Below are 72,089 nucleotides of genomic sequence, written 5' to 3'. Positions count from 1 at the left end.
TGGCTGGGGAGATGGCATGGGCTGCAGGAGAGCTAGGCTCCCCTGTGGCCCCCAACATGTATGGCATTTGTGGGTGCCCTAGCAAAATAAAAGTGTCCGGATCATGCTGGTGCCCACAATGGGTGCTGGCCGGGGAGCCGGATGGGGCTGAAAGGGACTTGGGGCTCCCTCCCAGACACTTGGTATATGGGGGTCCCCAGCTGGGCACCAGGGCACCCACCCAAAAACGAGGTGGCCAGCTCTCGTCTGCACCCACAATAGATGCTGCCCGGGGAACCAGCAGATGCTGCAAGTGCCCTTGGAGTCACCCCACTGCCACCAAAAAAGTGAAGAAGCTGTAGATGTCCCATGTGGGACTGAGACACCCACAAAAATAACAACAAAAAAGAATAGGGAAAGAATAGTAAATGAGCAGCCAGAGCTGCTCATTTATTATTCAATGTGTCGCAAAAGACAGCACCATAATGCCTGTTGTGGGCTAATTTAAATATATTTTCATGCATTGAGCAATCAAATGAATTATGGCACACATGGAGCTCTGCAATATGCATCTTAATTCTTCAACATATAACCACACACTGCACGCATTACGTCATAACTTTCATAACAACACCTTAACACCTCCCAGAAGATTACTGAATTCCTGTTTAGAGTCCGCCCAAACCGCAAGGGCACGCATAATCTTAGGACACTACATCTCCCCCTTTGTTAAATAAAAAGCATAGACAGCATTAGCATCATAGTTCCTCAATGAGTCATTGAGGCGCTCGCACTGGTTGCTAGATCGGGTGGTTTGAGGTAGTTGAGGGGCACGGATGGCATTGGTTCAGAGGGTTGATCTGGACAGGTAGTGTGAAGATTCCCATGTGATTGACTTTTTGGGACGATGTGCTGTCACCATGTGTCCTTTGCACGTTATAACCATCAAAGGGTCGACATCAAACGCAGTACCAATATTTTGCTTCCTTTTTCTTTTTACCAGTGCCAAGTTCCCTTTTCCGAAGACTGTTCCATGGGCGCATTGGCACTGATCAGCATATGTTTTTATCTTGCACTTTCAAGAAGCTTCTGTGACATGAACCTTACCTGCATTCATCAATCGGTCCGATGTCCATTGTGGTAGTTTGGCCAAACTTCTCCAACAGTCCAGAGGAGTAGGGGGCCATCAGAGATTTAACTATATGTCCATCTGCCCAATTAGGATAAGCAGCATATAGCAGTTTTTTTACTGCCTACCACCACCAGGCAATCCCTGGCGAAAATGAACAGTAAAAATACAAAATGCCCCTTACGCTATGGGAAATAACTTCCATGGCGAGAGGGGCGTTATATTTTTTTAGTCTCAAAAAGAAAATTTAACTTATGAATTTATTTGCCCCACCTAGTGCCCTATGAAACCATTTTCATGTTTTTGGTCATCTTTATCAATTCTGTTGTACCTTGGTCTGAAGGCGATAGAACCATGGATATTTGAACTAATCATCCCTTCATTTATGACATTATCATGCCAGGCTTCTGCGTCCACTAACATGGATACGCCAATGGTTCTGCCTTGCCTCCTATATGTACTCCCACTTCACCTCTCTCGCATCTGGTTCCGTAGACTTGATGGAGTAACCACGACTTTCCTCTGGGGTGGCTGGAGATAACGCCTGGCCCTTACATAGTGTCAACAGCCCCCATACGATGGGGGAATGGGAATGACGAACCCTTTCTGGTCTACTTGGCCACCCGCCTCCTATGATCCACGACTGGTTCAGTGGCAAATGGTCGGATCCGGCCTATCAGCTACAATTAGATAGCCTCGGATTCGAAAGGATCCAAGCCATGTTATACGGGGCACCAATTCCTCACACTTTACCAGTAGTCACCCGGACGGTCCTCCTAGCATGGCGATCTCCGTTGTGACACACTCAATGGGACTGCAAACTTACACTACAGACGCCCTTTTGGCACAGCACCTGGCTATGGGATGTTGGGACCTCAGCGGGATTTCAAAAATGGGATCTGTCTGTGTCACTCGCTTTGGAGATGTGTGGAAGGGTTAGCGCTTGTCCTCCTTCCAAGAGCTGCACCAAACATATTCCCTGCAACTCAACTCAGTTTTACAAATACCTCCAATTGCGACACGCCCTTGCCCTTCACAATACCGACCACACAGCAATCCCAGAGTTTAGTCCTATGGAAGCTAAACTCCTCATGGGGAACCTAGGGAAGGGGGGAATATCCCAAATCTACTTCTCACTTATAAACAACACTCCATCCATAGTAGATTCCCTTAGGGCTCGATAGGAACAATGGGTTGGCCCCTAAGAGGAAGAAGACTGGAGAGACGCATTGATGGCCCCCAGGGTATTAAACGTACAGGTCAGGCTCTGGCTCATTCAAATTTACTATCTCCACTGTGCATTTCTTACTCCTGTGAGTCTTCATAATACGGGCTTCCTCCCATCAAGTTCAAGTTCAAGTTCAGGCATTTGTACAGTGCACTACTCACCCATAGGGTCTCAAGGCGCTAGGGGAAGGGGTTCATTATTTGTCGAATAACCAGGTTTTAAGTTCTTTTCTGAAGGAGATGTGGTTCTGATTAAGACGGAGGTTGGTGGGGAGTGAGTTCCAGGTCTTGGCAGCCAGGAAGGAGAAGGATCTGCCACCCATGGTGGATTTCCGGATGCGCGGGACTGCGGCGAGGGCTTGATTGGACGATCTTAGTTGGCGGGTGGGTTTGTAGAAGGACAGTCGAGTGTTGAGGCATTCGGGTCCTAGATTGTAGAGGGCCTTGTGTGCGTGGGTGAAAAGGCGAAAGGTAATTCTTTTGTTGACGGGAAGCCAGTGGAGGTCTTTTAGATGTCCGGTGATGTGATCTTGGCGCGGGATGCCTAATATGAGTCTCGCTGATGCGTTTTGGATGCGCTGGAGTTTTTTCTGTAGTTTTGTTGTGATTCCGGCGTAAAGAGTGTTACCATAATCCAGTCGACTCGTGACCGATGCGTGGGTGACCGTCTTTCTTGTCTCGAGGGGGATCCAGCGGAAGATCTTTTTGAGAGTGCAAAGTACGTTGAAGCAAGAGGACGAGACGGCGTTGACTTGTCTGGACATCGAGAGAGAGGAGTCTAGGATGAAGCCAAGGTTACGTGCATGGTCTGTGGGTGTGGGTGCTGTGCCCAGAGCGGAAGGCCACCAAGAGTCGTCCCAAGCTGAGGGGGAAGATCCTAGGATGAGCACCTCCGTTTTGTCTGAGTTGAGTTTTAGGCGGCTCTGATTCATCCAATCGGCTACCTCTTTCATGCCTTCGTGAAGATTGGTTTTGGCGGTGTTGGGGTCTTTGGTGAGGGAAAGGATTAGCTGGGTGTCGTCGGCGTAGGAGATGATGTTGAGGTTGTGTTGACGCGCGATGGAGGCGAGAGGACTCATGTAGACGTTGAAGAGGGTGGGACTGAGTGAGGATCCTTGAGGTACTCCACAGATGACTTCAGTGGCCTCTGAGTTGAATGGGGGAAGCCGAACTCTTTGAGTTCTCCCAGTGAGGAATGAGGTGATCCAGTTCAAGGCTTTTCCTTGTATGCCGATGCTGCTGAGGCGATGTATAAGGGTGCTGTGGCAGACTGTGTTGAAAGCGGCGGAAAGGTAGAGTAGGATGAGGGCCACTGTTTCTCGTTGTCCAGGAGTGCTCGGATGTCGTCGGTCGCTGCTATGAGGGCGGTTTCGGTGCTGTGTTTGGCTCGAAACCCGGATTGAGATGGATCAAGGGAGTTGTTGGATTCAAGGAAGGTGGCGAGCTGGCTGTTGACGGCTTTCTCGATGACTTTGGCCGGGAATGGGAGGAGGGATATGGGTCGGTAGTTTTTGAGTTCAGAGGGGTCTGCTGTGGGTTTCTTTAGAAGGGCGCTGAGTTCGGCGTGTTTCCAGCTTTCTGGAAAGGTGGCAGAGTTGAACGAGCAGTTGATGACATCGCGAAGATGGGGTGCGATGATGGAGTCAGCTTTGTTGAAGATGTGGTGGGGGCAGGGGTCAGAAGGCGAGCCAGAGTGGATAGAGTTCATGAGGCGAATGGTGTCTTCAGTGGTGATTGGGTTCCAGGCGCTGAGGTTGTTAGTTGGCGGAGTAGGATCTGAGGGGGGTGGGGAGGGTTGGACGCTGGGAGAATTCTTGAAGCTGTTGTGGATGTCGGCAATTTTGTTGTAGAAGAATGAGGATAACGCGTCGCAGAGGTCTTGGGAGGGAGTGATGTCGTTAGATGCTGCGGTGGGGTTGGTGAATTCTTTGACGATGTTGAAGAGTTCCTTGCTGTTATGAGTGTTGTTGTCGAGACGATCCGTGAGTGCTGATTTCTTGGCGGATCGAATCAGTTGGTGGTGTTTGCGGGTGGCTGTCTTGAGGGAGTCCATGTTGTCTGAGGTAGGGTTTTTTCTCCAAATCTTCTCGAAGGTGCGGCATAGCTTTTTGGATCTTTTAAGTTCATCATTGAACCAGGGAGCCTTTTTGCTGGCTGATTTCATCTGGTGCTTTTTCAGAGGTGCTAATTCGTCAGCACTGTGGGTAATCCATTGCCTGAGGTTGGTGGCCGCTTGGTCTGGGTCCATTGAGAGGGTGGGAGGGTTTTGGTTGAGTGATGTGAGGAGTTGGTTAATGGTGATTTTGTTCCAGATTCTTCGAGGATTAGGTTATGAACGGTTGTGGGTCAGGGTGGTTTTGTAGCTGAAGTGAACACAGCTGTGATCCGTCCAGTGGAGAGCTGTAGTGCGATCGAAGGAGATGTGTTTGCTGGAGGTGAAGATAGGGTCGAGCGTGTGTCCGGCTGTGTGGGTGGGGGTGTCAACAACTTGTTTGAGTCCGAGATTGGCCAGGTTGTCCAGAAGGGTGGTGGTGTTGCTGTCGGGTTTGTTTTCAAGGTGGAAGTTGAGGTCTCCTAGAAGAATGTAGTTCTCGGAGGCGAGGGCGTGTGGGCTGATGAAGTCCGTGATGTCATCGCTGAATTGAGTGCGGGTACCTGGGGGCCTGTAGATGAGGGTGCCTCTAAGTGTGGTTCTGGGGTCGGTGTGGATCTGAAAGTGGAGATGTTCGGCGGTTGTAAGATTGTCGTCGGAGCTGGTTGTGATTTTGATGAAGTTTCTGTGGATAATGGCGATGACTCCTCCTGTTTGATTGGTGCGGTCTTTTCGGATAATCTTGTAAGTGTCCGGTATGGCTATAGCGATGTCGGGAGCTGATGATGCGTTCATCCATGTTTCAGTAAGGAAGGCGATGTCCAGTGACGCAGTGTCGATTAGGTCCCAGAGTTCAGTTGCGTGTCTGTGGACCGAGTGGGTGTTGAGCAGGATGCACTTTAGGCGGGTAGAGTCGGAGCAGTGTTTGGAGGACGTGGATTTGGTGAGGGTTCTGGAGCAGTTGAACTTGCAGGAGAGGCAGGCGAATGGGCCGTGAGTACGTCCTGGGGTGGCTTCGCAGCATTGTGGAGAGCGTCCGGGGTTGAGGGCGAGGAGAGTAGCGGCATATGTGAATTTAGTGGGTTGGGAGCGGCGGGGGGCATGGGGTCTGGCGCTGGGCGCGGTCCAGGCGCGGACGGGCGTAGACGGGCTTACCTTTGGTGCACCTTCGGCGCGCATGGGGCGTGATCGCTGCGCGAAACCGATGCGCGTAGGTCCTTCTGACATAAGTGGAGAAGTGGAGGGGGGAGAGCGTGGGAGGGGGAGCTGGGAGGCGGTAGCGTAGGGGGAGGGACGGGCTGCAGACACAACAAAATGGTGGGAGCAACAACAACAAGGACAACAGGACGCTATGGGCGCAAACAATCAGGCAGCAATTGTGCTTAGGGGCCAATGCGACTAGTGCGATCTAGCGGTGGAGCACACAATAATGATAAAATCACTGAGCAAAGTAATGCGGAGCACTATGCCACAGACCGGCTTCCGAGTCAGTTTCAGTTAAGTTTATGGCAGTGGGGGAGAGGGCAATGCGAAGTGACAATCAGCAGCGTTATGCACACAGGTCGGATGCAAAATATAATAAAACACTGAGAGCAATGAGAGGTGACAATCAGCAGCGCTATGCACACAGGTCGATAGAAAATATTATAAAGCCCTGAAAGCAATGGGAAGTGACAATAAGCAGCGCAATGCACACAGGTCCAATAAAACACCGTAAACAAACAACGCAATGCGGAGCGCTACGCCGGACACCGGGCGCTGAATCAATATGATGAATGGCAGTGTGGACAGGCAGCGCTACGATACCACTATAGCGCTTGCAGGTCGGGAGGTAGGCAGGAGCGACCGCTTCACACGGAGTTAGGCTAAATGCCCACGCTGTGAGGCAGAACCAGCTGATTTTTACCATATGGTCTGGTCCTGCACCATCCTCTCCAAATATTGGGTGTCGATTATAGCGGAATTGAGCGACATACTGTGTTGGGAGGTCCCCCTTAGTCCTCTTGCCCTTCTCCTGGGGGTGATGGATAGGTTGAACGGTTCCTGTACTGACAAGTTACTCCTGGGGACAGCCACATTGGTGGTCAAAAGAGGCATTGCAGCGGCGTGGAAGGACTCGGCAGCTCCCTCTCTCAGAAAATGGCACAAGGGAGTGGACTGGTGTGCCATCCAAGAAAAAACTGTTAATGAGGCACTAGGCTGTCCAGCCAAACACAGCCGAATATGGGGCAAGTGGTTAGACCGGTCAGGCTGATCGATCACGGACGAGGGTGGGGTTGGGCTGGGGAGCAATCTAGATTTTATCTGGGCCTGGCCCAGACGGGGAAAGGTTCTGTTATTTTGCTGAAATGTCAACTATGTCACAGCGATGCTATGTTTAGTTTGTCGCTTATTAAATTCAATAAAATTGGTTATAAAAAAAAACATGGATACGCCAAGACACTTGAGGAGATGCCATGCTTGAGGTGAGTGAGGCCGCCACAATGGGCAGCTTTGGCTTAAGTTGACAGGAGAAACAAGGCTTTTTAATGAAGGTAAGAACGTCCGCACAACCATGGCTTTGCCAAACATGAGCCAATTCAGTAAGGAATATGTATAAGCGTGAGAACTTTTTCTTCTAGGAGACTTCACTGATATGTGAAATCTACCAGGCACCTACACTGAGACATTTGGAGAACTTTTGTTCCAATTTGAAAGCTAATTACACTTTGATAGTGGTTTACCTATTAGATACAAGTAATTTCTGACCAGAAATAGTATTTTCATGTGCAGCGTGAGCACAATGTAGCAACTTCAAAATTCAGATTTTATATTACAGGCCTCTCTGGTAACCTCTCTACTGGCTGCTTTAGCTAAGGTACTTTTTGTCAACCTAATTCTTCACTACCCACATGGGTGGCTCACGGACTCTAAGGGGCAGATTTACAAGCTCCTTGTGACACTTTTGCACTGACGTAGTGAAACTTTTGTGATGCCGCAGCGGTATAAACAATGCGCCTCGTTGTGACATTTACAACGTGACAAATCTTTGGAGATGCGTCACTTTGTAAACCCCTGCGCCACATTATACCTGCGTCAGGTATAATGTATGCAGGGTGGGGTTCCGACACAAGAAAGTGACAAAAGTACAAGATTTAACTGCATCACTTCTACAATACCACTGCGTCAAAACCTTATGCCTGCTTAAAGCAGGCGTAAGAAGTGACGCAGCACAATAGGTAAAGGCCTTACTGAGCATTGATTGAGTTGCGTCGTGCTTGTGACACGATCCCAGCAATGCGTGACCTTTGCGCCAACAGATATGTGACGAATCTGTCAATCCTTGCGCCATGGTGCGCTGCATTGTAAATACGTCACACCCATGGCTTTTTTGAGCGACGCAAGTAAACTGATGCATCTCTGCTCTGATGCAGAGATGTATCAATGTCTTGTAAAACTGCCCCTAAAAGTTATTGCATACTTTTTTCTTTTACCCAACAGAGGGGCATATTCTCAAGGACATATCGCCGAGTTATCAGCACTTTATCACAGCCAAAGTGGCGATAGATGTATCGCCCCATTCACAAGCTGGTACTAACAGCCGATATCGCCAGTTTACCTGCGAAAGCAGGCGCCATAAACATCGCCACAGATGACCCTGGCAACTATCGCTAATGAGATGCAGAGTAGGCGTTCCCGTGCAAAAAGCTGCCACAACACCACTCCGCAATATTCTCAACATTCTCAAATCGGCGATAAGGTCCTAAAACAGGCGATAAGGCGTGTCAGCAGCAGGGATTTAACACCTGCTCTGACCTGGTGTTAGACTTGCAAGACACACAAGATGATGGATGGAATGTTGCACAATGGCAAAACATTCACCCCCAGTCACAGATCTGGGTTTAATCCATCGTTATTTTGCTCACCAAGCCACCCCAGTTCAGACATGGCCATATGCAAATCAGTTTTGACCCTGTGCCTCATGTGAACAGTCCTGACCGAACTGCCAAGCCATGTCTTCCCTGGACCGGAATCAAGCATCCTAAGACCGGTTTTTGCCTATCAGCCGTCTTCAGCCAGGATAGCTTGACTCCAGTAGCGTAGTGAGCACGGGACCCACGTCTGGGCATACCCTTCCCACATAGGGTGAACAGCAAAACACACAAGATGATGGACGGAATGTTGCACAATGGCAAAACATTCACCCCCAGTCACAGATCTGGGTTTAATCCATTGTTATTTTGCTCACCAAGCCACCCCAGTTCAGACATGGCCATATGCAAATCAGTCTTGACCCTGTGCCTCATGGGAACAGTCCGGACCGAACTGCCAAGCCATGTCTTCCCTGGACCGGAATCAAGCATCCTTGGACCGGTTTCTGGCTATCAGCCGTCGTCAGCCAGGATAGTTTGACTCCAGTGGCGTAGTGAGCACGGGACCCACATCTGGGCATACCCTTCCCACATAGGGTGAACAGCAAAACACACAAGATGATGGACGGAATGTTGCACAATGGCAAAACATTAACCCCCAGTCAAAAATCTGGGTTTAATCCATCATTATTTTGCTCACCAAGCCACCCCAGTTCAGACATGGCCATATGCAAATCAGTCTTGACCCTGTGCCTCATGGGAACAGTCCAGACCGAACTGCCAGGCCATGTCTTCCCTGGACTGGAATCAAGCATCCTAGGACCGGTTTCTGGCTATCAGCCGTCTTCAGCCAGGATAGCTTGACTCCAGTGGCGTAGTGAGCATCGGACCCACGTCTGGGCATACCCTTCCCACATAGGGTGAACAGCAAAACACACAAGATGATGGATGGAATGTTGCACAATGGTAAAACATTCACCCCCAGTCACAGATCTGGGTTTAATCCATCGTTATTTTGCTCACGAAGCCACCCCAGTTCAGACATGGCCATATGTAAATCAGTCTTGACCCTGTGCCTCATGGGAACTGTCCAGACCAAACTGCCAAGCCATGTCTTCCCTGGACCGGAATCAAGCATCCTAGGACTGGTTTCTGGCTACCAGCCGTCTTCAGCCAGGATAGCGTGACTCCAGTGGTGTAGTGAGCACGGGACGCACTTCTGAGCATACCCTTCCCACATAGGGTGAACAGCAAAACACACAAGATGATGGACGGAATGTTGCTCAATGGCAAAACATTTACCCCCAGTCACAGATCTGGGTTTAATCCATCGTTATTTTGCCCACCAAAATGTACACAATGCCAAGTGTGGCGTGGATGTTCTGGCCAGACTGCAGTATGCAGACCACAGACATATCCATGTTGACATACACTGCTGCTGTTTGGAGTGTAGTGGACAGTAGACGCAACCATGTCACCCCAGCCAGTGGGGACGATTGCGGAAATGTAGCTTGTTACTCCCCCCCTGTAAGAGTGAGCAGAGTGGGCTGGCCCAGCGTACGCCAGGTTAGCGTAGGGGTGTAAATAGAAAGCACGTAGCTCTGGGTGTGGTTCTCTTCCAAAATGGCCAACATGTCTGCCAGGGCGAAGTCTCTCACCCTGCCACGGAACCGAAGCGGTCTCCATGAGTGATGTTGCCTGCGCTCCTGTGTTCCTGCTGCACCCCAGGCCGCTGGTCCCCAGACCCGTCTTGCCCGCTGTTAGACGGGGACCCGGAGGGTCAGCCGAGCAAGGGGGAGAGGCCTCCTGGCGAGGGCCCTCTCCTTCAATTGTACAGACGAGCAACTTCCCCCCCACAGATGGACACCACACAAAGATAGGTTCTGTACACTTTTATCGGTATTCTTAGGCAGGTTAACTTGACGATACAGCAGGACCAGGAAACGCTGATCCCGTCAATTCTAGTCTCTTTGAGGAAGGGGGTAGCGGGACAGTCTCAGTACCGGTCCGGTACAGGGGTAGCGGGTGTGTAGCTCACAATCCTCGAGCTGGAGGGTTCGCAAGTAGGGGCCGCGGCGGCGCCAGCAGGCCTTCAACATGGTTCACGAAGAGGATGAGCCGCGGCAGCGCCAGCAGGCCTTCACGATGGTTCACGAAGAGGATGAGCCGCGGCAGCGCCAGCAGGCCTTCACGATGGTTCACGAAGAGGATGAGCCGCGGCAGCGCCAGCAGGCCTTCACGATGGTTCACGAAGAGGATGAGCCGCAGCAGCGCCAGCAGGCCTTCAAAGATAGTTCACGATGAGGGTGAGCCGCGGCAGCGCCAGCAGGCCTTCAAGATGGTTCACGAAGAGGATGAGCCGCTGCAGCGCCAGCAGGCCTTCAAAGATGGTTCACGAAGAGGAGCCGCGGCAGCGCCAGCAGGCCTCCAAGGATGAGTTCGTCTCGGTGTCTCTCGACTCCAGGATACAACTGCCTTCCTGCTCTGGAGCTGCCCCAGTTATAGGTCTGGCGCCCTTTGATGTCCGGACCCTCGCACTTGGAGGTCGGGAGGTCCGGGATGAGGGAGTCCAGACACCCAGCAGGGGGGTGGAGCCAGCGCCCAGGGAGGCTGGGGGCGATCGAAACCTGGCGGAGGGGAGCCATCGACACTCCTTCTCCCACTGACTCGCCAAGTGGTCTCTTTACCCCCTGGGTGGATGGTGGTGCCTCGATGTCGGGGCTTGGCTGGGCCGGAGGCTGAGGTCGACCCGAGGCAACAAGGCCTGGTCGTGGAAGGTCTAAGATGGTGGCTGGGCCGGAGACGGTGGCTCGGGAAGGGACCCGGGTCAGCCGAGAATGTTAGTGTTATGAGCCGGGGTTCAGTCGGGGAAGAGCTGGGTGTTGACCCGGCGGGTTGCAGGTGTGGTTCTTGTCCGGGGAACAGGGGTAGCAGTGGTCCGCGACCCGCCATGCGGGGAGGGGTCGGGCCTGCCACGAGGCCTGTCCAACACCCGCCCTTGCACACCCAAGCCTCACTGCTCACCTGCCGACACCGGCGTGTGTCAAAGAGGGCCCACCACGTGCCTGTGCAAGCTCCAAGCCTGAGGCCCGTGACCTTGGCAGCCTCCTCCTACGAGCACGGCCTCAGCGACACAGACCCGCAGTACTCCATTCTCGTTGACATACTCCACTGCTGCCTCCGGCCTACACTACAGTCAAGTAGGTCACACACTTGGAACTGAGTTTTGATATCCTGATGGCCGAGTTCATATGTTGATGGGATGTTTTATATCACTGTACTACCTTCGATGTGGTGCCACCAACTCTGCGCATAGCATTCCAACCACATTTGTCTTTGGTCCCTTGCTGACTACTGCCTTCTGCCCACACTGCAGTCCAGTAGGTCACACATTTCGAACTGAGTCTTGATTTCTCAATGGCAGAGTTCATATCATTGTATGCAAGAAGAGGAATAAGAGGAAGACGCGGTTCAGTCCGGAGCAAAAATGGATCATCATTACGGAGGTGATCAAACACTACCAACAACTGCTCTGGTGTCACTAACTCTGTGCATCGCAAGCCAACGACACATGGCTGTGGGCCCCTGCTGACCGCTGCCTCCGGCCTACACTGCAGTCATGTAGGTCACATATTTGGAACTAAGCCTTGATTTATTTATGGCAGAGTTTATATCATTGTACAGGCCTCATTGCAGACAGCATCCCCTTTCAGCTCCAGTGCCACTAAATCTGTGCCCCCACATTCATGGACACTCTCTGGTTGAACTTTGGTGGCGTCTGAGTCTATGGACTGGGGGTTGTCTTCATCATCATGTACGTGATACTGACCTGGTGGTAAAAACGAGGCTGTAGCATTCCACTCCTCCATTTGCCTGTTTCTGCCTGCTTCTGCCTTCTGCATCATGCCCTGGAAGTACACCTTCCACTGTCCCCCGAAACACTTCGCGATATTCTCCTTGGACATCAACAAGGACCCGCTCAGTTCGCGTGGCTCTACCTCAGTGCACCGCAAGTCACCGTCCCGTGGCGGTGTGCCTGTGCCGGCCGCAAAGCATCCGGGGCCACTAACTCTGTGCAGCTCAAGTCATGGATCTTTTCGGATTGAATATTGGATGGCCTATGGGTCGATGGACTGGTGGTCATCAATGCCATGTGTCTGTGGCCCAGTGCTGTCCGCTGCTTCCGGCCTCAACGGCGGTCCACCTGGGCCCACATATCAAATCGAGTCCTGACCTGCCCAGACATCACATCAGCGCAGGATGCACACGCCACTACCACCAGGACCACCTCCAACCAACAACTGCCAGAGTCGGAAGAGTCTTTCTGCCAGACTATCAGAGTTGCTCACACCTGTTGTGGATGCCATAATCCGCTTTATACCTTGCTCAGCTCTTCAGGTGCCACTAACTCAGTGCACCACAACTCATGGCCCAGTTCTGATTAAGTTTTGTGCTGTGGACAGCTCACGCAGCAATGTCACCTCAGGCAGTGTGGAAGACCTGGGACGATGATGAGGAAGATGATTCAGGTGTAACACACCCCGCTGCAGGAGCAATATCCCGAAGGGACACAATCCCAGACAATTTATTCACATGAGTACGCTAAGCTCTGATGCCACAAGCTCAGTGCAATGTAACTCACAGACACTTCTGATTGCATATTGGGTGACCTTTGTACTTGCTTCAGCTACCACCATGATGCTTCGCAGTTGTTTCGGTTATGCTGGTGTTTTCTGTTTCCGCTTTAGTTGTGATCACTGTTCCAAGTTGTTGCCAGCACCAACCACTCCATGGGGGCTGGCTTACACTCACCCCACACACATCCAGCACAGGCATCGCTGTACATGTGACCCTGGCAATAAAGGTGCTGGGTGCACGTGCCCGTAGCCAGTTCCACAAACTATCTGAGTGTGTCCGTGTGGTCATAATGAATGCATGAGGGCACCAGGTCCTACAACATTAAATTGTGATGTGTACAGTGGACACAACCATGTCACCACAGGCAGCGGGTAAGACCTTGGACATGTAGCTTTGTCGTCCCCCACTCAATACATATGAGGAGTTGGCTGGGCTGGCATACGCAAGACCAGCGTGGGGGTGTGAATGATTATCCCGGGGCTCTGTGCGTGGTGCAGTATTGGAAATGTGCAAATGTATGTGTCTCTGTTGCAGTGTGGGTCTCTTTTGGGGAGTGTAAGTAGTCCTTGATGGGACTCTGACACCCACATATGTGATCTAGTACAGCTTCCATGAGGTCGAACCCCACCCACACCTGTTCGGCCACCTCCTTCTGGCAGTCTGACACCTGGCTTTGGAATGCGATGTGTGCTTCGGTGGGGGGCTGGGAGAGAGCCGTGGTGTGGGTGCTTCCAGCTGTGTGGTCTGTGCAGGGGTGGGGTCTCCTCAATGCAGCTGGGCTGCCCTGCTCCTGGGGGTGGGCTTGCCTAAGATGTCCATAAGCTGGTGTAGGGTGTCGGTGTTGAAGGTGTGTAGGTCCTCTTCAGCCTCACTGATGAGTTGTCTGGTCTGATCTGCTGGAGGTGTTGTTTGTCCCTCTGCAATGTGAAGGGGAGATGCATTTTGACATTGTGTTGACATGTATGTTGACGCATTGTGCCAGATGAGATTGGCAAGTATCTACCCACAAGCGGACCCAGTTGTGTCTTCTGTTCTGCAGTGTAAGTGTTGCCCTTTGTACCACATTGTTGTCAATGTGGATGTGCTGTTATTGCTATATGTGTGTGCTGCATTATGGGTGAGTCAGTCGCCCCTGCAGCTGGGATTTTGCTGCCCCTTATCCCTTTGAGGCGGTGTGCCTTTGAATTTTGTGCTTTTACTGTGCTGAGATGCTGGCGACTTGGATCATTTGTGCTCTTGGATGGTTTTTGTACTCTTGTGCATTGTCTGCAGATGTATTGTTGACGCCAGGAGTTGTTTGTGCATGTGGATGTGTCAGTGTGTGACCTGCTCCTTTCCGGATGTGATCCACACTCAGCCACATCCGTGTCGTGATGTCAAGATGATTGTACTGCAGTCATGTAATGTCACTTGCATTGTTAGTGTGGCTCACAAATACGCATGTTTGCTGTGTTTCAAACGGGTGCATGTGTCGGTTGTGAGATTGGTGATGTGTGGGGTGGGACCCCTTTGGGCACCTCGTGGACGGGGGCCTACTTGGTTCTTGTATGTGTGCTGCAGTGTGCCACGGGGACCAGGGACATGATCCAGGGTCATTGTGGGTGTGCAGTGTGCTACACATGATTGTGCATGTGTGCCATTGTGCCCATCTCACCCCGTCCCCCCGGTCCCTGGTCTTTACTCACCCTGTTGATGTTGTGTCACGTCATATGGAGCTGTGTCCAGACCCCCAACTCCTTGCACCATCTCCACACTGATGACTGAGGCCACCATTTCCTCCAGCTCCTCCTGTGGCGCAGGTCTCCCACCTTCCGTCGACGTGCCTGCCTTCCTGTTGGCAGTGGGTTTCTGCTTGGTTTGGCTTTTCACACCATACCATCGCCTCTTGGCCTCCTCCATTGACCTCCTCGACACTCCGACTGCATTCACATTGTTCGCGATGGGCTGGAATGTTTCCGTTTGTGTTGCCGATGACATAGTGGAGGTGATGAACAGTTGTTGTTGGTGTTCTATCACCTCCGAGATGAATATCCGGTTTCCTGCGGCTGAACCCCGTCTTCCTCTTCTCCTTGGCCTTCCCGACCCTGAGGTTCCTTGTTGGTGGTCTGTGGGGCTTGTGGGGTTCACGTTGGCCTCTGTACTCGGTCCGGGTGCATCCACAGTGCTATGCAGTTTATTTTTTTCCCTTTTCTGTTCTGCTTTTATGGTGCATTTACCCGCATGACACATGGGAATTGCAAGCCTGTCGCTGGTTATCGCATATTTTTGTATCGCGATTGGCCTCATCGCTACTATTTTTGTGTTTTGCGTTTTTTCGGCGTCGCATTCATTATAACGTAGTCATTTGACAAGTTATCGTGAGACTATTGCATGGTACCGCCATGTTGAGAATAGAACATTAACACAGTGTTATTTTTCCATGATAGACTGCGATGTGAAGAGTTGCTTTAAGCAAATTTTGCAATAATTATCACACGTACTTGAGAATATCCCCCGGAGTTTCAAGTTCTTTTTCCTGAGAAGACCTATAAAACAGTGGGGTTGAACTGTGTTGACACTTTCAAATAAGGGTACTTAGCTTGAAGAATATCGGAGGGGAGCCGAATAAAAGGAGACATTTTAAAAAAGATTGTGCATCTTGCCATGAATTTTGCCACAGCCCCCTGTTACATTCCAAGTTATAGATATTATGGACAATAACCGTACTTAAGACTTTAAAAACATTCGAACTGTAATTAGAGTTTTTGTGCACTTCTTTTGAATTTTTTTGAATTTATGAATTTTTTTACACATGGGCATTTAGTTTTTTGATGTTTACACTAGGTGTTAATTAGATTATTAATTTTTTAGTATACTTTCAATAATAGACTACTGTGTATGACTTTAACAATATGCATTGGGAAATTGTCTTAACTAAGTATTGATGTAAATTAGCTTTTTGTTGTCATTTTGATCATGAAATTAATTGTCTACTAAGGTATTCATGCGAGGTATACATATTCTTTGCATTGTTGGTATGAGCGGTCTATCCTATCTAAAGACCCAGCACCCTGTTCTTCAGAGAGTAATAAAAGTGATTGGCATAAAATATTTCTAATAAAGCCTTACTTTAAAAAAACAAGATGTCTTTGAGATTTTTTTACAAAAATTCAAGTCTCAAAAATTAACCCTAGAACCACCCACAAGCATTCCACCTAAATAGCATACAAGTCCAGCTTAGAGTGCTTTAACAAAATATGTTACGTTATTCTGGGATCATGGATTCAATGATCCAAGAGACTTACTTTTTTATGTTGCTGGGGGACTGTTGCACTCCTTGCAGCACCCACAACATTAAACAAGCATTGGCATAGCCAATAGGTCTCGCTTTTGGGACCTTCTAATTATTTCGTTATGCAGCACAATATCCCTGGTGCAACAACATCAACTGTTGCGTGGCTAAACACTAATAAGGTCCCAAAGCAGAGACCTATTGGCTATGTCAATGCTTGTAATTTTTTGGTCTTGGGGAAACCGGGCAAGTGCCAGGAGGGTCAAGGGTGAGTGGCAGGGAGGTGAATACCAGGAGGGACAAGGGTGACTGTCAGGCCATAGGGGTGAAGGGTGAGTCCCAGAGAGGTGAGGAGTGAGTGTCAGAGAGGTGAGACGTAAAAGTCAGGAGGGTCAAGGGTGAGTGCCAGGGAGAGGAAGTCTGAGTGCCAGGGGTGTGGGGTAGCTGCCAGGCCAGGGGGGTGAAGGGCTTCTGCCACAGAGGTGAAGGTTGAGTGCCAGGTCAGGGGGATGAAGGGTGAGTGCCAGGGAGATGAAGGTTGATGCCATGGAGGTGAGATGTAAGAGTCAGGAGGGTCAAAGGTGAGTGCCAGGGAGGGGAAGGGTGAGTGCAAGGGGTGAAGGGTAGCTGCCAGGCCAGGGGGATGAAGGGCTATTGCCATGGAGGTGAAGGGTGAGTGCCAAGGAGGTGAGTAGTGAATGCCAGGAGGGACATGGGTGAGTGTCAGGGAGGTGAAGGATATGTGACAGGAAGGGGAAGTATGAGTACCAGAAGGGTCGAGGGTGTCAGGGAGGTGACAGTTGAGTGTCACGGAGAGTCAATGCTGAGTGCCAGAGAGGGAGAAGGGTGAGTGCCTGGTACGAGGAGTGACTGCCAGGCCTAAGGGGTGCAGGGTGAGTGCCAGGGAGGTGAGGGGTGAGTGACAGACTGCAAACTGTAGTGAGCTCGGGTCTAGAGGAGGTGCGGAGATTATCACCTGGTGTGTGCCAGGCTGGGACGCACCAGTGCCAGTCCAGACTTGGGTGGATGCAAGAACCTCTGAAAGGCGGGTGCCAAGTCACTTGTAACCTTAGTACGGGAGTGGAGTGCGCAGGAGAGAGTCACATCTTCAAACAAGAAACTATTCAAAATCCTGAAAACTCCACTTTATGGTCTTGCAACCTTATGTGGAAAATAATTCAATCAATCAATCAGAGTACTTGTAAAGCGCGCTACTTACCCATGAGGGTCCCAAGGCGCTGAGGGGAGAGGGGGGTGCTGCTACTGCTCGAAGAGCCAGGTCTTGAGGAGTCTTCTGAAGGCGAGTAGGTCTTGGGTCTGCCGTATGTGGGTAGGGAGGGTGTTCCAGGTCTTGGCAGCGAGGTAGGAGAAGGATCTGCCGCCGGAGGTCATTCGTTGGATGTGGGGGACAGCGACGAGGGCGAGGCTGGCGGAGCGGAGCTGGCGGGTGGGGGTGTGAAAGCTGAGTCTGCTGTTCAGGTAAGCTGGTCCGGCGTTGTGGAGTGCTTTGAGTGCGTGGGTGAGGAGCTTGCAGGTGATCCTCTTGTCAACGAGGAGCCAGTGTAGGTCTCTCAGGTGGGGGGTGATGTGGCTGCGGCGGGGGACGTTGACGATCAGTCGGGCGGAAGTGTTTTGGATTCGTTGTAGTCGTCGTAGGCGTTTGGCTGGGATTCCTGCGTAGAGTGCGTTGCCGTAGTCCAGTCTGCTGCTGATGAGGGCCTGTGTCACCGTTCTTCTTGTTTCGGTCGGGATCCACTTGTAGATCCTGCGGAGCATGCAGAGGGTGTTGTAGCAGGAGGAGGAGATGGTGTTGACCTGCTTAGACATGGAGAGGGAGGAGTCGAGGATGAATTCTAGATTGCATGCATGGTCGGTGGGTGTTGGTGCTGTTCCCAGTGTGGTCGGCCACCAGGAGTCGTCCCAGGCTAAAGGGGCGGGTCCGAGGATGAGGACCTCCGTCTTGTTCGAGTTCAGCTTCAGACGGCTGCTCCTCATCCAGTCGGCGACGGCCTTCATTTCCTCGTGGAGGTTGGTTTTGGCGGTGGTCTGGGTCCTTGGTGAGGGAGAGGATGAGCTGGGTGTCGTCAGCATAGGAGATGATGTTGAGGTTGTGATGGTGGGCCACTTGTGCGAGGGGGACCATGTAGACATTGAACAGCGTTGGGCTGAGGGATGAGCCCTGGGGGATGCTGCAGATGATGTTGGTGGCTTTGGATCGGAAGGGTGGGAGGCGGACGCTCTGGGTTCTGCCAGCGAGGAAGGACAAGTCCAGTCAAGAGCCTTCTCTTGGATTCCAGCTTCTAGGAGGCGTGTCTTTAGAGTGCAATGGCAGACCGTGTCGAAGGCGGCTGACAGGTCCAGGAGGATGAGGGCTGATGTTTCGCCATTGTCTAGTTGGCGCCTGATATCGTCTGTGGCGGCGATGAGGGCTGTCTCGGTGCTGTGGATTCGTCTGAATCCGGACTGGGACGGGTCCAAGATGTTGTTGTCTTCCAGGTGGCGGGCCAGTTGCATGTTGACAATTTTCTCGATGACCTTTGCCGGGAACGGGAGCAGGGAGATGGGCCGGAAGTTCTTGAGGTCCTTGGGGTTCGCTTTGGGCTTCTTGAGGAGGGCGTGGATTTTGGCATGCTTCCAGCTTTCCAGGAATGTCGCTGTTTTGAAGGAGATGTTGATGACCTTCCGTAGTTTGGGTGCGATGGCTGTGTCTGCTTTGTTGAATACGTGGTGTGGGCACAGGTCAGACGGAGATCCTGAGTAGATGGAGTTCATGACTTTGCGTGTTTCGTCGTCGTTGATGTTGGACCAGGAGGTCAGGCGGTTGGCGCTGGTGGTGTTCACAGGGGAGGTGGAGTCTGGCGTAGTCGGGGCAGTCGTGGTGTTGAAGCTGTTGTGGATGTCAGCGATCTTGCTATGGAAGAAGATGGCTAGTGAGTCGCACAGTTCTTGTGAGGGCGGGATGTCGTTGGCGTTGGCGCTGGGGTTGGGGTTGGAGAGTTCCTTTACGATGCTGAAGAGATCTTTGCTGTTGTGTGCATTGTTATCCAAGCGGTCTTTGAAGAAGGATCTCTTGACTAATCTGATGAGGTGGTGGTGTCTGCGGGTGGCATCCTTGTGGGCTGCGTGGGTGTCCGGTGTGCGTTCGTGGAGCCATGTCTTCTCCAGTTTCCTGCATGTGCGTTTAGAGGTCTGGAGCTCGATGGTGAACCAGGTGGCTCTCTTGTTGGCGTGGCTGTTAGAGGGTTTCTAGAGCGGGCAAGGGTGTTGGCGCAGTCATCGATCCACTGTCTGAGGTTTTGGGATGCGGCGTCTGGGTTGGTGTGGTCGGTGGGTGGGGTCTTGGCAAGGGAGGTGATCAGCTGGTCTTCAGTGACTTTGCTCTAGCAGCAGCGAGGCAGCTGTTGGGTGCGGTGGTGCATGGTTAGTTTCTTGAAGGTGAAATGGATGCAGTGGTGGTCGGTCCAGTGGAGTTCGGTGGTGTGGTCGGAGGCGACGTGGGAGCCTGTGGAGAAGACGGGATCCAGCGTGTGGCCGGCGGCGTGGGTTGATGCGGTGACGAGTTGTCTGAGGCCGAGGTTGGCGAGGTTGGCGATCAGGGTGGCGGAGTTGGCGTTGTTGTTGTTCTTGAGGTGGATGTAGTCCGTGGAGGCGAGTGCGTGGGTGCTGGCGAGGTCGGCGATGGAGTCGCTGAACTGAGCCTGGGGCCCGGGCGGTCTGTAGATGAGTGTCCCTCTGAGGGTGGTGTTGGGGTCGGTGTGGATCCAGAAGTGCAGTAAGCATGAGCGGATTTTGCGGATTGGCAATCCGCGAATTTGCGGATTTGCAAACTCGCAATCCGCAAAATCCGCGAATTCCCGCGAATTTGCGGATTTTTTTTTTTTTTTGTGTTCGCCCGTGTTTCTGCCAGTTCGCGAGGGTTTTTACAATTTCGCAATTTGCGAACTTACCTGTCGGGTCGCAAGTTTTGCGAACTTGTTGTTTCTACGTGTCCAACCTGTTTGGGACACTCTTCTTCATCACTGCCACTCTCTGTCACCACTGCCACTCTCTGACTACTCATGCCACCCTCTGGCCCACCCATGCCACCCTCTGTTTCATCACCACACCCTCTGGTTGTCCAGTGTACATTATTTTTGGCAAAGCAAAGCACACCTTCCCTGCCTCAAGTGACCTGAATTAATTTGGGGCTGATTAATGTGTCACAGAATATTTTTTTAGCTGGCACCTGCTTCCTTAGTGCGCCCTGATTAGTGATCTTTTGCACTTGCTAAGTGCTTTCATTGTTGCAAAATTAGTTACAACACCTGCCCTGCCCCAACTGACAATAATGAATTAGGGGCTGATTAATGGATTTTAACTTCCAGCCTGGCTCCTGCTTGTCTCCCTTAGCTGTAATTCAGGACCTTTGTGGCATATGTGTAACTATTCTGAGGTTCAGAGCAGGGTCACATAATAGTTTCAACTGGCAACTGAACTCTGGAGGGGCCCCTCAGGAAGCACTACAGGAAATGGCTACTAATGATGAGCCTGAACTTTTGAACCTGGTAAGTAGTTACTTTCAGTTTTGCTAAAATCGTATTTCTGCAATTTCGCACTTATTCGCGGGGCGCGAACTCACGCGAACAGTGCGAGCAGTGCGAGCAAAATCCGCTGCTCGCGGATTTGCGGATTTTTCAGGAAATTCGCAAATCTCGCGGATTGCGGATTTCCCGAAAATCCGCAAAATCCGCGAGCGGAACGGATTTTCCGCCCATGCCTAAAGTGCAGGTGTTCGGTGGTGTTGAGGGTGTCGTCTGCGTGGGTGGCGACCTTGAGGATGGACTTGTGGACGATGGCTATTCCTCCTCCGATTCCGTTGGCGCGATCCCTGCGGGTGATCTTGTGTCCGTCTGGGATGGCTATGGCGATGTCGGGCGTCGAAGGAGTCGTTCCATCAGGTCTCAGTCAGGAAGGCCACGTCTGGGGCGGAGGTGTCGAGCATATCCCAGAGCTCGCCGGCGTGTTTGCGTGCGGAGTGGGTGTTGAGGAGTATGTAGCGGAGGTGGTTGGGTACAGTCCTTGGAGTTTGGTGGTTCTGTCACAGGTGAAGCTGCAGGTGTGGCAGGAGAAGGGTCTGTGGGTCCGTTTCGGGGCGGCCTGGAAGCAGGTGTGGTTTCGGCTGGCATTGAGTGCGTGGAGGGTGCTGGCATCATAGTGGATTCTGGTGTTGTGGCGTTCGCAGGGTCCAGGGGTTCTGGCACTGGGTGCGGTCCAGGCGCGGACGGGCGCAGACGGGCTTGCCTTTGCTGTGCGGCCGCTGCATGGCCGCTTCTCGGCCTGCACATGAGGTGGCTTGGGAGGGAGGAGAAGCTGGGAGGCAGGAGCGGGGAGGCGAATGGATGTGCAGGGAGGGCGGGCCGCAGGGAAGCAGCGGCGGGAAAGGGCTGGATCGGGAGCAGCGGGGCAAGGGGAACTGGCGCACAGGGCAGAGGGGAGGGAAAACCCAGGAAACAAGGAGGCAGCAGGGAGGCAGGAATCAGGCAGTCAGGTGACGAGCAGCGGCGTGGGGGCGACCGGCCTGCGAGCAGGGTCAAAGGTCACAAAAAAGCACAGAAAGGTCACAAAAAACGGGGGGAAACGAGTGGCAGAGAGGCACAAAAGTCACAAGAAAGGGCAGAAAAGGTCACAAAAAACGGGGGGAAACGAGTGGCACAGAGGCAGAAAGGTCACAAAAAGGGCAGAAAGGTCACAAAAAATGGGGGGAAACGAGTTGCACAGAGGCAGAAAGCTCACAAGAAAGGGCAGAAAGGTCACACAAAAAACGGGGAGAAACGAGTGGCACAGGAGGCAGAAAGGTCCCAAGAAAGGGCAGAAAGGTCACAAAAACGGGGGGAAATGTGTGGCACAGAGGCAGAAAGCTCACAAGAAAGGGCAGAAAGGTCACAAAAAAAGGGGGGAAATGAGTGGCACAGAGGCAGAAAGGTCCCAAGAAAGGGCAGAAAGGTCACAGAAATTTAGGGGCAGCTAAGCAACAGAAGGCAAAACATGCAGAGAGACATGGGGGCCGCGAGGGGAGCAGAAGGAAAAACCGGGTAGAGAGACACGGGGGCAGCGAGGGAGAGAATGGGCACATGCGGTGCGGTGCGGAGGGGGAGCGACCTACCTGGAAGGGTCAAGGGTCGCTCCCCCTCCGCAAATGAATGGGCTTCTGTAGCGGACATGCAGCTTGTTACAGCAACTTATTGAAATAAAGTTTTCATTGCAAATAAGCCAAAGCTAACACAATTTGAATTAGTAACGGTAAGATTCGCAATGAACTAGCAACAAGTTGAAAAACCACCCCAGAATTGAACCGAGGATACAGAATAATAACAAGCATTTGCAATGCAATAGGTCTCGCATTAGGAAAGTTTGAGCTATAGGTCTTGTAAATGACAAATTTTTTATTTATGTGTTGGTTTTGAAAATAGCGAAATTAATAGCTTTGTCATTTACAATGCCAATACTTTTATCGTTTGCAAATGTCACACCTATACCATTTGTAATGCATCGTGTTTTGTATTTATGTGACTTAGATGTATTGATATTACAAATAACAATGGCTTTTAATTTTTCTAAATAATTAATACTTAAATAAAAGGTATTGTAATTTATAATGGCAATAGCTTAAACTTTTGTAAATAACTTTTTTGAAGATTATGTTCAGTGTATTTTATTGTGACGAAAATCCAAGAACAGAAGTGAAATATTAACATCTTTTTATGACATTTGTAATAAAGCTTGAAACATTGACCGGTGCTCTGTTCCCCAAACTCTTGAGTTTCCTTAGGGAATGTAAACAAACGCCATTTTCCAGATCATTTTACTGCGGTATCATAGAACCACAAATAGGAAATCTAGATTGTCAAACCGTGGCTACAAACCCCCCTCTCCTTCAGCTGGCTCGACTCTCCTCCTGACAGCAGCAGGACTGATGAAGGGACGCTTTGGGGTCATCCCCTGAGGGTGCGCAGAGCTGAACTCTGGAACAAACTCATCACATCGATTAATACAAGCTGAAGAGGGAACTACTTTCCAAAATGTATGAAATGTTTTGCATTGAGTCTGCATTTTTCTAGAACCTATCAAGGGAGGAAGAGGGAAAACAGATCTACTGCTAAAATCAGATGTGGATAAGAGGGAACAGCGAATGAATGAAAGAGTACAGAGTGCAAACTATCACCTCACTGAGGTATACTGCGCTAAAAAAAAGTGGTCAATGTGGAGATTCATTTCACAGCTGAAAAAGTAAATCCCAAATCTTTGCGGGAGTAGTTATGACGAGAGATTTGACGCAGAGGGAGAAACCGAGAATTCCGCACTTTAGAAGTCATTAAGGAGAAGCCCCCCTCCTCGCCGTAAGTGTGTAATAAGAAACGCCAGAAGTAGGTGGTCATGGTAGATCAAAGAGAGAGAGCAGGCACACACCGAATGAAACAGGAACACAAATAAAGGGAAACACCTGAAGCATGTGGGGTGGTTGGCAGTATGCGGGGATCGTGAGGGTGTGTAGTAGGGTGCGAGTGGAGGCAGGGAGTCTACGGTACAGCAGGCTTCGTGGCACAGTATCTCGACGGTGGAGCAGGTTGTGAAAAGATTTTGTGGGAAGGGGGGGGGGGCAGTGCATACAATGAGGATGGCTCAGGGCCCTGTATGACTTTACAACTTGTACATTTGCACAAAAAAAATCCTGTTTGTATCTTTTATGTAACTCATGTAATCCTAAATCCTTATGTATCACAACTGGTTCTTTTGTAAAGCGCTCTGACACCTTCGGGTAATTTTCGCGCTGTAGAAAATTGCATTAAATAAATAAATACCCTCCGGGGAAGTCGCGGTCCCGTCTTACCTCCCGGGGCAGGTCATGCATTCTGGCGGGTCTAAGCTCAGGAGAGGATCCATGCAGTGCCGGCCGGACCCCACTTCACTTCCACGGGCTCTCTCTTCCACCTGTTGCCCCGCAGTAGGACCCCACGGGACGCTTCACACGGGTCCCGGGGAGGGAGGAGAGTTCAGCCAAGAACGTCCAAAGTGTTCAGCAGTCGCGCTCCGAGTGACACGGCTCAGCCTTGGTGTTTCCTCACTTCAGAAGTGTAACTCAGTCTAGTGCGAGGGAAACCTGCACTCTTTCCTCGCCCCGCGGTGCTCCAGTGTGGCCCGTCAAAGCGGCGACTGCCACCAGCGCGGCAGAGCGGGGAAGCGCATGTCCAGGTCCGGCTGCTGCTGAGGACGGAATATGCTCCAGTCTTGGCTTGCTTACAATTTTTCGTCATGTTAACAACTTTTTAAAATTAAAAAAAAATATGTTCGCCCTTCGTTCCACACATTTTTATTCTCAAGACAGACAGATTAGTAACAAGCGAAGGATAATGTCGTGAGCGTGCGAGCATGCGCCTCAGCTGTACGGGCACACACTCAAAGTACGCTGTGCGTGTTTCCGTGTACCGTGAGCGTGCACATCGGATGTCTAAGAAACTCGTCATCCGCGAAGCCAGACGGAAGATTTGCGGTGCGTGATCATGGAGAGCCCCGCCCGCCTGCTGCCAAGCCTGAGCCGCTGACACACACCTGAGGAGGAAAGACCGACCTGGAGAGCAGCGGGGGGAGTCCTGAGTCAGCCCGGTGAGTAGGGGGGACGTGTTTTTTGGTGCATCAGGCTAGCGAGACAGAGATGGGCACTTTGAGTGTATGGATGTGCGTGTGTGACTGTGTGTGTGTGTGCGTGCGTGTGAGCAGGTTGGGGGGTGGTGCGCCTGTGTGTGTGAGCGTGTGTTTGTGTGTGTGTGTGTGTGTGTGTGTGTGTGTGCGTGTGTGTGCCCGCGCACGCGACTGAGAGAGGCATGGCTGGCAATCTGGAGATGTGCACTGCTCCGGGGGGCTGGGCATGCGCATCCACGCTGTGAAATCGCCGCGCGTGCCCCTGTCTATGTCCCTTGAGAGCCGACTCAACAGCAATAGGTCTCGAGCGAGACCTAAAAATGGGGGCAATATTGGTCTCCTTTTCACAGCTGACAGCGGAAAAAAAAGGGTGGTGTGGAGGACTCGGATTCTGGTGGAATCAGAATTTTTAAAAGAGTCAATTTTTCATAAAACCTTTTTTTTAAACAACTATTTTGAACACACTAGCGTACAGTGCCATGTGAGTGCCACTGCCCTTCTCCTAAGACACAACCTCTGTGAAACAAACCAATTAGAATAACTGTTTGCTGTTTAAAACTAAGTGGGACACAAATGCAGTTTGGTATTCCGGTTAACCTGGTTACCTTTGTCTGTACCACTGATATCTATGAGGATCGGAGAAAATGCATGGAGTGGTATGGTTGACAGGAGACGTGCAGGCTGCTTAAATATTGTAGAGATTGGATTGTCAAGCACTAGGAAACAAGAGTGCATGCTGAATAAAACTAGAAATGCGAACACTTTCACAGCGAACGCGGCCGTGAAAGTGAAACTGATCACGATCACGTGAAAGTGAAACTGATCGCAATCACGCTAGCTGGCTGAGAGGAGGCTGATAGGCAGTGAGTGGCTGTGGGCGGGGTGTGCGTGTGGTTGTGTGGTTGTGTGTGGTTGGGTGTGGTTGTGCTTGTGTGTGTGTGTGGTTGTGTGTGTGATAATGGTTGTGTGTGTGTGTTTGTGGGTGTGGTTGTGTGGTTGGGTCGTTAGGTGGTTGGGTGTGGTTGTGTGTGTGGTTGTGGTTGTGTGTTTGGTTGTGTGTGGTTGTGTGTCTGGTTGTGTGGTTGGTTGTGGTTGATTGTGTGTGTGTGGTTGTTTTGTGTGTGGTTGCTTGTGTGGTTGTGTGTGTGTGTGTTTGTGTGTGCGTGGTTGTGTGTGGTTGTGTGTCTCTGTGGTTGTATGTGTGTTGGGTGTGTGGTTGTGTGTGTGTGGTTGTGTGTGTGGTTGTGGGTGCCGGTGTGGTTGTGGGTTTGTGTGTGGATGTGTGGTTGTGTGTGTGTGGTTGTGTGTGTGGTTGTGTGTGTGGTTGTGGGTGTAGGTGTAGTTGTGGGTGCTGGTGTGGTTGTGTTTGTGATTGTGTGTGTGGTTGTGATTGTGTGTGTGGTTGTGGTTGTGTGTGTGGTTGTGTGAGTGGTTGTGTGTGGGTGGTTGTGTGTGTGTGGCTGTGTGTGGTTGTGTGTGTGTGGTTGTGTGTGTTTGTGTGTCTGTGTTTGTGTGTCTGTGGTTGTGTGTGTGGTTGTGTGGATGGTTGTGTGTGGCTGTGTGTTTGTGTGTGGTTGTGTGTGTGTGTGTGGTTGTGTGTGTGGTTGTGGTTGAGTGTGTGGTTGTGTGTGGTTGTGTGTGTGGTTGTGTGTGTGGTTGTGTGTGTGGTTCTGTGTATAGTTGTGTGTGTGTGTGTGGTTGTGGTTGTGTATGTGGTTGTGTGTGTGTTTGTATGTGACAGTGGTTATGGGTGTGGTTGTGTGGTTGTGTGTGTGGTTAGGTGTGGTTGTGTGTGTGGTTGTGTGTAGTTGTGGTTGTGTGTGTGGTTGTGTGTGTGGTTGTGTGGGTGGTTGTGTGGGTGGTTGTGGGTGTGGTTGTGTGTGGGGGGTTGTGTGTGTGGTTGTGTGTGGTTGTGTGTGTGTGTGATTGTGTGTGTGTGTGGTTGTGTGAGGTTGTATGTGTGTTTTTGTGGTTGCATGTGTGGTTGTGTGTGTGGTTTTGTGTTTGTGTTTGTGTGTGGTTGTGGTTGTGTGTGTGGTTGTGGTTGTGTGTGTGGTTGTGGTTGAGTGTGTGGTTGTGTGTGTGGTTGTGTGTGTGGTTGTGTGTATAGTTGTGTGTGTGTGTGTGTGGTTGTGTGGTTGTGTATGTGGTTGTGTGTGTGTTTGTATATGAAAGTGGTTATGGGTTGTGTGTGTGGTTGTGTGTGGTTGTGTGTGTGGTTGTGGAAGTGGTTGTGTGGGTGGTTGTGTGTGTGTGGTTGTGGGTGTGTGGTTGTGTGTGTGGTTGTGGTTGTGTGTGTGGGGTTGTGTGTGTGTTTGTGTGCATATGTGTGGTTGTGTGTGTGACTGGGTGTGGTTGTGTGCGTGTGTGGTTGTGTGTGTGGTTGTGTGTGGTTTGGGTTGTCTGTCTCTGTGGTTGTGAGTGTGTGGTTGTGTGTGTGGTTGTGTGTGGTTGTGTGTAGTTGTGGTTGTGTGTGTGTGGTTGTGTGTGGCTGTGGGTGTGCGTGTGGGTGTGGGTGTGGTTGTGTGTGTGGTTGTGGGTGTGTGTGTAGTGTGTGTGTGTGGTTATATGTGTGGTTGTGTGGGTGATTGTGTGTGTGGTTGTGGTGTGTGTGGTTTTGTGTGTGTGGTTGTGTGTGTGTGGTTGTGTGTGTGGTTGTGTGTGTATAATTGTGTGTGTGTGTGTGGTTATGTGGTTGTGTGGTTGTGTGCGTGGGAGTGGTTATGGGTGTGGTCGTGTGGTTGTGGGCATGGTTAGGTGTGGTGGTGTGTAGTTGTGGTTGTGTGTGTGGTTGTGGTTGTGTGTGTGGTTGTGTGTGTGTGGTTGTGGGTGTGGTTGTGGTTGTTTGTGTGGGGTTGTATGTGTGATTGTGTGTGTATGTGTGGTTGTGTGTGTATGGTTGTGTGTGTGTGATTGGGTATGGTTGTGTGTGTGGTTGTGTGTGGTTGTGGTTGTCTGTCTCTGTGGTTTTGAGTGTGTGGTTGTGTGTGGTTGTGTGTAGTTGTGGTTGTGTGTGGTTGTGTGTGTGGTTGTGTGTGGCTGTGGGTGCGGTTGTGGGTGTGGTTGTGAGTGTGGTTGTGGGTGTGGTTGAGGGTGTGTGTGTAGTGTGTGTGTGTGGTTATGTATGTGGTTGTGTGTGTGGTTGTGTGGGTGGTTGTGTGGGTGATTGTGTGTATGGTTGTGTGTGTGTGGTTGTGTGTGTGGTTTTGGTTGTGATTGTGTGTGTTGTTGTGTATGTGGTGGTGTGTCTGTGTGGTGGTGTGTGTGTGTGGTTGTGTGTGTGTTGTGGTGTTTGTGGTTGTGTGTGTCATGTGGTTGTGTGTGTGTGTGTGTGTGGTTGTGTGTGTGGCTGTGATTGTGTGTGTGTGGTTGTGGTTGTGTGTGTGGTTGCAGTTGTGTGTGGTTGTGTGTGTGTGTGTGTGTGTGTGGTTGTGATTGTGTGTGTGTGGTTATGTGTGTGTGTGGTTGTATGTGTGGTTGTGTTTGGTTGTGTGTGTGGTTGTGTGTGGTTGTGTGTGTGTGGTTGTGTGTGGCTGTGTGTGTGGTTGTGGTTGTGCATGTGGTTGTAGTTGTGTGTGTGTGGTTGTGAGTGTGGTTGTGGTTGTATGTGTGTGGTTGTGTGTGTGGTTGTGTGTGTGTGTTTGTGTGAATGTGGTTTTGTGTGTGTGGTTGTGGTTGTGTATGTGTGGTTGTGTGTGTGGTTGTGTTGTTGTGTGTGTGTGTATGGGTGTGGTTGTGTGTGTGTGGTTGAGTGTGTGTGGTTTGTGTGTGGTTGTATGTGTGTGTGGTTGTGTCTGTGGGTGGTTGTGTGTGTGATTGTATGTTTGGTTGTGTGTGTGTGTGTGGTTGTGTGTGTGTGTGTGTGTGTATGTGTGTGTGTGTGTGTGTGTGGTTGTGGTTGTGTGTGGTTGTGGTTGTGTGTGTGGTTGTGTGTAGTTGTGGATGTGTGTGACAGTAATACTAAAAGCATCTCAAAATAAAGGAACACAAACATAGAGTTTGGGGAAAGAGAACGCACGTTGTAAGTCAAACGGGCGTAGCAAAGCATTGACACAACTACCAAACAAGATCACTTAGTGAAGACTGAGTGCTGATAATGGATACACACAGCCCATCATTTTAAGAGTTTGATTGCAACGTGTACTCAAACCTGCCCTCTCCTTGTGAGTTGCAACCCATATTTCATGAGTTTTACCTGTTGCACCCACCATAGCGCTTTGAGATCTAAAGCGCTACATAGGTCTAATCGACTAACCAGTCGCCAACATGCTGTGCTTGTAAAGAGAATGTGCCAAAAGTTTCCAGCTTCCTCATCACGTCCTAATGAAAGTGCCAACGAAAAGACTCCCTGAATGGTGTAACGGACATGGAGCAGCCGCTGCGATTAGGTATAAACACTTTTTCCAGTTTCACTGTGACATTTCCTTAATGTTCCTTAAGTCACAAAACAGTAATACTAAAAGCATCTCAAAATAAAGGAACACAAACATCGAGTTTGTGGAAAGAGAAAGCAAGTTGTAAGTCAAACAGGCACAGCAAAGCATTAACACAACAACAAAACAAGATCACTTAGCAGAAGCGCTCATTCTACATATAACAAGCCTGTGAGTGGGAAATAAAACAAGCATTTACAATGCACTGGTCTCGGCATTATTAAAGTTAGAGCTATTGGCATTGCTCATGACATTATTTTTATTTATGTTTTTGTTTTTAAAACATATAAATAAATGGCATTGTCATTTACAATGCCAATAGCTTAATCTCTTGCAAATGCGAGACCTATTGCATTTGCACCCTCACACAGAGCCACACACACAAAGACACCCACACACACATACAGAGCCACCCACACAGAGCCACCAACACAGAGCCACCCACACACAGAGTCATTCACACAGAGCCACCCAAAGAGAGTCATTCACACATAGCCACCTACGCACACACAGAGCCACCTACACACACACAGAGCCACCCTCACACAGACCTACCTACACACAGACAGAGCCACCCTCACACAGAGAGCCACACACACACATACACCATACTACTATAACGTCTGGCAAGAGAACAACATACCAGCATAAACGTTTTCTTTTTCATGATCAAGCACAAAAGACGTGACCGCATCTGCAGTAAGTTTTTTTTAGGTTTAAAGCCAAAAAAATCCTAACTTGTGAACTTTGAACTGTTTACTCACAATTAAAGTAATGGTTCTGTGCAAATACTCTTTAAAATAGTACATATGTAATTGTGACATTGACAATCGTTCTTGTAATCACATCTGTAGCGTGTGTATGCTTTTTCATAACTACTGCCATGCCTCCCACACACTGAGTGAGGGCGTCTTCCTGCACTAGAGCCTGTCAATAGCGACTCTTACTTTTCTACAGCTCCTTTTTGGGAAGAAGCTAATTCAGGAATTCAGCCCGAGAACCTTTGCAGAAGGCAGGGAAGTGGCTTTCATTGCGCAGCAGGAGCAGTGGCGCTGGTGCCAAGAGGCCTCAAGGGCACACTGAGCCCTAATAATTACTATGGGCTCATTCCGATCCTTGAACTAGGGCTACGCTACTGACAGCAGACCCCACCCTTGCATCTTGAGTCCTGGATAAAATTTAATAAAAAAACAAACAACAAAAAAGGAGTACGCAGTGAAACAAGCAAAATACAAATAATTTTAACAAAGTTTGTTCTCTGTGTCCCAAGCACAGGCATAAATGAACAAGTAGGGGTGGACAGGCCACCTTTCCTTTCTTGCGTCCAGGCCCCTTGCTGCTCTGTAGCGCCTCTGCCTTGGCCATATCGTGTATCTGCTTAGGTTCTGTACCCTATGATGAAACTCACCATCCCATCAGGAGTGTCCCCAGCCTGCTGTGGGACCACAACTGTTCTAATTTTTTGGGACTTTTCACCAAAGGTTTCTGTAGTTAGAATCAAAACTAGGCCATGCGGATGTGGTTCCCAAAAAGCAGGCTCTGGGACCCTTTGCACTAACTGCAAAACATCTACAGTTATGTCTCTGCGATGTAGATAGCAGTGTGCAAGGGGATGGTGTGTGGGTTGCGCACTTAATGACTGCACATTTAGGTGGATTAATATTTTCTGCTCACTTTTATTGCATGTATGCTTATTGGGGCATGAGTTTATACAGTGACTTTCACATGAATAGACAGAACTATCTCGTAGTTTCGCTGCAAATGCACCATGAAAGGACACCGGGACCTTAGACTCGAATCAGTTTTACAATCACTACCTCAAACATCGGAATCGGAATTGGCTGCGCGATATTTCCTTGCTAGGACACTGGACAGACCCCCAGGATATAGCGGCATAGATTTTCAAATTTAGCGGCACAAAAATGGAAATTTAGCGGCACAAAAGTGGAAATTTAGCGGCATTATTGCGGCACTGTATTTTATTCGTAATCATTCCTTTTCAGCCTTAAATCAATGTAAACTGATTCAGCAGGGTATTCCACTGTGAAACTGGCATGTTTAACATGTCTGCGGCTCTACGGAAGCAGAGTCTTGTCTAAAACACTAACCATACTAATTTCTTTTTGGTTCCGAAGTGCATCTTACTTTGCAACTACCTTCCCCAACTTTCAGCTCCGACATATTTTTCCTGGCTCACTTTTCAAAATGTGTTACACTGTGGTGGCATTATTAGAGAAGAACTACGTGCACAGCACAGTCCTTTACACACAGGAGGCGAGGGGGAAAGTAGTGGGGGGACGGCAAACAGAACAAGCACCGTCAAAATAGCCAATGTCGAATCCTACTCGGCTGCCACCACAACTTCTACGACCGCAGCTCCAGCGCTCTAATCATAGCTGCCAAGGTTTCAGATTGCTATGTGTGACATTTTCAACATTTTTTGTGTAATTATGAGTGACATTTCAACAACTATGAGTGACACTTTCTCTCCGAGCAAAAATCAAGCAATGTAGACGGTTGCAATATACCACCCTTTAACAGTGACCCACAAGTCTCCATAACCATTCTCTCTCACAAGCTTTTGTTTTGTTTTTTAGAGCTACTCATGTCAGTGTAGGGTGTCAGAGCACTTTACATCACACAGAGACAATGAGTTATATGTGTGTAAAGCAGTCTATAGGAAATGTCACATAAGAGGTGTAGGAAAGGAGTCATAGGTCATTTGCCATTTATACTAGGCATAGTATAAGAGTGCTTGATCTGAAGAAGCAGAATTTAAAATATGCCACTATGGTTGGGGGTTCTCTTTACTAATAAGAATTGATTTCTACCCAAATTACCATTTTGCAACATTATGATAATGAAAGTCTGGGGAGAAATCAACTCTTAAACCTATACCTTGCAGTTTGCATGCAGCTGTTTGATAACAGTTTATAGCTCACTGTGCTACATTAGGATTTTAATTTATGCATTTCAACTATTAAAAGGATCTCTCCAACAAAAGCAGTAGGGCACTGAACTATTTAAATGATATGCATTTCTGTGATCTGCACTGTGCTCGTGCTTTGCAGCAAGCATATTAACCTTTACTCTGTGTAAAATTTCCACTAGACAAAACTCTGACGATACCCAGGCGGTCCATTAATCACCAGAGTTGCTGTTTTCTTGGCATTTTTATTGTTGCTTAAAGTTGCCTGGGGCAAGGAACCTGACTGGTGCCATTGGAATGTGGCAGATATATCGGTGAGCTGGGATATTGGCTGACATGAGGTCTGTGCCCCTCACCAAGGCCTGCAAATGTGCAAAAGGATGTGGGTACAATACCACCGATCCGCAAGAAGACCCTGGTGACCTGCGGGGATGAGTCTGCAAGGCGTCGGTCAAAACTCAGGTCAAATCAAATGCAGCAACGTGAACATGTGTGCAAACCTGCTGCCATCTTTACAAACGTACAAAATTTGATCACCTTTTTGTTTCATTCAGATATCAAGACAATTAAACTTCTCTATTGTGTTACTAGTGTTTAGTTCGATAATAACATAACAGGTCTGTGTCAACAAGGGTTGAATTTTCAGTTGTGCCACCCCAGATGCTACTGTGCCAGAACTACCCTGAATCACCATTTCAGGGTGGGTCTGGCAGTACAATCTCACCAGGACTAGTACAATGTTATGTTGTCAGAGATCCCAGGACCCAGTTACTGTCCTAATATTCCGAAGAACCCCAGGGAGCTAGCACACCACCGTCTGTTTCCCAGCAATACATGATCCTGCTTGCTTCCATGTTATTCCAGATCACACGCCACACCTTTGAGTCATGTTGCTGTTTTTCTCCCCTACATGGTTTAGCCATGTAGCAGGTTGGCTCCCACAATGGGCAGCATTTTTCTATGTGGTATTGGAGGTTTGCACCCATTTTGCACGTTATTTGCCCAATTGCCTTGCAGAAAAGAAATCCCCTGTTTGCTATGAAATTGGTTAAAACACATATGCGTTGCAGTGGTGGTTCTATTGTGCAAATCGGAGAAAGCTAGAAGGCAGCAATGCACATCATTTTGGAGGAGTGCATACCAAGAAAATCAACAAATGATGGTGACTAAGCAGACCAGACTTTCACGGAAAGGCTCTCGACAAAATCCCTGCTTAAAGGAAAATCACCTTTACATTATGAAATGTAGGATGGAATGGAGACCAGACGGCTTCGTACCACTTAACCACTTAACCATCACATCTATCCTTCTGCTCAACAAACTTATTTTTCCAGGCAGAAAAGAGAATAGCGTTGGACGATGGAGGGAATGTGTAGTTCAGGATCACACATGTAATGTTTAGGGCAACTTCATGAGGTCTTTTATTTTCTGTGCAAGGTGAGTGTGGCGCAGCCTGCGTGGGAAACATCATCCGGACTCCGGGCATGAACGAGTTTCAGCAATTATTAATGAGGGTTCCATCGGCCGCTGTGGTCCGCGGTCTGCTCCGGCCAGTATCTGTATTTTCATTTCGTTTTTTTTTTTATTTACCACGTTGAGTTGAGCTCTGCCTGCCATTACCAGTGCAAACTCCGTGGCACAACCACCCGCTCTCGATGGCGCTCTCACTGTTGTGATGTCATCTATCCTGAATCATGCCGCGAGGGTAAAAATGTTACATTGTTGCTTTGCTAGCCAGTCCCACAAGCTGCTAAATTCAATTTAGAAGACGTGGAGGACGTATTGGCTGTCGTCCAATCGAAAAACGGCGGATTTCGCGGCCGGTTTGCCAAAAATCGCGGGATTTGCACAAAGATGCAAATTTCGCGATTTTTTTGCAAATCGCGAAATCGCGATATCCTGGAGGGTCTGACTGGAACAGTATTAAATGCTAGAATCTCACTGTACAAGGGTACATCATTATGTGTATGCTACTGTTGGCTGCGAGTGCAAAATTTAAGGAGTGGGACTTCACAAACAAAGTACCCCACTATGTGTGCTAATAGTGTAAAGCAGACAAACGAATGTAATCCAAATTACTTGCACCACTCTGCAGTCTTTCATTAAGACGTGGTAAATCTCCCCTCTGTGCATAAAAATGCGCAAAGGAGCGTTGAAGCGCCGCGAACGATGCGCAGCCTCACCGGAAGTCAGACAAAGTCACCTGTGACGGGGGCGGGGCCGCGTCCGGACCAGAAGAGGAGGCAGGCGGAGTGAAAGCGTCTCGCGGCCCGGGGCTCCCGTGAGCGGTGGAGAGGCCCGGGGCCGCCAGAAGGAGGTTGCGCAAGTGTTGCACATGCCCGGTGCCTGCCGCGTGCGGAGAGCGGAGTCCCCCAAAATTGGCCCGGTAAGTTAAAAAGGGCTGGGGGGGTCTCGGTGCACTCGTGTGTGTGTGCTTGTGTGTGTATGTATGTGTGCGACTGTGGGAGGGGGGTCGGTGCACTCGTGTGTGTGTGCGCGCGTCTGTGTATGTGTGCGGGGGGCTGTGTGTCTCTGTATGTATGTGCGTGCATGCATGGGTGCTCGTATATGTGTCTGTGTGTATGCGCATGCGTGTGTGGTGTTTCGAGCTTCCCAGGAGACAGCGGCTGGCCACAGCGCGCGTTCGTGTGCATGTGTCCCGCTCAGATCGCCTCTTTGAAGAGGAAATGCGCGCGGCCAGGATTGTCTCCTGGAAAGCAGACACGCCGACAAAAGGTCTCTGGCGAGAACGCGTTTCCACGCGCTTAGCCGAGACCTAAAAAACAACACGCGAGTGGTGCGCGCGAAAGTGGAGGCCAGGAAACCTGCTCTGTGGTGGGGGAGGGCGAGCAAGACAGAGAGGCAGAGCGAGGGGCGGTGGAGGAGCATGCTGTAAGGCTTAATTAGCCATGAAAGAAAGGAAGATGGCGGCTGTGCGTGTGCATGCTTGCGTGAATGCAAGCGCTAGGCCAGCCAGCAGCACTTTGAAAACTCACCTACTAAAGTCTCTCCGTGCAGCGCATGTGCTGGCTCAGCAAGACCTAAAAGGGCTACTGGTGCCTCTGCCTCTTCTAGGGGCACCCCTAGGAAGAAAAATATAATTGTTAAAATCCCTAGGGCATTATGGGGCTCTTCTTGCAGGAGCAATGAATAATAATTCCTTTTGTCAATCTAACTATATGTCTTTATTTTGTTTGGTGCCGGGAGGACTTCCAGGGCCCCCATGTCCCCTGCTAGATCCCCACACAGGATGCCAGCACTTTTTTGCCCGAGGAATGTGGTCTTCAGGACTACAAAGGCTCAGGAGCGGGACCGGCTGTCTCCACCCCCAAAAAAAGTAAAGCGGCCCCATGGGATGGGGTTTCAGGAGCCTGCAAAGAAAAAGAGAAGTGCCCACATGCGTCCTCAAAAAAAAAAAAAAATACACCAATCTCCCCCATGAGCGACACACTAAAGTATACAAAAAGTGATGTATGGAATGCTTGAATTAATCTCAGCCACTAGTGATCACTTGGGCTACATCCCATTCCATTGTTATTTTGCACACAATGCCATCTTAGTTTGGACCCAGCCATATGCAAATCAGTTTTGACCCTGCTGCAATGAGAACAGTTCAGCCCAAAACCCAACTTACCCTGACCTTCCCCTGGGGACCAAGACTTAAAACAGACAGGAGCCAGTGTTTTTTTTTCTCATTGAACCGCAGATCTGAGGATCCTCCAAGAATTAGTGGTAAACATTTTTAGAAAACATGCGTTTTTGGCTCAGGGGAGTTCCTCTGGGATACCTCCACCAGGTCTAGGGGGCAGGGTATCACTACCCTGCCCCCTCCTATATGTTAGTTTTGGATTTTTTTAAAGCATTTTATTAGGCATTTCGATCAAATAAAGAATACAATAACAAATGTATAGGAAAGGTGAGAAGTAGAACACAGTACAGTGAATTACAATTAATACCTTTCAGTCCGTCATAAGAGAGTAATGTATTCCTTCAGCGCAGGCGTTATGAACCAAAGTAGAGTGTAGGTCAGTGAGAGCAGTGATCGCCTATATGTTTTTTTAACCTTTTTTCAATACTAGGACTGAGTCCTCGAGTCCTAAAATGTCTGCCATCACATCTTTTTTGATGAGGTGGCAGCCAATCAGCTCTTATCTCAAGATCTGTTGGCTCCACGGATCCTCCATGGCCTGAAACATTTATAAATTTTGAGCTTTAATTTGAAAAAAGTACTGTATGGATTTACACCAAACAACAAAAAAGCATTATATTTGGACCTAGATCTAGCATTTTGCAAAACTGGTGTAATTCTGTTAAGCAGTTTTTGTGGTATTGCTGTTTATTTTCCTATGGACAAATCTAATAGGAAAATGGGAATTGGGAGCCCCCTTTTTCTCTGCTGCTGCTTGACAGAGTACCCTGAAACCTTCTAGGAAGGAGCTGAGACTTAAAAAAAAAAGTTTTGTGAAGATTTGTCATAAGACTCCAAAGTTATAAATAAACCATAAAAAGCTTTTACTATGGAAACATGGTTCTAACTGTGTCTACCTAGTGGCTACCGCCATTAGGTTTTATTTATACCTATAAATATATATAGCCATTGAGGAGTTATGGTGACTTTATAAACCACGATTACTTCAGCCTTCAGTTTGTAAATGTTAGCACAGCCTCGAGATAGCAATGTACAGTTATTTATTTTTTATTGGACTAGTCATTTTATGATCGTAAGCTTGAATAAGCTATGTATATTTTTTATTTTTTATTTTAAGAAAAGCGACATGACATGGCCAACTCTGGCCGCATCTAGTGTTTTTTATATTGCTGGCAAGAATGCAGGGGGGGATGCATCTACACCCTCTGTGTTGCATGTCATGGGAAAAGGAGATTGATTTTGAGTTTAAAGGGTGCAAAAACGCAATGCAAAAAATGAAAAAAAATGAAAAAATATGAATATAACACCATCACCAGCAAACGGGCGGGGGTATGGGTTAACCGATTCAAGGCCCTGAAACTGTGCGAGGGCAACAAAGCAGGGAAACTGTTGGCCTCCTATCTCAAACACAAACAGAAACTGACTACCATATCGTCCATTAAAGACTCAGGCAACGTCACACACACCAAACAATCTATCATCCTTGACACTTTAAAAAAATTCTATGAAGACCTTTACAAAAATGACAAGGTACTAGATGAAACTGCCTGCGCAAATTACCTCTCTTCACTCCACCTCCCGAAAATTTCGGAATCTGACAAATCCCATCTGGCCTCCCCAATCTCTGGTTCGGAAATCAAAACAGCGATTAACACACTGAAGAACAATAAAGCCCCCGGCCCAGACAGCTTCACCGCACCCTTTTTTAAGGCCTTTGCGGACCAAATTAGCCCCCCACTCCTAAAACTCTTTAACTCCACAGCAATCAATGGCGGTGTTTCTCCTTCAATGAGCGAAGCCACAATAATAGTACTGCCAAAAGAGGGGAAGGACCCACTACTCACTAAAAATTACCGTCCCATATCGTTGATAAATCTGGACTGCAAGATTTATGCTAAAATCTTGGCGATCAGACTAAACTCCATTCTCCACAAAGTAATTAGCCCCTCGCAGGTTGGCTTCCTAAAGAACAGGACGTCCAACGACAACACTAGACTACTATGCCACATCCTAGAAAAGGCAAAATCCTCCTCCGCGCCAATGGTAGCAATAACCTTGGACGCGGAAAAGGCATTTGACAAGGTTTCATGGTCCTTTCTGCACCAGTGTATGTACGCCTTCAACCTGGGCGATACCTATACCAGGATAGTGATGGCCCTCTATTCGGCGCCTTCGGCCAGGATTGCTATAAACGGCACCCTCTCGGAACCGTTCCGTCTCTACCAGCTAACAAGACAGGGCTGCCCTCTCTCACCAGCACTCTTTCTCTTGGCCCTTGAGCCCCTCATTACAGACATCAAATCTAATAGAGACATCGCGGGTATCTCCTTTGGGGACACGCGAGTCAAGTTAGCTGCATATGCAGACGATATCTTGATTGCGACCGAAAACCCTACTACCTCCATTGCTGCCCTAATGACCTCGATAGACAGATACTCCTCCCTCTCCGGATACAAATTAAATAGGGATAAATCCGAAGTAAAACCTCTAAATGTCCACACTTTGAAAGAGGTGTTGGGCGACTCCGGCCTTCTTTGGCAAACAGGAGTGATTAAATATTTGGAAATCGAATTCACGGATGAGTTATTGAGTACCCTTAAACATAACGAAAACAAAATCCTGAACAAAATCAAAAATCTGCTGGACGGCTGGTCACCCCGTTTCATCACCTGGTGAGGCCGTATCGAAACTATAAAAATGATGATATCACCCTTGGTTAACTACCTCGTCACGATGCTCCCACTCGTCCTCTCCAAAGAATTCCATGCTAAAGTAGATAAACACATCTCGGCTTTTCTATGGCAGGGCAAAAAAGCGAGAATTAGCTTAAAAAAACTTCGATTGGATAAGAAACTGGGAGGAGTTAATCTGGCGGATTTTAAAACATACCAAATAGCATTCTTAGCAAAACAGGGGTCTTACTGGATATCCTCCCAACCGGACTATAGCCCAGTTTGGCTGTCTGTAGAAAAAGCGATTCTGAAGGGGCTCAGCCCAAGCGCCCTACTCACTGTCAAACCCAGCCCCACCCTAGGTCCAGGTCTAATCTTCAAAAACACGAAAATGGCTCTCTTAAAAGTCAGTAAATATTTACCACATCAATTCCGAAATTCACAGTGGGAGTCTTTATGGCACAACACAACCATCACATACAAAGGGAAACCTCTCAATTACCAAGCCTGGATAGACAAGGGCGTCATATTCCCCCACCAACTCGTCTGAAACGCGCTACCCCTAACCTTTAAAGAAATTCAGGTTAAGTTCCACCTCAATAATATTGAATTTTATAACTTCCTACACATTAAAGTAGCTCTAGCAAAGGCTAATCTGAAAGATGCCACTCCTTCACTCCTAGATTTATTCCCCTCCCTTAACAAACAAGGACACCAAGTCTCTAGCTTGTATAAATTAATGCGTCCGCAAGCGTCCTCCCTAAATGCACCCATCCAACAATACTGGGACTCATTCTCCTCCGTACCGAACTCGGACACGATTTGGGCCAGAACGTGGGAATCCACCACCCGCCACAAAATATGCCCTACACTGTCTCAAACCAAGTTCTGGCTTCTACATAAAGCATTCTGGACTCCCAGGAGGTTGTTTCTTCATAAAATCAAGGACGATGACACGTGTTGGAACTGCTCAGGGGTGGCTGGAGATCTGGAGCACCTAGTCTTCAAATGCTCCTGTGTTATCTCGTATTGGGACAAGATCTTTGGTTTCGTGAAGGAAGTCCTCCATATTACTCTACCAAGAGAATTCTCGTCGCTTGTACTAGGTTTTGCCAAAGCCGTCACTCTCAATGAAAACGATAGAGCCCTACTGGACCTGCTGCTGACGGCTGGGGTTAAAATCATACTTAACAACTGGAAAAGCACGAACAAAGCCTCCTTTCCTCACTGGTTGAACTGGGTATCGTACTTGAGAGGTGCTGACAATATATCCTTGACCTCCACCCCGTGGAGACCCCCATCGAGGAAAATCTGGTCCTCGCTGGACACTCATTTTGATACATACAAACCTCCTTGAATCTTGTTTACAAGGCCCTAGAGCGTGTCATCACACAATGTTTCATTCTGATTGTTAGCCAATCTATGTTTTTGCACATTCCTAACCACAGAGTGATGACTCCAGCTCCCACATGTACTACAGGTTTGGGTTACGAAAATGTACAGCTTATGTAGCCTCTGCGATAGTGGGCTGGTGCCTATCTCCTTCAAGGTCAGGCTTTACATGACACCAGTTATTATCGGAATGTATGTGGACATTTTAAGGGTATTTTATGTAACGTGATGGACTCATTGTTTTATGTTTTATGGACTCAATTGCATTATTGGTGACAATTTTCTGTATTCCTATTCATGTGACTGTAACTATTCGTACTGAACCGACTATTCCTGTACTGATGATTCTCTTTGCAGCTCCTAATAAAAAATCTTTTGAAATAAAAAAAAAGGGTGCAAAAACGCTTCAAAAAAATTGGTTGCCTCCTACCCCCTACCTAGGGTTACCACCTGGCTGGAATTTAACAAGTAGTTGAACTACTTGTAAATCCACCGCTAATTTGAGGTCCGAGGATTGCGCAGATAAAGATTATTTACCGACAATACGCTCACTGCCCGGGGTATTTTTTCCTGTTCTCCACTGTGTGATCGGTAGCAGACAACAGGACCGCTGCAGGCCGAACATCCACCTGTTTTGTGTCATTCGTTGTTATCGGCATCGGCCTTGTCATGTGCTTCAAAGCTGCAGCTCCTGGGCGGCAGACTGACTGTAAGCCCGCCTGATTAATATCAACTGCGTAGTTACTTTAAACTTCAGCCGTTCGCAGATGACAAAAAAATATAGGCGTCTCTAGAGAAAAGGCTTCAGACTGCAACTCGCATGCACACGTTCAGGGCTGTCTGCCCGGCACAGAGCAGTCCGTGCACAGTTCATAAAACGCCAAAGAACAGACTGCAGCGGTCATCTGGAAAGTGTTTAATGGAATTTGTGGCTGGCTCAAAGTCTGTGAGTCCTGGAACAATATTTCCTACATCTGCTCTTAGCTAACTGCTTGCACTTAAGAAACAAAGGCATAAAATGGACTACCTGGCTCGTGTTAGTGGGCAGTACGACGCTGTATTGTTTCGTGCCACAACACATTATAGGGTCTGTTAGCTTAACTGCGAATGCAGTGGGAAACTGTGAATTGTAGTGTTCCCAGGACGTTTTTAGGTCTCACCTGAGACAGAGCAGCATGCACTGTTGCAACATGTTATTGTAATTGCATTTATATAGCGCTTACTACGCAGGACGAGGCGCCGAAGCCTTTTCGTCGAATAGCACGCACGCTACTCCGGAATCCAAAACGGGTTAGTGGTGAAGTAGTATAGGGAAATGTGAAATTATTGTGAGCAGCGGATATGTTAGTCTGTTATTTGAATTGAAAAGGATAGTGGAGGGATAGAAGAGGGAAAGGTTTGCATTTATATATCGCTTGCTACCTCTGATGAGGTGTTGAAGCGCTTTTCGGCGGTTAGCATGCTACTCCAGAACCCAAAACCTTGAAAGGATTAGTGGTGAATTAGTATAGGGAAATATGAAATTAATTTTAGCGGTGGGCATGTTAGTCTATTATTTGCATTGAAAATTATAGTGGAGGGATAGAAGAGGGAAGGGTTTGCCTTTATATCGCGCTTGATACCCCTGAGGAGGATTTGAAGAGCTTGTCAGCAAGTTGCCCGCTACTCCAGAACACAAAAAGGATTAGTGGTGAATTAGTACAGGGAGATATGAAACAAATTTAAGGAGTAGACATGTTAGTTATTTGGATTAAAAGGATAGTGGAGGGATAGAAGAGGGAAGGGTTTGTATTTATATAGCGCTTGCGACACCTGATGTGGTGTTGAAGCGCTATTCGGCAAGTAGCACGCTACTCCTGAACACAAAAAGGATTAGTGGTGAATTAATAGAGGGAAATAATAAACAAATTTGAGCGGTGGACATGTTAGTCAGTTGTTTGGATTTAAAAGGATAGTGGAGGGATAGAAGAGGGAAGGGTTTGCATTATATAGCACTTGCTACCCCTGCGGCGGTGTTGAAGCGCTATTCAACGGGGAGCACGTTACTACGGAACCAAAACAGGATTAGTGGGGAATTAGTATAGGGGAATATGAAATTTATTTGAGTGGTGGACATGTGAGTTTGTTATTTGTATTGAAAAAGGATAGTGGAGGGATAGAAGAGCAAAGGGTTTGCATTTATATAGCGCTTGCTACCCCTGATGAGGGGTACAGAGTACTGGTACAGGGGGCTTAGAGCTCACCTATTGCTTGCCATTTGTTAGCATCATTGACCTCATTTCCTTTCTTTGGTCAGTGCGTGCCAGTTTCACTACCTCTTTTTGAGCCCCCCCTGGAGCAGGGCCCAAATACTGCTTCCTTTCAAACTAAGATCCGCATTATGATATTGGGCGGAAAGCCATCTGACAGCTTGTCGGAGGCTTTCCGCCTGAAATCAGAGGTTTCTGCCCGACTAGAAATGTAATCCCCAAATGGCAGCAGAACCAGCCTCGGCTCTGCCATCAGGATTACAATTTTGCTTTCCGCCTGCCCTTTCATTGCAGTCTGCCTTCCATGAAAAGGTAGGCGAAAAGTCCCTTTGGTGGCTCCTATCAGCGTCCCCTTCCTCCCTGACCCTCTGCTATGGGGCCTGGGGACACCTGTGGTGCCCCACTAAACATCCTAGCGGCATGTGGCAGGAATGCCCATGGTGCCTGCCACATTGAGCAGGGATGTTTAAACTCTGTATTTTTTCCAATACGGCTTGTGCTGCGAGCAGCAGCACAAGCCACAATAGAAAAAATACAGAATCCATCTGCCAAAGCAGCGGTCAGATTGAAATCTGGGAAGTGGGACCTCAGATTCCTTTTCGGGCGGTTCCGCTTCCTCTACGATGCCGGTCAGACACGGGTCCAACCGGCATTGGAATCGGCCCATAAGTGTCTTTCTGCTGCATGTGCCTTCATGGTGGGACTACTTTTTAATTTTTTTCTAGCAATCCATAATAGTGCATGTGTTGGCAGGCCATCTCCTCCCATTCTGCTCCCTCTCTTCCATCCATCCCTCCCTCCTCCACAGCTCTGCAGGTTTTTCTACAGTTGTTTTCTACAGCATTATGTCGGCAAAACGGCACAGAGCGCTTTACATGAGCACTTGATTATGTTACATAAGGTGAGACTGTTTTTTTTCCTTTGGTTTCATTGGTGATTGTCCCCTTCCACGTTGTTGCTTCCTTCCTCTCACCCCACATTGTTGCTTGCCCTCCCGTCCACGTTGTATAGCTGCAAGCGCTCCCACATGCCTGTCGTTGCTTCCAGCCCTCTCTCCCACTCCGACAGAAAAATAAATTGGCAAAGCCAATGCTTCTCATTTATGTAACCTATTATGTTTTTCAATGTTTTTAGCTATAACTATGATAAGGCAAGCACTAGCAACATCTAGTGCTTTTTTATTGCTGGTGGGAGGGCGGAGTGGGATGAATCTACATTCTCTGTTTTGTACACCCTCCCTTCGTCCGAGATGCCTCCCATCCCGCAACCACCGGCAATTTAAAAAAATGGTGCAATAACAAAAAAGCACCAAGAGTAAAACTTTCCTCTAAATTTAGTGTTATTCCGTTTAGCTGTTTTTTAGGTCTCGTGCCCAATGTTGCACTGCTCAGCAGTGCTCGCGCAGCGTGAGACATTTAGTGGGTGAAAAACAGGGATTCAGCACTGACCTAGGAATTCCTTTTGTGCTACCCCATTGGCCTTTGTGTGCGTCTTTTTATAAAAGACTGCACGCAATTGGCCAAAGGCGGGCGCATTGCTCCGCCCATTGCCTATTGGTGTATATTACGCGCTTGGTGTGCGTAATACACACCAAACGGCCATGTGGTCACTTATGTCGCTGTGGCGGGCGCACCACTCGCAGGTTTGTTGTCTTCAATAGTGATCGCTTTCGCGATCGCTTTCACTGCCGCTTATTCTTTTCTTCAATGGAGTTTTGAATTCATGACCTAGGGTGTTGATTTCAAGAAATAGACGCCAAACATGTCCATGCCTCGGTTTGTGCCGGCTCTTGGAGTAAACCATTGCATCCTCTCCGGTCATGCATTGGCTCGCCCAGCTCTAGCAGCCAGGGTTTCTCTGATAGATCAGAGCAGAGTGTGCTGCCAGGGCGGTCTAAATCCCGGCTGTCAGTCGGGATGATTTTGTGTTCGGAGTTTTCTTGTAACTTCTCCTTGCAGTGTGCGTGTGTGGGGGGGAGGGTGATTGGGAGGGTAGTTTTTGGGGCGTGGGAGTCTGCTGTGGGTTTCTTCAGGGGAGCGAATGATGTTCGCAGCTTTCATCCATTCAGAGCTTGGCGAGTCAGATCTTTGGAAGCGCCTCGAGGGTTTGGGAGTGTCTGCTTCGTACTGCTAGCATTGTCCACGGAGTAGGACATAGGCTTTTCTTTTCTTGCTGGAAGTGTCATTTACTCAGAGTCCTACCTCTACCTCATGAGTCTGGAGTAGGTGAGGTGGATTGGCGCCTAAAGAGATCAGGGCCTGGGAACGCTTATATGGCTCTTGTTATTAGCACCAGATCCCCGAATATCCAGGGCGCATTTAACAACACTTTAAGGGTTACCATTTCATGTGAGTTTTTGCCGATTTACTCCAGAAGGAAAACCGGAACTATTTCAGTCGTAGATCTCATGTTGATTGGTGATGGTCTCACAGGTGCATTTCGTGAAGGGGGCTTATCTGGTGCATGTCACTGCTCCCCACGGTAACCCCTCTGGTTCTATATCTGAACTGCCTAAGGGTTGTAAACCGAATTGTACCTATCAAAAGGGTGGGGGGGGTCCTGTGGCCTGTCCCCACCTGCGGGTGCCATGGCTGAGCAGGGAGAGTTCTCTGTGGGGCTGGAGGGCGGTGGGCACTCACATGGAAGGCATTTTTGGAGATCAGGCCTTGCCGCTTGCTGTCTCTGCGAAGCTGCTACGGTTCGGGCAGAGTCCCTACAAGCTTACTCTGCCCCAGCCCCGCAATCTTCTACGAAGCACTGGCACCTGGCAGGAATTCGCCCAATACACCCCTTCGCTTTGCTTTCTTAGGTGTGGAGAAGTGTGGCTCAGTGGTTAGAGCGGCAGACCCTGATGCAGAAGTCTGGCCCGGGACCAGGGTTCAATTCCCACCTCGGCGGCTCTTGGGTTCAATTTCCCCGGACCTGATAATTCTCGCCTCAGTGCCTATTCTAATCATGGGTCCAACTCTGAGCAAATAGCTTGCTTAATCTCCACAACGGCCCCAACAGCGCTAGGATGCCTGGCTTCACCTTGGGGGTGCCCAGGAGTGGGCACTTCACAGGGAAAGGCCAGGAAGGGTTCCTCCGCGGTATTCATACAAGCGCCAAGATGTCTCATGGTGATTTGTGCGCTATACAAGTACCATTTTACACATGTGCCCAACCGCCCCTCCTTCCGTGAGGGCCACTCCATGTCAGATGGGATTCTGGGAAACTATGGTGAAAATTCCAAAGGCAGCATGACTTTGACGTTATATGGCAGGCCATAAACAGGATGGCTGTTGCTACTTAATGACTTTACTACTCTCCAGATGTGGATGGAATCTCCATCTGCCCGAGGTGGGCCGCATTCCTCCCGCCATGTCTGGAGAGTGGAAGAAGGGCTTCCATTCACAGCGTCACTGGAAGCCCAGGGACGCCCTCGAGGCCGTGGCTGAGTTATGGGCCTGGGAGGTAATGGAGCGGGGTCCTCGCACCATACACACGCTGGCCCCATCACGTCCTAAATACACCACACATGCACAAGCACCCCTCAAAACACCTCAATGACTGCTCTGTGCTCAGACAGGCCCAGTGGGACACATGGGGCAGATGCTGGTTGCGCACAGGTCTCATGGATACGTGGTCGGTAAAGAAGCCCTACTCCCTGAGGGTGCCAAAGGGCTCGCCTCTCGAGTACGGCTAATGCCCCATTCTTAAGGCACACACCACAAGCCGAGCTGTCTCTTCACGATGAAATAGCAGGTGCTTTCATTACCTGCCTCATTGGGCGGAGCTACCCCCTTTCAGAATCAAATGTGCGACCTGCAGATTGAAGGCATGTTAACGTCTACAGGGGTGTCTATCCAGCTGAACTACATTGTGCACTTAGCTACCCATTGATGTGCGAGTTTCACCATCACACAACTATTTGCTTATGTGCCAGGTCCGTCTTCCCGGAGATACATGCGGACATGCCAGCCAGTCACTGCAAGTGCCATGCCTGAGTGAGTAACACACAGTTTGTGATATACGTGTGGACAGGTGTGCAACGACCTTTGGGCTCAAAGGGCTTCAGCCCCCATCCCCTTCCCTGTAATGTGTCAGCCGGGGCTGAGACAGCTTTCCGGGCAAACACACAGCCGCAACGGAGTACTTCACAGGTCTTTAACAGACCATTTAGTTGTTAACGAGGCTTTGTCGTGTTTTCTCCTCTTCTTAGAGCCCCTACAGCTTCACTCTGCAGCTTGCTGGAAGACTTACTCCCCCCCTGAAATTTGACTCTAGTTGTGCATCTGCGTGTGGACATGCTAGTCACTGCACAGGCGCTGCCTGGGGGTGCAACACACAGTTTGTTAGATATGTGTGGACATGCCAGTCACTGCACAGGAGCCGCCTGGGGGTGTAACCAGGGCATAAGTCCTTCACAAGCATTTGCAATGCAATATGTCTCACATTATTAACGTTTGCTAAATAATGCAACACCAATAGCTCAAACTTTAATAATGCGAGACCTATTGCATTGCAAATGCTTAGTCTGTATTAGAGAGCAACATTTCCTGTGGGAGTTAACATGGGAAATCAATGTTTTGGGACCCTGCCCCCTTTTCCTTAGCTCAGCTGTCACAGTTTGTAAATGTTACCACAATACTGAGATAGCAATATAGGGTTATCTATTTTTTATGGCATATTTTTGGGGGGATAGTTATATTTAAAAAGCTGTTTTATTCACAATGCAGCTTAAAATGGACAATCATTAGAATTAGAATGATTTGGTTTTGTTTACCTTTCCTGAATCATGGCTAATAAAACAGTGAGAATGGTAAGGTGAACAGATGTATACAGTTTGTTACCGCATAATTATAGATAATAGAGTTACTGCATTTGCTACATACTTTGCCAGATAATTTGCAAGTTTGCAGATGTCTCCAAAAATGTTGTTTCCAAAATATTGCCAGAGAATTTCTGCATAATTTGCAATGTTTGCAATATCATTTGATAACCTCCCCTCATAGTTTGGATCTCCAGAACGCATAATCCTCGTAGCCCTGACAAAGTTATAGCTCTGCCCTGTGGTTTGGGCTGTCATTATGATGATGAAATCCATCTTTTACAGGTGACCTTGAAAATACATTACTTATAGCAGCAGACCCACAAGGGTGTCCCTCTTACTGCATAGCCCTCAACTTCAATTCTTTTGAATTTCTGTGCAAGGGCAAGGCAGAGAAGTTCCAAGGAAATGAAGTGAGATCACCCCCTTGCCGAAACAACCATGTTCCATACCATGATGTATAATACTGTAATTACAAAAAACACAGTTGATGGACAGAATGTAGGACAATGTCATACATTCACCCCAGTACAAGGATCTGGGCCTAAATCCATCGTTTTTTTTGCACTCCACACCACCCTGGTTTAGACACTGGTTATATGCAAATCAGCTCTGACCCTGTGCCTCATGGGAACAGTCCAGTCCGAACTACCAAGCCATGTCTTTCCCAGACCGGAATCAAGCATCCAAGGACCGGTTTCTGGCTATCAGCCTTCATCAGCCTGGATAGCTTGACTCCAGTGGTGTGGAGAGCCTGGGGCTCACGTCTGAGCATACCCAGCCCACTCGGGGTGAAAATTGCAAAAAACACAGTTGATGGACAGAATGTAGAACAATGTCATACATTCACCCCAGTACAAGGATCTGGGCCTAAATCCATCGTTTTTTTGCACTCCACACCACCCTAGGTCAGACACTGGCTATATGCAAATCAGCTCTGACCCTGTGCCTCACTGTACTGTAATTACTACTGTAGCCAAGTATGAAAGGACAGAAACTGATATGGCACATCTGATTTTTCTTTATTCACTGCCACAATGGTCCATGTATTTATAATTACCTTTGAAATACTTACATTTCCGTTGTAAAGGCATGCGTGATAAAAGCATTTGCGTAGTAAAATTTTACATTTAAAGGCATGCTTTGTAATCGACGTGTATGTGAGGCATGCGTAATAATGGCATGCGTGGTTCCGTCATACAACCTCCACACAGACCTGCCTGAACTACAACAAGCATTTGCAAAGCAAACGGTCTCGCCTTTGGGACCTTATATGTATTTAGCTATGCAGCACATTAGCCTGGGTGATGAAACATCTACTGTTCTTTAACATGGAGTGAAAGTAAGCACCAAACTGCGTGACATGCCCAGTATGGGAACACATGGAGAGAAATATTGCCTGTCAGTGGGAAATGGTATTGTCCAAAGCTCTGTTTTTGATATAAAATCAGGGCCTTCGGTGGTCATATCACTGAAAATACAAGATTTGAAAAAAATAATATTGTCTACCGGTGCTCTTGGTAGACAATTTCTTTCCTTTTTTTTCCACCCCCCACCCACATCAGGTCTCCCCCAACTCTGGCCCGATGAGAAGTACCTATAAACCCCCCTTGTACAGAACAACCAAACTACCCCCTACCCACCCTCCCAAAACAATTACAATAACTACACCTCAAGCTTGTGCTTCACTCAAAGGCGGAGGTTGCCAACAAAGCTCAGTCAAGCAACAATGTGCAATTACAACCCCCTGCAAACCATCAACTGAGAATACGCATTAGCAAAAAGGAGATTGTTCCCCCCGCCCATTGGTCCTATGTCGCGTGTGGTCCAACTCAGTTCCCACCGTAATACGGCTCAAAAAAGCAGATCAGAAGGGGAGGGGGAACAATGACCTAAAGACTACCAAATAGTAAAAAAGACCTAGGCGGTCTACCAATACGCCTTAAGAACAGTAAGGACCCAAATTAGGCAGTGTCATGGTCTATCCCATATGTATGATTAAATCTTATCTGTGAATCGGTCAGCAAACAAAAGTTCAGTCTTGGTCGTCCAAGGAACCTCCGTCTGCCCCCAATACTGCATTGCTGTCCGGTTCGTGGTGCTGCCCCCTGGCCCAGTCCTTCAAGGCTTTCTGTAGGGCCTTGGGGTCTGTGAAAATGTGTGATTGTCCTTGACGGTTGACACGGAGCCGAGCCGGGTACAGCATTGCATAGTCTATGTTGTGCTCCTTTAATTGTCTCTTGAGTGGTACGAACCGACAACGCGCCTCCTGGACCTGAACAGGGAGAGTGCAGAGTCCTCATAATGCAAAGTTTGTTTCTCCCTGGCTACTCTCAGTGCTACATCTCTATCGTGATAGTTCAACAATTTCGCAATTATCAGCCTCGGGGGAGCACCGGGCGATGGACGTGGGCCCAAGGTGTGGTGTGCCCTTTCCATCACGCACATGGAAGAGAAGGCGTTGATGCCCAAGAGCGTGACCAGCAAATAAATTGTTCCATGTTGCCTGTCGGCGTTGACTCCGGAAGGCCTGTGATCCTCAGGTTGCACCTTCGAGACCTCGCTTCCAGGTCCTCGGACTTATCCTGCAGCACCTGCAACACCTTGCCCAATTGTTTGTGGTCTGAGTGCAACATCGTTTGTGATTCTTCCACCTCTGTGATTCGGCGCTCGGCCATGTTAATACGCTCAGCATGCTTGTCAAGCCTCTCAGCCATCCTGTCCATATGGTACGAGAGAGAGTCCATCTTCATTCTCAGGGCAGCTAGTGAGGTCTGTAGACCCTTCTCCATCGAGGCAAGCATCGCATTGATGTCACCATCTTGTGCCCCCCGTCCTTGATCTCTACCACTCTCATCGGCAAACTTCTCACGTTCCCTAGGTTTGTACTGTTCAAACGACAATTTAGGTTGTGTTCTATCCATCGTGCCCATCATCTCAAACCGTTGCAAGTCTCAACTGCGCTACGTGCACCAACGTTGAAGGGTCAGATGCAGCCCAGGAATGCAGTAGGGTAGGGTTAAGACCAGTACTCTCTGAGTGCAAACGACCTGCGACGATCTCCACAGGCACACTGACGCAGCAAGCCCAGACTCGCCAATTACAGCAGCCTCTCAAGCGGCAGGCGGTGGTAGCTCCAGTAGCTCTACAGCGTAGGCCATGACTATCAATGAGCGTCTCTGCCTGTCTCCCCTGAACACGAGACAGCCTCCAGCCACTGCAACACCTTGACCGGCGAGCAACTGTAGATAAGGGCGCCCACCACAGTAGTGATATTTGAACAGGTTCCCAGGGACTGCTTGTCCTGCTGTGACTTTAACTCCTGGGATAGTCTAACGAGGGCCAAGGGCCATTCCAGGCAAAGATTGTCTCCCCAGATCCTACCAGCACCATGCAACATCTCCAGCCCCCGGCTAGTCTTGTTCCTGGCACTGTCCAGTTGCGGGTACCTCCAGGTTCCGAGGCAGCAAGGGAGGTCAGTCTGGTGCCACCGCCGCTGGCGCCGTCCATCATCCAGCTCCTCGAACTCCCCAGATTCAAAGCGCCCACCGGACGCAGCCTCACCAGCGATGCACTCACCTTTCAGTCGCAGCGTGCACGGGCTGTGGGGGCACCTTAATATTGACCAGTGCCGGGAACGATCCCCCTACTTTGGCCACGTGCCTATCTTTGCCGGCTCCGGGAAGGTCCGCGATCCGGCCGGGCCACATTTCCGTCGGGCGTGGAGAAATGCAGGAGGCCAGTGCTGCAAGGCCTTGTTCTCGCACCATACAACCAACGGCGACCGCGTCCAGTCAGCAGACAAGTCCTAAGGCTGATCTTCAGAGCCCACAAAGTACATACACATATAAGTATATACTAAAGTATATACAAGAGGTCTTGAATGCTCGACCTAAAAAAAGGAAGAAGGTGTGCAAGAGTCATCAATTTAATGTACACTGTGAATGTGCCAGCACACGCATCTTTCATCATCATTACCAGTAGCGGCCCGTACCCTGCCAAAGTGGCGAGTTGGGACAGAGGAGGGAGGTGGAGGGCGGGATTGGTGACAAAAAATAAATAAATAACTTAACTCAACGCTGTAGCCGCACGCCGTGCTCTTTCACTCTTCTTCGGGGTGAGCTCCAAGACTGCACTACTGCCCAACCTGACACTGCATAAAAGCAGCATCAGGATTGGTCTGAGCGCTGTCAACTTGCGCTCCCAGGCAGACTGGGAGCCTGTGCTGCTCTCACCAGCTCTAGCAATGCAGCTGGGGCTGAAGAGAGCTTCAGTGTACCTGATGGTTTGACGGGCAGAGACGGCCGACCAAAAAATCATGCGCACTGTAGCAGTGCCCACCACTCCCCCACAAGCAGTGTCATCCCCTGGAACCGCCCCCAATACTCGTCAGAGTCCTTGGGGGAGGTTCAGGGAGGGATTAAACTAAAACTATAATAAAAAAGGTTTAAATGCCTTTTTTTATCGTTTTATTGGAGGGTGGTGGCGGGGGGGCCCTCCACCCTAATGGTAGGGCCGCTGCTGATCATTACTAAGTGACAAATATGAACCAAATGCTGTGTGCCCGGTTTGCTGTTGCATCGTGTTACCACAACCACCAACATGCCATCAAACCACTCAGTGTAAAGATTTATTTTTTAAGCTTGGGATGGTGTCTCAAGCTAAATCTGCAGATTTAAGGCTTGCACACACGACCTAGTGCATATCTAACAGCATCAAATCCACATACTACGTCATATACAGGGCTGCTCAATTCTGATATCTCATATTGATCACGATAAAAGGACGAGAACCAATTTCAAATCTTGAATAAAACTACATTAGAAGAATTAGTGCAGCATGCACCTCTTGGCTGGCATTTAAAGATTGGGTGGTCTAGTCAAATAAAATAGCATGCACCTCTGAACAGTACTTAAAAATCAAGTGAAGCATCCAGCAAGCAATAATGCCTAGAGAGGCTGTTATGTGAAATATGAGGGCAACTCCAATCTGAGTATGGTAACACACCAACTCAAACTCTGGGTTGTAAGATACACAATTTCAGAATGCAGGGGGGGGGGGGTCAACTTCCACAGATTTCAAAATGGACAACAGTGTTGTTAATTCGCATTCACTTTTTAAATTTATATGATAATCATTATTGTCCCAACCATTCTACAGAATCATTCATTCCCTCCGATTCAGTTTGCAGTCAAATAATCGCAGGAAGGGCCATTGCATATGTTCCTGTAATTTGCTTTTTGCCTCACTGTCTATTTTAGACTATCACCATTGCGGCCTTTCTCTTCAAAGTGTTAACTGGTATTGCTGGTAGCACCACTTGCTTTGCCCACTCCTAAGTACATATGACTGTTTGGCCGGCCAAACTTTCATGGGCACTTTACATTTTCTCAATGCAGACTGCATTCTAGCTTGCGTGTAGAACATGCCGGCGACCCCATTCCCTGGCTGAGCGCTGATCCACGGCGCTCAGACCAATCACAATGCTGCATTGCAGCGTTGTGGTTGGCTATCAGGAGGCTGGGCTGCATCCTACTGCAGGTCGGAGTCGGCAAGAAGAGGATGGAGGAGAGGCAGCGGCTGGCTGGCCATCACAAGTATGTGTTTTTTAAACTTTTTTCATTCCCCCACAACTGCCCCCGCTCCCCCACCCAGGTCCTGTAGCAGCCGCTACTGGTTAAGTCGCTTTTTCCACATTTCAAAAGTGACTCACCGGCGGCGCAATGGTCTTGTAAATAAGCCCCCTTGTTTCTTGTAGCTTAATTTTTAGCATGCACCAGTCTGTTACTGGGATTGGGACATCTTTTAAAGGACATTCGTGGAAATTGAGGCTTTTTATCCACCTCTAATATATTCCAGTGTTCTCCTATATTTCTCGTAATCTGATTGGCAAGAGGATTATATGTGAGCACAGTAGTGCCTTATTAGCAGAAGTAATGCCTTTTCAAGTCTTGCCAGTGCCTTCAAGCTTTATAGCTGATTTAATCATTTTACATTTTAATCATTTTGCAGAACGCGCTTCACCCAGCCACCTTTCCCCAGGGGTGTTGGCTCGCCCTGCACTCAACCTCATGCCTCCAGGACCCACATGATTTCCAACAATGGGAAGTGGGCTCTGAGAATGAAAGCAAGATGTGGCCTCTTTCTATAACATTTGCCTGTTCACCTGCCCCTAAAACCTACTGCAGATGGCCACTCAAATGTATTTTCTGAGCTCAGAATCCATTCTCAAAACCAAGTGACTACATATACATACAATTAACCTTTTGAAGTGCATTGGACTTCTTTTGGCAATGTAAACAAGCCCAAACCATAAAAGGGGCCTATTCTAAAGAAAAATGTTAATTCCTGGCAATTTTAGTATAATTCAGTTCAACAGATTTTTTGCTGTATTTTAAAGAGCAAAGATTCTACTTTTGTTTCACCCCAAATATCTTTCTTGCACCTTAACCAGTCTGCACTAACATCAAGCAACTGCCAAGTTTTGTGCATAGTTGTCAAACAGCATAAGACTTATTATCAAATCATTAAAGTGCTTAATTTGTGTCAGAAGATGCAGGTGGTGTGGTGAGCACCAACACTAACATTTTGGGCTTCAGGACTTACTTTTCATCATCTAACTTTGACAACGAGTAAGATAGAAAAAGTAGAATCAAGGGGGTAGAGAATGCTAGGTAAGCAGTGACAAAGGAAGAAAGCAGGGATAAAAATGAACCTACGTGGGTGAGATAAATAATAGATGTGGGTGAGCCACTGATGCCTGGCTCTGGCTCAGCTCGAGGTCCTCTTGGACCCTCAAACCCAAAACGAGCTGAGCTTTTATGTGGCTGCTGCCTGCCACCACGCTCTAACCTCAAGGCCAAGAATGAAATACAAAGCAGTAATCTTTGATGTAAAACAGGAGAACAATAGTGATCTTGCAGTGAGTAGGCGGCTGCCTGACCTCACACGCGATCGTGTTTTTGAATCTGTGCTAGTTTTAAAATTGAAATCCTGCGCTTGTGAATTACTACATGCTGGCAGCGCTCCTTAGTTTTTTTTTAAATCGTAATCACTTTTAAACTTCACTTGCATTGTTGGCTTGCACGCTCAGCTGTTACCCGCTGTTACCCGCCGCGGTCCCCGCAGCTGCGGCTGTTGGGGAGTATGGAGATCGACACAGACACCGACACTGAAATAGTGTGAAAAAGGCCGCTTTTATTGAAACAGGTGCACATCACAATTACAAGGCCCTTGGCCTAATGCCTAACAAAACTACAACCTCACTATACAAGATGTTACCTATGTTACGCTACCCCCACTCCCAAGGTTCTCCCACACAACATTAAAAACCTGCCATTCAGTACCACATACTGTGACCTTTCTGTCTTGACCTTTGAACTTTGAACGTTACCCTTGGTGTGACCTTCCAGCCTTTCTCTTTGACATTTGAACTTTGAACTTTGACCTTTGACTTTTGAACCTTTGGTGTGACCTTTTAACCTTTCCCTTTGAACTTTACCATTTTACCTTTGACCTTTCAACCTTAACCTTTACGACTATTAACCTGTCACTAACCTAATTTCCTAAAGCACCTTAAAGATCCTACCTCGTGAACTTGTCTGCCCGTACCCTTTCAGCCTGGATTGCCTCTGTCAATAACAAATAAACTTGGCAAAAACATGTCAACTTGAGTGCTAACCGCCCTTGCACCTGCTTCAAGCGACAACCCTAACACCAACACATATATCCCCTGCACACCTGTTCCAATACAAAGCCAACCAAAAAATGAGATTGCTAGCCGAGAAATAAAATGTGAATTAGAGAAACAGCCCAAAATGGAAGGGGAGGGAGGGCGGGAAAGAAACAATTCTAGAAAGCTGGGGACCAGCTACCGGAAATACTCAAAATTGTGACAGGGACACACAAAATGGAGGAATAAATATACCTTGGGCTAGAAAATAGCCCAAACAGCCCAAAAAAGCCCAACCAGACCAAAAAACCCAACCAGCCCAAAAGGAAGGGGGAGCAGAGTCCCGTGCTGCTCCCATTCCCCAAACATCCCGGGGGGCAGACCTCCCTACGCTCGGCTGCCCCCCAAGACCCCTTTGGGGAGTATGGGGATCGACACAGACACCGACACCGAAATAGTGTGAAAAAGGCTGCTTTTATTGAAACAGGTGCACATCACAATTACAAGGCCTTTGGCCTATTGCCTAACAAAACTACAACCTCACTATACAAGCTGTTACCTATGTTATGCTACCCCCACCCCTAAGGTTCTCCCACACAACATTAAAAACCTGCCATTCAGTACCACCTACTGCGACCTTTCAGTTTTGACCTTTGAACTTTGAACGTTACCCTTGGGGTGACCTTCCGACCTTTGAACTTTGAACGTTGACCTTTGCCTTTTGGACCTTTGGTGTGACCTTTTAACCTTTCCCTTTGAACTTTTAACTTTACCATTTTACCTTTGATCTTTCAACCTTAACCTTTACGACTATTAACCTGTCAATAACCTAATTTCCTAAAGCACCTTAAAGATCCTACCTCGTGAACTTGTCTGCCCGTACCCTTTCAGCCTGGATTGCCTCTGTCAATAACAAATAAACTTGGCAAAAACATGTCAACTTGAGTGCCAACTGCCACCCAGAAAAAGGGGGGGGGGCAGACTCCCCTTTTTTCTGCCCCCCAAAAACGGGGAACCAATCGAAACTCTGCAAAAGAAACCTGCACCTAACACTCCGATCCGACGAGAAAAGGGAACCACTAAAAACCTTAAAAACCATCCTACGATTAAGGAATAATGCAAGCCACATGAGCGCCGAAAAACGAATTCCTGGTAGCACAAACCCCTTCCAAGTCTTCCAATTGTCATGTGTACAGACCCAACCGATGCCCCAAATGGCCAGTCCACAACCCACCTGGCCGTCGCTCAACCGATGGAATGACTCACCTGTACGTAAAATCCTAACAACTTATCTAAAGAGGGTAGCAGCTACATCCCCCCCAGACCCCCCTCTCCTCACAAAGCCATGTGCCAAAAAATATGTAGAGAGTCACACTAAACACAAAAAACGCCTCTCGTTCGTGCTAAACTCCCAATACCAAAGCTCCTCCAGTAACAAAACAGACACCCAGGAGCCTCCAACTATGGCTGAACCTGAAAACAAAAATTGATCAGAAAATGAAGAATCTAGAAACACCCCCCCCCCCCCCCGGACCAGAACACATTGCTAACAACAGTACATGCCCGACACCCTAATACCCAATGCCTGCTATGCTCCGAAACCATGGGCAGCCTTCCAATACCCTGAGTGCCAGCAAACCCCACAGCAACGTGGTTAACCTAGGACCAATTCACCCCTTTGCCACCCCAATGCGCCAGAACAAACCCCTGCCCAGAGAAAACTTTCACACAGGGAAGAGCCACACGTCCCAGAGACCAAGCCTACATACCTGCGCACTGCAGCCCCACCTAACCCTCTACAGACATATGTAACATGTCTAAGAAAAACCTACTGCCAGGAGACACCTAGGTGAAAAATATAACCTAAGAGCTCGGATACCCAAAAGGCCCCAGAAGAAAACAAGCCTGTTCATAAAACAAGCGTACTTCAAAAACCCTGCCTGCAAAATACAGGCAACGCCCCTAAACTGAAAAACCTCCCCTGATCACCCCCTTGACTCCTCCCGCTGACAAACACCAGATGCCATAAATTGTCTCCAGGCCAGAGAAAGAACTGCCCAAGTAGGAGCTGACAAAGAACCTACCACCAGCTGAAAGACCCTGCATTGAATACATACCACAGCTGTTCCGGTATTGCGGTCAGAATCCTATCCACCTAATTGGCCAGTACACAGAAACCCCTCCTCTGCGAATGAGACCAAGCAGCAGCAAATTTCCCAGTTCACACCAGGGATAAAAAGTGCCCAGAACGCTATATAAAGCCTAAAGCAGCCAAGAACAAACCTGCAACCGATTCACAAACTGCACAACCCTAGCCGCCTGCTTGTAGATAATTTCCACCGCTGCCAAGATGTAAATCCTGAACAAAACTTGCTAATGTGCCGCTTCCTCACCCCACGGCGACAAAGCCACCAGCACAGGAAAAAAGGCTAAAAAACGTCAATGCCCCTCCCACCAAAATACCACAGCTCAGACACGACCCCGAAAACCAACTGCCTAGTCAGAATATACCACACCCATCGCCACCTGCCGGTCCTGAAAATATTTGAACATCCCACTGAAAGTCATCGTTTCGAAACCATAGTAATCTGTCAAAGGAATGCAAAATTGACCTCCTCATGAGCAGGTCCACCTACACACCAGCCAACCAGCGGATATGGTGTAGAGGCAGCTAATGACCTGACATTGCCCTACCCAATCTCCTGCAAAAAGTCCTACCAGCCCTGACTACCCTACAGGCAACATAGATATAGCTCCACAAAAACTGGATGTCCTTCGGTGTTAATTTATGCTTGCCCACCTTCCTTCCAACAACACCAACATTTTCGGGTTCTTATCAACCGACCCCCGTGCCTGCATTCCTACCAAGTCAATTTCCATGCCTAAGAATGACATGGTCGACATGGCCCCATTGTTTCTCTGGTGCCAAGAGCATCTAAGTAGTGTGTTACCAGCCTCGGACCAGTGTGCTGTGTAAAATACCCCTGAAAAAAGGTGCTGAAACACTTAAACAAAGCAGAAGACATTGAACAATCCATCGGAAATGCCTTATCCACATACCACCGTCCTTCAAACTGGAATCTAAGAAGACCCCAATCATCCGGATGTACGGGAAGCAAGTGAAATGAAGATTTTATGACGCCTGTCGCCATATCTGTAAGTGCGCCCTCGGTCACAACCAATGACATAGCAACTTAAACTGGGAAATATGACACTGGGGCTGCCTCCTTATCCATGAAAATATTTACTGAAAACTCCTCAAGCCACGATAGGTGTCATCTTAGTCCGTACAGACCCCATTCTTCGTTGGGAACATCCCTCCCAATCGAAGAAACAAATCAAATCATCCACTGGGCAGCCATCAAAAGGACCTGCCAACCCTCCTTCACGGATTTCTATGTCCAACTTGTGTTGCACCCCTGCCATATGTTAAAATGTTGACTTCGAAATTGTTTGGACACCGCCTCCGCTGAGGCCCCTTTTAACACCAACGAAATCCCTCTTCATAACTCTCCAACAGGGCCTGCTCTGCTTCCAAACCCTCATCTTCCCTAGACCCTGACGCCAAAGCTGTTAGTCCGACTGGTGTAGAAGCTTTTGGGCCCATGACCCTGAAATTCCTTACCGCCCCTACCACCCGGGGATTGTTGTTGAGGCCCAGATGTGCAAGCACCTGTCCTGTGCCACTGCTGGTTTCCTTGCACCCTGCCTTCCCAACACCTAACCAAGCGGTGTTTCCTTCCGCACTGAGAGAACTCAGGTATGAACTTACCATACTCTCTTGTGCCTAAGCCTTCATAAAAACTCCCCTCACGCTCCTGATCCTGACTGTGTAGCTATTGTCCTATCCACCCCTGCAGGGTAGGCATTCCCTGAAGGGGCCGGCACCTACAGTTAACCACTTACGGTAAGTATAGGCCTTCCAGTTTACATTTGTCAACAGCACCGTAAGCCGCTCGGCCAGCTCATACCTCTCTTCCTTAGACCCTCCTTGGACCGTATCTCCTTGTGAAGTAGCTTCAACCTTTCAACGTTTACCCCCCCCTTCAAACGTGCTCTTTCGTGGCCAACATCAAATGCGCACCTGGGGGCTTTTTGCTACACTCATGTACAGGAGGTTTTTATTAAACCTTAGCTCTTTACTCTGCAAGGCTCTTTACCTAGCCCCTCCGTCCAGTATTCAAGCCACTCTCCACTTAGTGCCTAATGCCACCACTTCACCAGTCCCCACACCTCAGACTCTAATATAATTACCCATGTGGAGCTTACCACCCGGCTCCTCCCATACATCATCACCCTTTGTCTCCACCGACACCATTTTTGGTTTGGCCCGTGGAACAACCTTCTCACTCCGCTCGGTCTCTAATATATTTACCCATGTGGAGCTTACCACCCGGCTCCTCCCAAACATCGTCACCCTTTGCCTCCACCGACACCATATCTGGTTTGGCCCGTGGAACAACCTTCTCACTCCGCTCTTTGACCGATTCACCTACGGAGCTTACCACTCAGCTCCTCCCAAAAATACTTCACCCTTTGTCTCCACTGACACCATTGGTGGGTTGGCCCGTAGTACAACATTCTCACCTGGCTCTAACAAGGCTGCCCAACCAGGCGCCGATCTCCATGCCATTTGCTCAACCGGGTCCACCGTCTGAGGAACCCTCACCAAGGGCCGCGCTCTCATCCGGGCCCCAACGCCGCTCCATCATAAAACCCACACTGCGGGCCTCAGCCGACCCAACATTGCCTACACCAGCCCTAGCGGCCTGTGAAAATACTCCTGGCGGGGAAGCCGCTGTACTCGCCGGTACTCCCCCCTGCGGTGACTGCAGCATCTGTTTTACGTTGGGGTCAGCGAGGTCGCCCCTGACCTTCGTTTGCTGACCGCGCCGCCGTCGGTACGGAATGTGCCGCGCAAGGCTCCACCCCCCCTTCTCCTCATTGCATTGGGGCCGCACTTCGCCCTGCTGACTGAGTCCTGTTTTTCGTTGGGGCCAGCGAGGTCGCGCCTGACCTTCGTGTGCTGGCCGGGCCGGGCTCCCCTGCCGGTACGGAATGTGCCGCGCAAGGCTCCACCCTCCCTTCTCCTCAGTGCATTGGGGCCGCACTTCGCTCTGCTGACTGAGTCCTTTTTTACGTTGGGGCCCGCGAGGTCGCGCATGACCTTCGTGTGCTGGCCACGCCGGGCTCCCCCGCCGGTATGGAATGTGCCACACAAGGCTCCCCCCTCCCTTCTCCTCGGTGCATTGGGGCCGCACTTCACCCTACCGAGTCTGCCGACCTACGCGCTCCTCAACCTATGAAAAACAAATTTGGACTGGAGTGCTGGGAGCGCCCAAAAACTAACTGGCCTGCAATCTCCCCTGGCCCCAAGGACCACCCTCGAAAAAACCGATCAGCACCCTGCCCCCCAGAGCCATAACTCACCGTACTTATCCGGGAGGGCGGCGGAGGGGGAGGGGTCCCCCTCCTCCACATCCCCACTCCACACAAACAACCTGAAAAAACCAGGCGCGGAGGAGGCCCCCGCATGACGAACTCCCCACTCACCATAACCAACCCCAAAAGACCCCAACCTCACTTCCTCATCACAATGACTGAAATGCTGAAATGCGCCCCTTAAGGGGGGCTCACTCTGGTGGAAGGGTACTAAGGTACCTGTAGCCCCCCAAACCCAGAGCCTCTAAACCCCTTTCACCCAAGAAGAAAAGAGGATCTATGCTCTCCCAAGCGTGCACCCCTGCCACCGGAACCAATTCCCCCTCTGAAAATCCAAAAGATCTCACCTCATCCTCTCCCCCTTTCAGGACCTGCTAAGGAGACACCCTGAGGCTGAAACTCCCCCCACCCCCCAAACTGGGCCCATCCCCCCTCCTACAAAAACTGGCACCCAATGACACCACCCCACCCCCGCTTACCTCGCCCCCGCTGCCTTCGCCACCGGACATGATATGCCACACCGGGGCCGCTTTTCTAGACTGCAGGCGGTCCTGCTCCAAAACCGGGTTCATTGTTAGGCGTTTACGACGTGCAAGCAGCCAACGCCGTTGTTATGTCTCCAATTAATAAATCCCTGTGACCTGCTCTGTCCAGAAGCCGAAGCACTTAGAGCCCCTAAAATCTCCTGATGCCATCGAAAGACACTTGAAAACTCCACCATAACAAGCCAAAAATAACTAAACTTCAGCACAAAAATTCCCCTGACTAAAATAAAGAAAATTCCTGACTAAATGCTCCCAGCCACCAGGTCACCAAAGAAAAAATTCTAGAAAGCTGGGGACCAGCTACCGGAAATACTCAAAATTGTGACAGGAACACACAAAATGGAGGAATAAATATCCCTTGGGCTAGAAAATAGCCCAAACAGCCCAAAAAAGCCCAACCAGCCCAAAAAGCCCAACCAGCCCAAAAAGGCCAAACAGCCCAAAAGGAAGGGGGAGCAGAGTCCCGTGCCGCTCCCATTCCCCAAACATCCCGGGGGGCAGACCTCCCTACGCTCGGCTGCCCCCCAAGACCCCCTTTGAGTGGAGGGTGTGGTTGTCAGAGAGCAGACCACTCACGGAACATCACCTGGGTAGAGGGGGCGGAGTAGCTTGCCGCTGGGCACCCCACTTAGCTGGATGCTCGCATAGTGATCATAAGGGATTGCGGTGAGTGGGCGGCTGCCTGACCTCACATGCGATCGTGTTTTTGAATCTGTGCTAGTTTTAAAATTGAAATACTGCGCTTGTGAATTACTACATGCTGGCAGCGCTCCTTAGTTTATAAAAAAATTGTAATCCCTTTTAAACTTCACTTGCCTTGCTGGCTTGCACTTTCCGCTGTTACCCGCCTCGGTCCCCGCAGCTGCGGCTGTTTGAGTGGAGGGCATGGTTGTCGGAGAGCAGACCACTCACGGAGCATCACCTGGGTAGAGGGGGCGGAGTAGCTTGCCACTGGGCACCCTAGTTAGCTGGATGCTCGCATAGTGATCACAAGGGATTGCGGTGAGTAGGCGGCTGCCTGACCTCACTTGTGATCGTGTTTTTGAATCTGTGCTAGTTTTAAAATTGAAATCCTGCGCTTGTGAATTACTACATGCTGGCAGCGCTCCTTAGTTTAAAAAAAAATCGTAATCACTTTTAAACTTTACTTGCCTTGCTGGCTTGCACTCTCCGCTGTTACCTGCCTCGGTCCCCGCAGCTGCGGCTGTTTGAGTGGAGGGCGTAGTTGTCGGAGAGCAGACCACTCACAGAGCATCACCTGGTTAGAGGGGGCGGATGAGCTTCCCACGTCGCACCCTACATAACTGGATGTCAGAGTGTACGTGCAGCGGTCGCGTGCAGCGGTCGCGTGCAGCGGACGTGCGCAGCGGGCACGCCAAAGGCATGCCCGTCTGCGCCCGTCTGCGCCCGACCGGGCCTAGGGGCTAGGAACCCTGGCCAACGGCAGGTGTACTCAGCAGTTTCACTCCAAGCCTTAAACTCAACTGATCGTACTATAAGTACCAACATCCTAAAGAAACTTAGCCAATTAATCATCTTAAAAATGAAAGGTGATAACACACCAAACCATTGTCCAGGAAAACCAGTACACCAAGTAAAATCAACTGCCAATAAACAGACAAAACTAAAAGTGGCTACCCTCAATACTCGTTCCCTACAAAAACATCACCTTGAGGTCTTTGCCCTACTTCAGGCTGGAGACCTTGACATCTTGGCTCCTACGGAAACTTGGTTAGGGGAAACATTTACACCCGACATCATCTCTGCCCTACCGGGAGACTATGACGTCCTATGGCACAACCATAGCGGTAACACAAGAGGGGGGAGTGGCCATTTTCTTCAAAAAACAGCTAACAGTCACTAAAATACTAGCAGAGAATAGTGACAACGCTGACCTCCTCGGTGTAAAAATCTCATTCACTAACCACTGTCTCGTACTCTTGGCGGTTTATTGTCCCCCAAGATCAACCCCACTGTTTAACGACCTCTTTCTCGAAATAATCTCTGATCTCTGTACACGTTACAAAAATGTACTGGTAGTTGGGGACTTTAACTAAAATTGGGACCTATCACCCAAAAACCCTGTGGCCCACCAACTGGAGTTATTCATGAATACGCTAGGTCTCCATCAGATGGTCAAAGGCCCCACACACAAAACAGGACACACTCTAGACCTTGTCTGGACTTCTCAACCCCGGTCCAGGCTTATAGATATCAGCCCTTGTGTGTGGTCTGACCACTCTCCTATCAGCTGTTGGATACCGACAGATACCCACCTGCCCAAACCCCCTCCCAAAGGGAAAACGGTACGGAAATGGAACTTAATTGAACCCACATTGCTAGAGAAAACCCTCCTCAGCCCCCCACCCCCCCCCCCCCCCCCCACCCAAGGCTGTAAAGGGCAACCTAGATCAGGAATGCGAAACCCTCACGAATAGTCTACAAGCAGCGATAGACCATGTTGCACCCGAGAAAAGGGAAAGGATCAAAGATAAGGGAAAAGGGGCACCCTGGATTAATAAATCATTAAGGAAAACAAAGACAAAGCTCCGCCACACAGAGAGGCGATGGCGTAAAACTAACGACCTAGCACAGCGAGAAATCTACAAAACCCAGCTCAATCTATATAAAAAACTCATCACTGCCACCAAAGCAGAATACTACGAGACCAGAATCACTACAGTGGCCAACAGACAGAAAGAGACCTTCAGAATATTGAAGGAACTCAGCCAAAAGGCGGAACAGAAACCAGAGGACAACAGCATTGACTGTAACACATTCCAAGCTTTCTTCCTGCAGAAAGTGAGAGATATCCTCTCTGATATTGATAATATCTCGATTAACTATAGCCCCACTCACCTGCCTCAGGAACCCTCCTCAGATCTTAAGCTCACTAGCCTCCCCACACTGGACCCTGTCTCCCTCCGTCAAATCAAGACTCGAATTAAAACAGGTTCCCCTTCAGACCCCTGCCCCCCCAAATTCTTCATAATGGCACTCCCTGCCTTGGAAAGCCATATCATCTCCATCCCCTAGAGACTGGGTATATGCCATCTAACCTAAAAGAAGTTAGAGTCATACCCCTTTTAAAGAAATCTGGGGAGGATGTGGCCAATCTTAAAAACTATAGGCTCATATCCCAGCTTCCCTTCCTCGAAAAAGTCCTGGAGCAACATGTCCTCCAATCACTCTCTTCTTTCCTGGAGGACAACCAACTCCTCCACGCTCGCTAAGCAGGCTTCAGAGCACACCACAGCACTGAGCTGGTCATGCTGACAGTGCTTGACGAGCTTAGATCGATGGCTGACAGTAAAAAGCCCAGTGCCCTGATCCTATTGGACTTATCAGCGGCGTTTGATACGGTCAGTCATGAGATACTACTGACCAGACTTTCAACCTTGGGCATCAATGGTCAAGCGCACCAATGGCTCAAATCCTTTCTATCTGGCCGGTCCCAAAGAATTCAGCAGGGTGAGCAGATATCAGATAAAGGGCTGCTTAGTTGCGGCGTCCCTCAAGGCTCCGCTCTGTCTCCACTACTCATTAATATTTATCTGCAACCACTGATAGCAGCTTTAGCCAACATGGACTGTAAAATATTCAACTACGCTGATGACACTCAACACCTCCTCAGCATAGACAACACCTCCCTCGCCCAAGCACATGTCCAAAATGTGCTCAGATTTACAGTGAGTTGGATGTCAGCAAACTCGCTGAAAATCAATCCAGACAAGACAGAGATCTTGGTCATCCCTTCTATTAACTCCCCCTGGAATGATCACTTATGGCCCCAGGAGCTAGGGCCCCACCCCTACCCCTGTACCGGTTGTGAAGAGCCTTGGTCTAAAAATCTAAAAGAGCTCTCAATGGCCAATCAAGTCAGCTCGGTGGTCTGTACTTGCACTGGTCTGATCAGACAGATGCGGAAACTCGTCCCTCTTTTGACCACCACCTTACTACAAATGATAGTTTCGGCCACCATCGTTTCAAGGCTAGATTACGGCAATGCCTTATACATGGGCCTCCCCCAGAAATTAGCCAACAGACTTCAGGTGGTCCTAAATGATGCAGCAAGACTGGTCTTCAGGCTCCCTAGAAGATCCCATGCCACCCCGTTGCTACACAAACTACATTGGCTCCCCATTAGGCAGAGAGCGAAATTAAAAGGCCTCTGCATCATCCATAAATCAATCTATGGCCTTGCCCCAACTTATATTAAAGAACGACTGGAGGCTTATGTGCCTGGCCGCACACTACGGTCCTCCAAGGCTGGTCGTCTATCCTGCCCCCGGTATAAGCTTACATCAAAAGGAGGCAGAGCATTCTCTGTCTTGGCCCCCCAGCTCTGGAACGAGCTTCCTGAACATTTCCGTAAGGAACCCTCCCTGCTTCATTTCAGGAAACAGCTCAAAACTACCCTGTTCAGAGAATCACTTAGCAATGCTTAAACTCACGCATCAACCCTGTGTCGTCTAGCTGCCCACCTTCTCTCTACCTAGCGCTGAGAGACCTGTTGGTGATTCAACGCTATACAAATGTCAATTAACAATAACAATAACAATCTATTGGCAGAAATACAGAATATAAAACTAGGAAACTCAGTTTCAGTCCTGGCTGCTCTGCTTGATTGTGTGATGCTAGGCGACTATTTATTAGGACTTGTTAGAACCAGCGCATGTGCTGGTCTGGGAGACATTTAGAAACTGGTTTTTAAAAGTGCTACCAAAGCCTTTTGCTGGCTACCAGCGTGCGGTCACGCGTGCCTGAACGTGCACCGGCCATCTGGCTTTTGTAATGGCTCATTAAGCCATGTTCCTCCACCCCCTCTCGCATTCTGCTCTCAGTACCCCCTCCTGGCTCCCCCTCTCTCTTCGTCAGCTTCTGGTGTGATGTGATTTCTCTTCTTCAGCTTCTGATGTGATGTGATCTGATTTTTGTTTTTTAAACATCCAAACAGAAGGTCCTGTTCCTGCGCTTGTGTTAAACCAATAACATGCGCTGTCATGGGGGTTGAGCCTTGCATTTACACTGTGTTAAGTTAGCATGAGCTTATTAGAAGATTAAACGCCATTTTCCTTTCTGCTGCCTTTGCACACGGTGCATCTTATTATAAATGTTTAGCATCTAGAGGAATGTTTTGCTTCACACGAGAATAATATGTTTTTCTATGATAACAGCTTGGCTTGGTAAGCTTTGTCTGAACAGTGAGTGCCGAGGCCTTCAAGGTTATTTCAACACAGTGGTTGTTGTTCGGTTTGATCAGCGCACGTTCTAGACATAACATATATGCAGCTGTGGCCACCTCTGATTTTGGCGTGTTTAATAATGCACTGCGCTGGCATGCTCAGTCACACTTTGGAGAACATTCACATGCAGAGAGCTGGTGTAGAAAATGATGTGATCCATTTCTAATAGGACCAGAGGTATGTGGCCGCCCTTGTAAACCCAAGAGACCTTCTCTAGATATAAAATAACCTAATTATTACTAAGGTGAGTTTTGGCACACCCTAATTCACTGAGGTTCCAAGTCTCTATGCACAGTTCTGTGTAGGAGCAGAAACCCTGCTACATGGCGCCCAATGCTGGTGGTCTTATTACATGACACTTGAGTAGTACATCATTCAGTCCTTAACCCCTTCGCTATTGTCTCCCGATAACAGTGGTGTCGGACAAACCTACCTATAGTTACATAGGTCTTTTCAAGCTTGAATCTATTCAAACGGTTTCCTTTCGAATTACTACCCAGTTGTGCTACTAAGTTTTACATTGTAGCTTATTGTTTTCTGTGTCACTATGGCTGACATTGTTATACCGCAGTATAGTCGCATTGCGGTTCACAATCATTTGCAAGCATACAATGTTGGTTTGGAGGGCATGGCAGTGATTTTGGTAGTAAGTGCTGAGGTTGCTTACCCGTTTGAGATATTCTACTCTTGGGTGACGTTTCCTGCAGTGGAAGCAGCTACGCAGGTTTTTCACACTTACACTCACACAGCTGTGCCCCGGGACTATGTCCCTTATAGGACACAGGAAATTCGGATTTCTACATGGCAGCACCGTGTTTGGTTTGATTGCGCCCTTCTCCGCAGTTTAACAGCGGCTAGATTGGGTCCTTTGTCCATTCCAGGCGCTTCCTGGCCGGTTTTGGCTGGCTTCACCCCGCACCCTCGTGCGGGGCAGGTCCCCGTTGCTGAGTTACAGACCCTGTATGACTCTTCTGTTAGTGTCATTAGGGCCCCAGTTCAATATATTACTCGCAATTTCCAGGGCGGGCCCCTGTTGTTGCGGTCCCTCCAGCTGGAACGAGCGGAATGAAGCTTAGTCCCGTGATGGTCAATACGGTGATCGACAAGCGTCCCCAAGATAAGGATGTTATGCCTTTTTGGCTTGCAGAGAAATTTGACCAGCTGGAGGCTGTTTTTCCTAATTCGAGTCCCGTGGAAAAACACAGGATTTTTACAATTAGTTTACCGAAATATTTGGTACTGGAAGCCGGTGACTGTGAGTCATGGGGTAGAATTTTTGCGGCAGTGTACACGAGGTGCTTCGGCACTCCGTCAATGGCTGTCCTTCCGACGGTCATTAAGCGTGTTCAGGATGAACACGGATCTGAGGCTGAGGTTGAATTGGGAATGAGACTCGTGGGCTCATTTGATGTAGTTTCCAATCTGGTCCTTTCTAATATAAAGGGTGATGCAGTAAACTTTCAAGTGGCTAATGCCTTAAGCGAGGTCCCCGATGCCGACAAAACCCAACAGTTACCGAGAATTATTACGGCTGCGTATAAAACCATTGGCCCCAATAGCTTAGGTGTCAAGCCCTTTACTGCTAAAGATAAGAAGCACACCCAGGGTGCGAAGTCTGAAACAGACGTTCAACCCACAGCTCCAAAGAAAAATTATAACAGAAATAAAAATACAGGGGAAACAGCAACAGAAACAGGAGTCATGTCCCGCATCACCACTGCCTGAGTCTACTGAGCGCGTTTATAATTTGCACTACCGCACTACTATTAAGTCGCCTGATCGCTTTCAGGTTCCTGATCAATGCTCTCCTTGTTCTTTACAGGACACATCGGCCTTATCGTCCGGTGGTGGAGGCGGCGGCAGAGGTCGGGTGGCCAGCAGAGTCGCGACCAACCCCACCGGAAAGACGGAAAAGGCAAGTAGGACGATTCTTCACAGAAGAGACCCCAGTTTCAGAAAAAGAAAGTTGCCGCTTTAACTTCGAGATATGCCCCAGATAGTGAGAACGCAGTTTTGGAATCAGACATGGGCGCTGACGTCGTTGGACAGCGCGGCTGAGATTACCATTGTGCGAGAGGCCCTGCGTCCACTACTGAAGGTGACAGCGACTGACCAGTATGTTGTTGTGGAGACAGCTGATACCAGAGTGGCTCCCCCTGATAGACTTTAAGAAATAGTCCTTTTAATTGAAGGTGACATACGGGAGGGGCGGCTCGGCACATAGGTCGCTATGAACTTTGTCTTGGATTTATCACTGATTGAAGACATTATGCATTGTTGGCAGTGAATGCCATATTGTATTGTTGCTATGATGCTACTCACTGTATACACTATTCATCATGTGGCGTGTGCCCTGATGGAGCTGACTTGATGAGAAGGCTTTGGAACACTTGTATTACCTGGTAGATAGGGAAGGGGGGGTGGGAGGGTTGAGGGGAGTTGGGTTGTTTCCGCTGTATTGCAATGTCTACATATACATGGAGGTATCTAGTTGTGACATCTATATTATACTGATTTCTCTATGTATTCTGGCTGCGATATATATATACCTTGTGGATGTATGCTGTATATTGTCTTCTTGAAATGCTAATAAAAAATTCATTATAAAAATTAAAAAAAAACTGAAGGTGACATACAACGGACCATAAAAGGGGTATTTGGGGAAAATCTTAGAACAACCTATGAGATTTTGTTAGCAGAGGCTGACTGGCCCCCACCTTTTGTTCTTGCAGCTCCAAGAGGGGAGGAGGTGATCCTCCCTAGTTTCGCGCACACAGTCTCCAAGGAGCATGCGCTGAATTTTGTAGAAGAATGGGCTAAAGCCCTTGCGCCGGCTTTGTACCGTACGCACTGTGGTTGGGATACATTTTCCCCACACCACGAGATTCCCTTACGGTCTCTGCCACAGCCTCAACCTCAATATCCCATCCGACGTGAAGCTAAGTCTTCCATTGCGGAAATCTTTGAACAATTGGAATATCAAGGTGTAATTGAAACTTGTGTGTCACCGATGAATAACCCACTTTTTACAGTGACCAAGCCGACGGTTCGTACCGTTTGGTATTGGATTTCCGGCATTTAAACTCGCATTGCCGTACCTGTGCAGTACAGAATACCCACAGCTCTGCTCTAGTGGATGGTCTTGTGCGGAAACGGTTTAAGACCACACTTGACATATTCAACAGTTTTTTTGCCCACAATTTGGATGGTCTACGTTCCCAATGGAACAGTTTTACCTGTGGCGGCAAACAACACCCATTTAAACACCTGGCGATGGGCTATAAAAATAGTCCAGGTGTGTTTTCTGCCCGTATTGTCTCTCTCTCTTGGAGAGAGTCGACCCAGATGCGTGTTCGTATGTGGATGACATTATCTCACAGACGACGAAATTTGGGCGCATCTGTGTCGCGTTGACCGCATAATTTGTATCTTTGCGGACTTCGGTTACAAATTCAACTTTGCGAAGTCTCACATTGCAGAGTACACAGTGTTGTTCCTGGGCTACGAGCTCAATAATGAAGGTGGAGGATTGGCTCCTCACTTCTTGGAGAAATGCGCACAATTGCGCGCTCCTACAACTCTGATAAAATTACAGTCCTTGCTGGGATTTTTGAATTTTGGGCGTACTTACATTCCCAAATATGCCCAGTGTATCAAGCCTTTGTATGCTTTGATACAACCTACTTTCACCAAATCGTGCTGGCTGCCTGAACATTCAGCCATTTTGCAATCTTTACAGGCTGGTCTTCTAGAATCTAAATTCTTACTGACTCGTGATAACCACACCAACCTGGTGATAAGAATCATCCCTGGGGCGGTGGGTTTCACTTACCTTACTTTTAACGAAGGAGACACAGTACCTATTGCTCACAAGTCACACTTGTACACGTCTGCAGAAATGCGGTTTTCCACTGTGGAAAAAGTTTTGACAAATGGCGATTCTTAAAGAACGTGCACTGTCGCAGGGAAAATGCATGTTGGTTGTTACCCCGTATCCTGCACTAGAGGCAGTGACAAAGGCCAGTGTACCAAATTCTAAAGCTTTGCACCCACGGTGGATACAATGGGCAGCATCTTTGACGTCTCCGGATGTCACGTTTATTTTTGATGCCTCCTTACAGTCACACACGTTTTTGCAGTATGAATTTGTTCATCCTGCGCCGCTGACTATGCAACCTTTGGAGGATTTCCATTGTATCATTTACACTGATGGTTCAGCGCAAGTTGCGCATGGGTCTAAGCACGTATACGTCAGCTTGCGCCATTGTGGTAGGTACCATGGTGAATGATGAATTCAAGTCCAAAGTCGCGCACACGCAGACTTTAGGCGACAGTACCGCACAACTGGCAGAGCTCCGTGCTCTGATGCTTGCATTGGAGTACGTTGATCCGAGTGTGACGACTCTTATTGTGAGTGATTCTTACTACTGTGTCCAGTCTTACAATGAGAACCTGTTCTTTTGGATTCAGAATGGTTTTTGTGATTCCAAGGGTAGCACAATAAAACATAAAATTATCTGGGTACGAGTGGCTGAGCTTAAAGAGCTGTTGCCACTCATGTATGTAATTCACACTCTTGATCATCAGTGCGTGGGAGTTCACGCTGTTAGCAATTCTTTGGCCGATGAGGCTGGAAAATCAGCAGTATCAACATATTTGGTTGCGGCAGTTACACGTTCCAAAAGTAAGATTGATGATGATATCTTGGCGGCTGTAGCCGCGACTGAGAAGGGAAGTAAATATCCTAAGGGGTTCCCTTCAAAGTATTCATACCACTTAAGTCCTGATAAAGTTACATATGTGAAAATACCAGACGTTGGTGAAAGGTTAATTACCAACGCGGACCGCAGGTCCACACTGATTACAGCTGCCCATGAAGGTGTTGCGTCTGCGGCCGTTTCAGCTTCTGTATCTCAGTTACAACAACGTTTCTGGTGGAGGGGACTGTACAAACAGACGTGTGATTATGTCCTTCAATTTGACATTTGCCAGCATATTAAGCCTTCAACTGCTGCGCGTCCACCCCAGACACAGTTGTACATTTCTAATAAACCACTTGGTTGTGTTTATTTAGATCACTGCGGTCCTCTTTCTTCTGTAGTAGCAGTTGGTTCATGCACACGCTTTGTGTGGATGTGGCAACACCGCAGCGCTGATTCACAATCTGTCATAAGAGACTTGCGTGTTTTTGTAGGAATTTTTGCCTGTGGCACCTTCCATTCGGATCAGGGTCCTGCTTTCGCCTCTAGGGCGTATAAGGATACCATGGCTTCATTGGGGGTCCAAGCCAAGTTTTTGTCTCCATACAGACCTGAGGGTAATAGTGTAGTGGAACGAATGAACTGTGATTTAAAGCAAGAACCCTGGAAAGGTGAGGCGACTGACTCGCACGGAAAGCATCATGCGCCTTGGTGACCTTTGCGTGCACCGGAGAGCACTTTACTGAGGCAGGACTCCTCTGTGGTGCGCCCCCGCCAGTCAGCTGGAGCGGAGAGCTGCGGCCAATGCTTGTTTATTTAGCAAGTTGCATTTTTCGTTTCTTTCATGTAGATTTGCTGTTTACAACCAAATATTTTACCTATCACATATTGTAAATTTGCTTATCTCGTCTTTCTGTGATCAGTCAGTCAGAAACAGGAATCTTTAGAGGTTTGCATTGGTAAGCACAAACTGCTCACGGCTGGCTGTTCACTGCAAGGAAATGAAATACAGGATTTTAAAACCAAAGTAGAAAGAAAGGAGCATGATAGAACCTTAATGAAATCTTTGCTCTTTGTAACGTTCTATTACAAAAACAATTCTGTGCCTACGTCTATATCAAACATGCCCTAATAGGGTATGTTAGAGGTATGAAAACACAATATGAGGCATGAATAGTTTGAAACCTTCAGATACCAATAATTTTACTTGGCAGCATTTGGACCATGATTAAGATGTGTACGGAGCCGAATTTCCATGTTGAATTCCATCCCACACAATTCTAAGAGGCCCGGATGTGAGAACACTAGGCCCGATTTTGCCAGGCAGAAAATCCAGATGGTAAAATTGCATTGGAGAAGGACTGCATTGTAGCCTGTTTCTGGTGCTCTGCTGCCAGTGGAAATATGCAGCAGGGGTGGACCAAATTATGTGGCAGAGTTGACTGAACCATGCGTCAAGAAAAGGAAACATAAGCAGCATAATATGG

At 48.6% G+C, this 72,089-nt stretch overlaps 1 long non-coding RNA gene across 1 annotated transcript; it reads right to left on the bottom strand.

Moving 5' to 3' along the window:
• Positions 1–53,185: 53,185 nt before the first annotated feature.
• On the bottom strand, positions 53,186–62,161 carry LOC147688496 (uncharacterized). The gene is made up of 3 exons (XR_015300503.1): positions 61,945–62,161; positions 61,411–61,607; positions 53,186–54,006 (listed from the first exon to the last, which is right to left on the bottom strand). It is a non-coding gene; the product is annotated as an uncharacterized LOC147688496 (long non-coding RNA).
• Between the last annotated feature and the right edge of the window lie 9,928 nt (positions 62,162–72,089).

The sequence above is a fragment of the Lissotriton vulgaris genome, chromosome 10 (genome assembly GCF_964263255.1).
Source record: "Lissotriton vulgaris chromosome 10, aLisVul1.2, whole genome shotgun sequence".
Classification (NCBI taxonomy): domain Eukaryota; kingdom Metazoa; phylum Chordata; class Amphibia; order Caudata; family Salamandridae; genus Lissotriton; species Lissotriton vulgaris.
Note: the sequence above shows the minus strand (reverse complement) of the source record. Positions and strands in the feature narration are given on the sequence as shown.